Source organism: Orbicella faveolata, unplaced genomic scaffold, assembly GCF_042242905.1.
Source record: "Orbicella faveolata isolate gen_17 unplaced genomic scaffold, um_ofav_v1 contig_47, whole genome shotgun sequence".
Classification (NCBI taxonomy): Eukaryota; Metazoa; Cnidaria; class Anthozoa; order Scleractinia; family Merulinidae; genus Orbicella; species Orbicella faveolata.
In genome coordinates, this window is record NW_028301577.1 from 12,441,894 (window position 1) to 12,512,865 (window position 70,972).

The 70,972-nt window shown below is 39.4% G+C and overlaps 5 protein-coding genes and 2 pseudogenes across 8 annotated transcripts in view; 2 read left to right on the forward strand and 5 right to left on the reverse strand.

The window, feature by feature from the left end:
* Positions 1-234: 234 nt before the first annotated feature.
* On the forward strand, positions 235-20,217 carry LOC110058423 (uncharacterized). Of its 2 annotated transcripts, XM_089279196.1 has the most exons (18): positions 236-644; positions 815-907; positions 3,146-3,215; positions 5,902-5,949; positions 6,241-6,343; positions 7,301-7,436; positions 10,922-10,989; positions 11,612-11,741; positions 12,184-12,236; positions 12,672-12,775; positions 13,315-13,427; positions 13,773-13,808; positions 15,929-16,006; positions 16,449-16,530; positions 17,004-17,119; positions 18,229-18,322; positions 18,602-18,666; positions 19,450-20,217. In XM_089279196.1, the coding sequence occupies exons 1-18, from the start codon at positions 543-545 to the stop codon at positions 19,537-19,539; spliced, it is 1,581 nt and encodes a 526-aa protein (XP_089135322.1). In that variant the 5' UTR covers positions 236-542; the 3' UTR covers positions 19,540-20,217. The 2 variants fall into 2 exon arrangements, with proteins under 2 accessions (XP_089135324.1, XP_089135322.1); XM_089279198.1 differs by lacking the exon at positions 13,773-13,808 and having other exon boundaries at positions 235-644.
* Positions 7,826-8,974, forward strand: LOC149097201 (uncharacterized). Its single transcript, XM_089280108.1, has one exon. The coding sequence runs from the start codon at positions 7,937-7,939 to the stop codon at positions 8,960-8,962; it is 1,026 nt and encodes a 341-aa protein (XP_089136234.1). The 5' UTR covers positions 7,826-7,936; the 3' UTR covers positions 8,963-8,974.
* Positions 20,218-22,894: 2,677 nt separating the features above from the next.
* Positions 22,895-24,593, reverse strand: LOC110058887 (uncharacterized). Its single transcript, XM_020765547.2, has one exon. It carries the CDS (start codon positions 24,556-24,558, stop codon positions 23,488-23,490), a length of 1,071 nt encoding a protein of 356 aa, XP_020621206.2. The 5' UTR covers positions 24,559-24,593; the 3' UTR covers positions 22,895-23,487.
* A 122-nt stretch (positions 24,594-24,715) lies between these two features.
* On the reverse strand, positions 24,716-31,311 carry LOC110058868 (uncharacterized; annotated as a pseudogene). The gene is made up of 4 exons (XR_002297691.2): positions 31,146-31,311; positions 30,874-30,945; positions 29,935-30,140; positions 24,716-28,437 (listed from the first exon to the last, which is right to left on the reverse strand). The product of XR_002297691.2 is annotated as an uncharacterized LOC110058868 (transcript).
* Positions 31,312-46,119: 14,808 nt separating this feature from the next.
* LOC149097202 (uncharacterized) lies at positions 46,120-47,495 on the reverse strand. Its single transcript, XM_089279855.1, has 2 exons — positions 47,446-47,495; positions 46,120-46,730 (listed from the first exon to the last, which is right to left on the reverse strand). Exons 1-2 carry the CDS (start codon positions 47,493-47,495, stop codon positions 46,193-46,195), a joined length of 588 nt encoding a protein of 195 aa, XP_089135981.1. The 3' UTR covers positions 46,120-46,192.
* A 9,675-nt stretch (positions 47,496-57,170) lies between these two features.
* Positions 57,171-70,972, reverse strand: part of LOC149097203 (uncharacterized) — a 24,054-nt pseudogene continuing 10,252 nt past the window's right edge. Inside the window, exons 2-4 of the transcript XR_016204221.1 lie at positions 65,596-66,608; positions 60,049-62,054; positions 57,171-58,779 (exon numbers count right to left, since the gene is read on the reverse strand). The product of XR_016204221.1 is annotated as an uncharacterized LOC149097203 (transcript). The remainder of the gene's footprint in view (positions 58,780-60,048; positions 62,055-65,595; positions 66,609-70,972) is intronic.
* Positions 70,760-70,972, reverse strand: part of LOC110052301 (uncharacterized) — a 19,085-nt gene continuing 18,872 nt past the window's right edge. The window contains exon 7 of the mRNA XM_089279856.1: positions 70,760-70,972. This exon is cut by the window's right edge and continues 166 nt beyond it. Coding sequence (XP_089135982.1) covers positions 70,834-70,972 — 139 coding nt within the window. The 3' untranslated portion in view covers positions 70,760-70,833.

Here is a 70,972-nt window from a genome sequence, read left to right on the forward strand (position 1 = left end):
CGTTATTTAAAGGATTAAACATATATCGCAAGGATTAAATTTTGCTACAAACGGCTTGCCATACCGGTATTTTTACCATATTTTGTTTCTTGGAGCCCAAATCGAGACTCCCTATCCTAGCGCCAGGGTTTCCAACTTGTAAACATGGCCTAAACCGCGAGTACCCTGGGTTCGAACTGGTATTTCGAATGTTCGCGGTGACCTGCGAATGTGTAAGAACTATTTTGTGGCCAAACTCGTGCTTGGAGGTATGAAATTGCGTAGGCTGGGATACTGATGTTGCCGTCGTCGCAAGTTTTAACAAACGCACTTGAAATTGTCAGAGATTATTTGTGGAATTTTACTATGGCACGTACGCATTTGCAAGAACCTTTTGTTCTGGTCATGCATCGGTTCGGAAAATTGCGTTACTTCGTATTTAATTTCCATATGAAAGCACCTCCGAGCCCACAGTGCTCCGCAGCGAGTAATTATATTCTAGAAACAGCGATTATTTTAGCATTAGCGCTTCGCTTCGTTTGGAGGACGGGTCCTAGGTCAAGATGGCTTGCTTTTCGCCAAAAGTTTACTTTCTGATTCTCTTGTGCACTTGGCTGTCGTGCCAGTTCTTCGTGCCATCGGATTCCCGAGCTTTATTCAGACGAGTAAGTTATAATTTTACTTATTTAAAACTCTTCTAAAATATTAATTATTGTTTAGTCCATTGACACTTGTTAAACTTGAATAAAAAAGTCGTATGTCTTCTTCGTTCAGATGTCTTGGGTTGAAAGTGACTAACAAATAAGCGCGTTCTATCGTTTGGTTTAATTTTCAGGCAGCTGAACGTGAAGAAAAAAGTACAAACGGTACTAACGGTACTAAAGAAGAAGAACCTTGCACGTATGAGACCTATCCTTGTTCAGCCACGGTAAGCTTGAATTCATCAGAACTTTTCTTTAGAAGTAATTTGAAAGGGATTTTTAATCGCCGAGCTGCGAAAAACTTTCATTTGTCCATCCTTGCTGGAGCTAATCGGCAATCGAGCGGGAAAGTATGCGAGAAAGCTTAATACGTTGTTCAGAGCAGATTCTAGAGTAATTGTACACTTAATGTAAGCCTTTTGTATTTTTATACATTGTTTTTACTCCGAGGACGAACCTTGAAGAGAAGAAGAATGTGTTAAGAAAGTTTTAGGTAAATTGTAAAGTACCTTCGATCGCGTTTGCCGCCAAACTTGACTGCACACTTGTTAATTGTCGAAGCGGGCGTGTAAACAAAGTTATGATAATCTTCATACGCCCCTTTCAAGTTTACTATCCGAGCTTTATATCGATTTTGTTAGGTTTAATATTCATAATTTCGAGCTGATCGTCTTTATTAAATTTCCGACTTTATCCTGTAGCGTTTTAACATGTGACGGGTACGTACATGTACATGGTTAATGTTTGTACGTTTTGAATTTCATGACCAAAAAAACATATTCAAGACGATCACGGTCTATTTCACAGCTGTTAGATTTGCATGCGTAGCTTTGTTTGATCGCAGCTAATATGAGCTTTTTTCAAAGAACAAAGCATACATGTTGCTATCGTTTGGACCTTGTTAAAAGATCTTTTTCGTTTCGGAAGTGTTTGAATATTTTGTTCAGACAAACACTCAAAAAACGAATGTTATCCTCGCGGATTAAGCTTAATATACACTCCAACAATTCGGACTAAAAAAAGATGTGTGTATTGAAGCAGAAAAAAAATATTGTTTTCCGATGGGTGTTGGTTTCTAGATTTTGCGATCTGTTGATGGTTTGGGTTATCCAACTTTTGTACATTTCTTGAATAGTTCGCGAAATTGTACCGGTAAACATTTCCAAATGAACGTTAATTCTCGAGAAATTCAGCACCAAAAAGTCAGAATTATTTGGATGACATTTTTTGAACAATACAATTTTGAAGAACAAGTCATGTAGGACGTTTGGCTTGGGAAACTTGGTTTGATCACGTTTCAAATAGTCCCTGCTCTTTGAAGATTTCTTTGCTGTTAGTTGGTTGATAACCTCGATTTAACAAAGATCTGGAAGCAAAGAATAGTAAAACATGAACATCTGTAATCTTGCTTCCCTAAATCACTGAAGTGAAAACTTTTCGAGACTTATTTTTTTCCAGTTCACCGATCATGATCAAGGCGTCCTTTAGATTTGAAAAGAACAACGCTGAACGCTTGCTTTCATTGATATGCAAATAGTTGTTTTCGCTTCTTTTCTGGAGTGAAGCGAGTGGAACTTTAATTGTGATCCAAAAAATAAAATTCTAGACAGTTTCTAGAATCCCTGAAATTTTTTCAAACCCTTTCTCCACCAAAGATGCCACATGTTGTGTGTACTGGTTATTGCAGTGAGTCCAGTTAAATCCATAATAAAAGCCAGAGCTTAGCATTTTTTTCAGCTTGACTGCCACCAATGAATAGATGATTGTTTTTAGTGCTTACATACCACAACATTTTTCTTGAACATTCTACTCTTAAAAGGAAATGATTGTTTGGGATGACACACCCAAGCCAAGCAAAAGAATCACACAGCAAAAGGTTTAAAGATATTTGATATGTAATCATTTGTCTTTGGCGTCCACAAAATCTAATCAAAGGAAAACTGCTGTATCTTGGATTTGTTTGTTGCTGAAACTTGCCCAAAAAAAACTGCATAATTTGAAGAAATGTTCCAGAATATAAAACATTGTTCACAGCTCTGTTGCTCCTCTATTAATTCAACTTATTTGCGTTAAATAGTGTACATAAAGAACTGCTTCCTAGATCATCTTTGCATCTAGACCCACTAATGGCAGTCTCAGTAACTTGAACAAAGATACCTGTAGGTAGACCAAACTAGAATCTCTTGCTAGGTGTCAATGGTTTCAACGCTGTCGAAGTTGGTTTATGCACCAGTGCATGTTTATGGATCAAGCAAAAATTGAGTTCAACCATGGTGATCTCATTGTGTTCTCAGTTTTCAGCATGTGTAAATAATGAGATTCAGTGACTGGAGGAAGTGTGACCCAGGCCCCCACCTTTTCTCCGTCCATCTACCTCTGAGCTTGTTAATATAAATTGGCTTAAGCAAGTCTTATTGTCTGACCTTGTGCACTAACATTGCATATACATTTTAATTGCCTTGCAGATAACTGGTAACCTTCTGTTGATGGTGTTTTATGGTGCTATCCTTGGTGTTGCAGCAAAATGTATCTCTGGTATGTTTCCCTACAACATTACATCACAGAACATCTTATTAACTGCGCGGCCAGGGGCCAAGCGCAGTTCATGTTTGTTTATTTATTTATTTATTTATTTATTTATTTATTTATTTTTTCTTTGTTTTGTTGGTGACCAGACCCAAACTTCCTCTCGGCCAAATTTTGAATCACGCAGCCTGTTATGGTTATTTGCCAAAAGCTGTTGAAACTTTAATACAAGGACAATGTTACGGATATTGTTTTGTTTATTGGGTGTAAAATATATTTTCTTTTGGTTTTATGGTAGGGTTGGATTCGAAGGGAATAATAAATACGTTAAAAAAGGTATGACACCAGCCATGGAATGCACTGATGTTGCAGCTTTCACTTTTGTTACGTGGTAAAAAGATCGTGTTTACTTTGCAATTTTACTTCACCAGGAGAGACAGTCTTTTTAGTTTCCCAAGTATTTTTCGATGTTTAGACAAGAGAAGTGAATTGTTGTGCTGTGAAATTGAAGCAAGTTCAGAGATCAGAAGAAAAATTAAACATTTGCAAGCCAAGCAAAGAACATGTTAGAACATGCAAGGATTATGTCATTAGTGGGGAAATAACCACCCTACTAAAGATAGCTGTGGATAATGTAATTCTTGAATTATGACTGGTGTGACTACTTTGCTAGCCCTTTACTCCCCGGGAGAGGGGGGCACTGCCATATATGGGCTATATAGGTATGTGCCGCTGTGAAGGGTATGGTTTTCAAGCAGTTTACTCTCATAGGGTATATAAATAAATCAGAGCATTTGGGTCTAGAATAGGGTATCATTTTTCACAAAACTGACTAGTTGGTTGAAGATTTTATCTAGACTATGGAAACCAGGAATTGCCAGTCAAAAATATAAAAAAATCAAATCAGCAAGTTTAAATTTACGCAAATCAGCCTCGACAGTGTCAATAGATGGGGGGATTTGGGGAGTTTACTCTAGTATAGGGTAGCAAAATTCAGCTGAACTAGCTCTGGTACAGGCTAAGGGTTCCAGGGTCCAAGCAGCACATCCCCACCCAGAAATTCCCAGAGTACATCCCCCGGGCTTTACTCATGGGAAAAACAATTAAATTTGAGATTTCACATAGGCTAAGAGCGATGGTGCAATAATGCAGTTTGTGTTGATTAAGTGATATGGCGTCTACAGTGATCAATGAATATTTGGAATCTGCACTGCGTTGCGACTGTAGTCCTAAGAAAACAGTTAAATTTTAGAAGCGTGAAACTTGTTATAAGATGTAAAAGATCTTCTTGTTTTCTTTACAGGACTATTTTTGGTAATACATAAATAAAATACTGCGCATTGCGATAAATAGTATCCATAAATTCTGACAGTCTTCATGAAAATCAACCCAACAACCTCTTGATTCTAAAATATTTAAAGTATTATTTTCTAGAGTACTGATTTCCAGTCGAACCCAACAACCTCTTGATTTTAAAGTACTTTACACCCGCTTTCAGTGTTCCGTGCATAGGCGACATCTTTCGACATGCCATCTTTCGACCTGCTATGGGGTGTGGACAAAACGTGGGGTAGGCCATGGCTGGGCCATGGTGTAGGCCAAGAAACCACAAGGGATATAATTTTATGCCACCTTCGACTCTTACTGATGTTTTGTTAATGTTTTTAAAAATCTGACCACCGGTAGGCCATAGGGTAGGCCACAGGGTAGGCCATGGCCTACACCATGGTCCAGGCCATGGCCTACCCCACGTTTTGTCCACACCCCCTGCTATGTAACCTGGCCTAGTTAAAAATGTAAGCACAACGAACTTGTCTACGGTCCAACTCGAAATGAATGATGAAAGATTGATTTATTTGACATCAAATTAAGGTTAGGAGTATCAAGAAGTCATTCTGGCAGAAATAAGTCGACTGTTTTGAATGCTCACACGTTGTGAATACTAAAAGCAGCAGCAGCCCAATTCTACCGGAAGTCACTATTGAGATCCGATCGACTACACTAAATCGCTTGAATCATCCCGTAAATGGGGAAGCATGCAAAGTCCAAAATCTTCTTCAGCCATTTGAGGTAGGTAATCATCATTTACTTGTCATTTCCTCCGCTAGTAACTGGAAAAACTACCAGTTTCACAGTTTAACGGTCTTTCATAGCACGTCGAAAGATGGTCGAAAGATGTCGCCTATGCACATAACACTGAAAGCGGGTGTAAAGTATTTCTAAAGTATTGATTTCCTGTGCATACACTGTAGCATTCACAAAATGAATCCCAAATCCCAAAGTTTTGGAATTTCCAACAAAGTTTTGCTCTATTCCTAACCCTCATTTCATTTCTGCCAACATATGCTAGATTCTTAGAACAAACAATAAGAAATATGCCACTGCGGTCATGATCAGAAAGAGAAGTTTCTATTTCAAGCTTTTGATAAAAAATTAATATAAGACTCGCATGTCCGCATAATGGGCTGTGTCACAAAAATAATATCCATACCCCTCCCTAAGAGGGTTTTTTCAGTTTGAATCCCCCTTCTGATCCCCTGGAATTTCCAGTTTTGGTTTATACTTTCCTTCACCAATTGAATGGTGGCTTTTGGGGTCTCCACCCCATCCCCCCACCCCTCCCCAACTTGGCATGGTTTAACACTTAAACACTTTCTTTTCCCAGAAATAAATTATTTTTTTTAATTTTTGATAGATGGTGCTGAGCTCTTGCTGGATCTTGGTTGTTCCCCATCATTGATTGGTAAGTGAAAAGGTCTACAAGTTGAAATTTTACATTTTCAGTGAAATCTTCTCAAGAAAAAGGGAAGGTAACCATGAAAACTGGATTCTGTTCTCAGTTTTAGGTTTCAATCAGTCCTATCCAATTGAACCCTCTCCCTTTCCTCCCTGTACAGTGTTTTAACAAGTTAAGGAGGAGGTTGAATAATGAGATCATGGAGCTAGTGCCACACCAGGCAGAAAGTTGGAGATCAAATATTTTGTAAAAAGTATGAAAGCCAGTAGCAAGGGTGAATATATATTTTTTCTCCAGGTGGTATTGTCCTTCCACTGCTTGGAGCAGTACCCGACTCGGCCATTATCATTGTATCTGGTCTTGGACCTGATGCTCAAACCAAACTTTCAGTTGGCATGGGGTGAGAAATGTTATTTGATCTCCTGTGTTTATAATATTATTATAATTAATTATACAAAAATGTAAAAATCATTCAGCATTGAACTTTTTAATTTTAGATGTACAGTAAAGAATTGGTAATTGGAAATAAAGGAAATGGATGTTATATAGTTAGCACATTCTCTGCCAGTATCTATTTCTGGTTCAACAAGTTTTCCAGCTTCAAGAAAAGGATGATTAGATTTTTACTGAATGCTGAATTGGTTATGCTGTACACACACACTTGTAGCTAAAAATTAAAATTATTACTATTAACTGAGGTGGCCTACACTATTAGTGGTGGTGGTTTTCTGGGGGTCTTCTCACCCTATCAAAATTGTTGTTAATTTATATAATTCATTTTTTTAATTGTGTCGCAAATAAATGATGATGATGACTACAAAAATAACAGTGACAAGTTAGAAAGGTTGGAGGTTGACCAAAGATGTTAAATATTGTTTTGTCATGGGCAACATTTCAAAGGGACTTTGTGACAAATGGTATATTCAGGGTTCATATGGGTCCTGGAAAACCTGGAAAGTCCTGGAATTTTATTGTGGCATTTTCCAGGTCTGGAAAGTCCTGGAAAAGGGCTACTGGTCCTGGAAAGTTCTGGAAATCTGTTTAACTCAATAAAAAAAATATGAAATGTATGGCAGACAGTAAGGAGAATTAACATTAAGATCTTGGGAGTGAACGGGTTAATGTAAATTTTAGAGTCCTGGAAAAATCAATCTGAGTCCTGGAAAAGTCCTGGAAATTTGTTTCTGAAAAAGGGTACAAACCCTGTATATTTTGTGAATTAAATGGTAGGTAGACCCCAAGTTCATCATTCATTAATCCATCTTGTTCTTCACCAATCTTAACCATGCATTCTTTTGGGTTATTGTCAAATATATGAATTAATAATAATTGTTAATCCTTTGATGACACTGTGTAGGACATTGGCAGGCAGCACCATTATGTTATTGACAGCAGCATGGGCTGGAAGCTTGGCAATTGGAAAGTGCGACCTTAATGCTTACGATGAAGCTATTGAAGGCAGTGGATATGGAAAGATCAGTTGTAACAGACAGGTAATCTATTTCTCTAGTCATTATAATGCTTGTGATTCATTTTCATTAGAACATCAAAATGTTCAGCTGAACTCTGGCTCAGAATTTTATTTACCAAGTTCTCCATATCATGACTGATAGTTTGCAATAGTTGGTTATCAGTAAGGGCTTTTGTTCTTATGTTGCGGTCAGATTCGCGCTAGAACCTTGCTTGACATGTCATTTTTGTTTACATAGCAAATTCCAAGCATGATATTCGGTGTGACTGATCAAGAGTATGACCATGTGCTTGTTTGAAATCTAACCCCAGAGTAACTAAAAGTACAAAGGATCCGAAGCTCAACTCAAGAGCGGTGTGTACTGCTCTTGAGCTGTGCTAAATAAGATATGTTTTTCTTACGCGATTTGTCCAATGGGGAAGCAGCACTTTTGATTGCTTCATTGGTGACCTTTGTCAATTCTATTCAGAGCATCAGAGTTTCCCGTATTGCAAACAGGCGGCAAAAATTCGTAGAAAAAGCATGTCTCGGGATCGCACTTCACCGAATCCCTTCTTTGATTCAACTTATGACCATGGCTATCCAGTCCAATTTCCACTTCAAGGCAATGTTAGACCTTTTCGGCAGACGGGCCATGCAACCGAGAGGAACAACTATGGCGCTGTTTCACAATTACCGGGCTCGGTTATCGAGCGTTCAGCAGCCACTTTTCCTTCAGCTGCCCCTTTTCAGCCTTTTTACACTGCACATTTTCCAAGACCTATATGGGATGCAGACGGCGCTGAAGAGATGTTTTCCTCCTCATCAGAAAAGTGTAGACCTGAAACAGAGTCAAGCAGTCAAAGCAACGAAAATGGCACGAAAGCAAGCCAAACCAAGTGGTTTGACGCTCAGACTTCGGTGCTTGTCGAGGAATGGAAGGAAAGGGTGGAAGAAGTGGAAAGTAGTAGAAGTTTGGAGGCCTGGCAGAAGATTGTTCAAGCAGTCAACAAGGCAGGCCCTTTTAAAACAATGAAGCAATGTAAAGACAAACTACGAAACTTGAAGCAGGCTTACAAAGATGCGAAGACCAACAATTCGCAGACCGGACGTGCAGCAAAAACCAGTCCATTCTTTGATGCCTTTGAAGAGGTTTTGGGCTCAAGACCAGTTGTGAAAATGCCCGGGGTGCTTCAGTCATGCAGCGAATCCACTACAAGTAATTCGCCTTCCTCAATCAAATCTTCGCATGCTGATTCAAGCGACTCCAATGGCAATGCAGATTCCTCGCCAAAGGAAGGAAAAAACAAAAGAAAGAAGGCCAAGGCTGACCAGCCTGCTCAAAAGAAAGCAAGAAAAAGCAAAGAAAGCAATCAATATGCTTTCATTGAATTGTCTTCCAAAATACTCGAAATGCAGAACGCTCAAGTGGAAGCGATTGAGCGATCACAAACAAGAGCAGAGGAGCTTATGCTCAAGATGGAAATCGAGCAGAGGAAAATCGATGAAGAAAGCAGAAGAAGGGATCAGGAATTTTTCCTTCGTATGGCAGAACTTTTGAAAAAATAAGTGAAAACTTGATCATGAAACAAAAAACATGGAATATAACGAGTGCTAGAAAAGGATGGGGACATGGCTTTTGCTGTTTACACTAATTGCGTGACAGTTTCGTTACATTGGTAATAGATAAAATACAATTCCATTATATCAATGTATTGTGAGATGTATGTTATAAATCTTATTTTTTTATTCAATTCATGAACTGTTCACTTTTCATTGAAATTAAAAAAGCTTTAAACGAGCGTATGCTTATGTAACAAAACAAAACAATAAACAGTTGTGTTTCTAGGATAACCTACAAGTTGTCAAGTCATTATAAGTTATTTTCTATTGCTTGACGAACGGCTTGAGCTCCCGGATTCCGTACAGCGTGATGTAGACGTCTGGACTGCAAATATTCTCTCTCAATGGTAACGACTCTTCTCAAAATCTCAGGGTCGTCAAATTCTTCTCCTGCTTCTTGACAAAAATTGCGTAGAATGCAGCATGTGAGGATTACTTCCGGTATATTGATAAACCTGTTATCCATTCTCTTTAGCAAAATTCTCGATCTTCCTTTGAGAACACCAAAAGCCCGTTCAACAGTGACTCTTGCTGGGGAGAGCACTTTGTTGAATCGTCGTTGAGTCGGGTTTAAAACGATATTGTTAGGATAAGGCTTTAATAGCCATGGAAAGAGAGGGTATGCCCCATCCCCGAGCAGCAGACGTCGAATATCGTTTCCGTTTATATTTACCACAGGTTCCCTCAGAATATTTCCATTCACTACTTTCCTGTACAGCTCGGAATTCCATAGGACTCAAGCATCGTGCATACTACCTGGATAACCAATTGCGGTGTCCAAGAACATTAGATTCTCTCCAACAACAGCTTGCATGATCACGCTATAGCGGTGTTGTCAATCAAAATAATCGAAAGGATTCTTTGGGGCCACTATGTGAGTCCCATCTATTGCTCCAACTGCTTGGGGAATTTCACATTCATCTTGAAACAGTGCAATGGCTCTTGTCGTGTCATGGTGGTTGACTGACAATTTGATAAAACACCTTGAAAATCTGTTCAGCGCGCGGCAAAATTCTTTGGTGATTGTGACACATGATGACTTTCCCACATCAAAGTGTGTAGCAACTTCGCGAAAGCTTCCACCTCCAGCCAACCTCCACAAAGCAATTGCCACTCCCTTAGCTGGAGGAATGGCTTTTCGTAACCTCGTGTTTCTCCTTGAAATTTCCGGAGAAACAAGGTTAACTAACCGAAGAAACGTGTCCTTACGCATCCTGAAGTGTTCCTTCATATAGCGGGACTGGCTCTCGTCTTCAAGCATCAACTCGAACCAGCCAAAGTGTGGACGACGAAGTGTCCAAGGCCGTTCAGTTTGCATGCTTTGCAAGTGCATATGTGCAACGTTTAAAAGCGTTAATGTGGTTGATGTCGCTGTTGGCAGGGAATGTGTCAATAAACCACGTTGAAGGAATAAAAACAACCTTCTCCTTCTTCGTCTTATAGCAGTGTTTCTTCTTATGCAACGCAATCGGTACAGCAAGAAAAAAATAAGCAACGAAGCCAAATGTACATCCATCGCGACTCACTATGAACTGGCGCGAAAACTGACAGTCATATGTCAACACTTTCTAACAAGCAAGCAGCGAATTTGCAGCTTGACCCCAACATGAATTCTCACATTCCAACACGTGCTACAGTGACGTCAAAAGCAAGCACGCTAGTTTGTAAGCTCTAGCGCTAATCTGACCGCAACATTAGTGTCAATGGATCAAGTTATCTGTGCTTGATTAGTCAATTAGTATATCTTCTTAGGAAAGTCCATTACTTATTATGTAAAGTAAGTAAAGCACCAGGCCATTAAACTGTGTATTTTTTTAAACTGTTGTCATTCTATAACAAAACCATGACTACCTTTGTCAGTTTTAACAATTCAGCATGTTCTTATTTATTCTCGTACACTTGCAGGGTGTGACAATTTTACCCAGTGTGAAGACAGCTGTTGGAATTATGCTGTTAACATCGCTGTCATACTTGTAAGTATCATTGTTACTCATATTGAATTGTAACGTGCGTATTCTGTTTATTATTATTATTATTATTATTATTATTATTATTATTATTATAGTATATTAATATATAGAAGATATCACATGGTCATGCAGAGATACAAAATTTCTCCTCAAGTGTTGAAGAAGTATTTTTCAACATGAGAAGAAAAATTTCATATATTGTAGTGGCAATCTATATTGTAATGTTCTATATATTTTATAAATGTCAATGAAAGCCAACCCATTTCACTTTCACCATGAAAGGCACCATTATGCAACCATAACAGTGATCTTTTCACATGTGAAGATAACATATTTTCATGTGTGAAGATATCATGCTTTTGCACAAAAGCTCACCTGGTATTTCATTGGTTTTTGTGTGGGATACCATATCCCACACTATTGTCATTGGCTCGTGTCTGTTAATGTAAATGAGTTTCAAAGATTGCAGTGCATTCTGGATCCATGTATTCCACACATGTACCCTGTGGGTACCTATTTTTATATAATGAAAGTACTTAGTATGTAAGTGTTGGATATTATTGACTGTATAGTTTTAAATTAAGTGAGGATCTGACCAGCAGGTTCTTACATATGTTTTGCTTAGCATTGTACAAGGAGCAGATTGGCATTTTGGCCCACACAACTTTGGAGATCAGCCACCTTATGTGCGCCAAGCTGCCTTGGCGACCATGATCATCTGCTTCATTGGATTCGTTGCTTATCTGATTTTCCTGGTGAGCCTCTTTACTATCACTCCAGTTCCGCTGCAAGCATTGAACGCGTTATTATCAGAATAAAGTTATTCATTATGACTGACAAAATTACTTCACTGTGATGGGCTGAGAGACGTGCAATTAATTGTTAGTTTTTTATTCGCAACAGCAGTGCAAATTAATGATTGTCTCAAGCAATTAAGAATTCAAACTACCAGTGGTATTTGAAAATTCTTTCAAATTGCTCTTGCCTAAAGGCTTGTGCAAGTGTGAGAGAATTTTCTCGTAGGGTAAATTCTTAGTTACACATGCATTCATACATGTATGACTGCCCGTACTAATAACATTGAAAATACCATGGAATTAGAATTGCAAATTTTTGAACTGCTTGATATTTAGTTTGTAATTAATGACTTTGAATCTTAATTTCTGTTTTTCGAAATGTCTTTGTTTCTTTTCATAGTTTGTTGACAGTAAGTCGGCCCAAATGAGAGCAGAGAAGCATCGTCAAGAAACGTATGTCACACACTTTAACTGATTTGTTTTATTTAGCAAATAAAAAACTACCCACTCAGTTATACATTACACTGGCCAAGGACATGGACCAATGACTCCTGGCAGCATACATTGCAATTCTTGCATTCAATTTGAACTCATCATCATTCACCCTTTCTTGAGCATGTATGTGACACCTAGCCACAAAAAATGAGAGATGTGTACAGTCAATGCCCATTTAATTGTTTTAAGTACAGTCTTCTTTCTATGTCATTAGTAAGACAGTGTTTTGTTTTGTTTTCTATTTGTAAATTTTTGATGTGTTCTTTAGTAATAACATTGTCACTTATTCAAGTGTTTAACATTTTTGATGGTGTGTTGCTTTGCCTTTAAGCCATACACATTTAATGTTGGTCTACCACATAAAATTTTAACATGTTTGTTTTGTTTTGACAGGATGCAGCGTAAGGTGTTGCATCAGTTTGTTATGATGGCCAAGAGACAGATGCCAACCCGGATTGGTGATCACACTGATGCTGAAGACAAAGCTGCTCAAGAAGGTAGTAAGAGAGTATCACAGTTATTCTTAATAATGAGTGCTAAAAAGTTATATTATATTGATTTACGCACTGATATATATTACAGCCTGACTACTGACATGCTACCGACAGCCGACCTCAAGGTAGCATTATTGGTGCGTCAGGCAAGTGTGGACTGAAATATTGCATGTGTGATCACTGCTAATATCGATCCACACTCGGTGATGTGTCTGTAGAAATTAAGATTCTGTAGACCAACAGACTACTTGACCGAGTGACAAACAATTTGTAGACCAAGCATCAACCAAGATGTTGATCAAGTGTTGATTGCTGGTATCATTTGACAGTGGACCACCGGTGCCTTTTTGTACACATGAGCTAATTCCTTTAATGTCACCTCAAAACATTGGAGATGCTCTAGACTGCAGGTTTTACTCTGACTGATTCCTTTTCTTGTAACTTGTTTTACATATAAATAATTATTACTCTTGAATCAGTGCTGAAAACCAGTTTTAGTGTCGAAGGATTTGTATTTTATAATTTTCACATTTCCTTTAAAGTGCACATCCAGAAGAAGTATTTCAAAGCTTGGCGCCTTGGAGCAGGAATGGACAAGAAGGAACCAACTGAAACTGATCCTATTGTCTCAAAAGAGGGAAAAGAGGATAAACAGGTATAAAGCATTAATGTATGCTACTAATGTATTATTAGTACTGTGGTGGTTGCTTTAATTTGCTTGCTGTCTGCAGCTCTACATGTATGCTACTCTCATTGGCTTCATTGCTGTATTCAGAAAGTAACAAAGCTAACCAATTAATGCTTTCATTCATAGAAACATACAGTCGTGTACATGCAATTAGTTTCACATCTTTTCTCTGCAGTATTATTTGTTCACATCCAATGCAGAGGGCACTCAAAGTCTGATTCAAGTTGATACTAAATCGTATTGAACTTTTCAGTGTGTTCCCACAGAGCTTACAAATTGCTGTTCTTTTTTTCCAATTTAAACACTTAACAGGAACTCGTTCAACGAGATTCTTTTGAAATGCATGAGGTGAGTAGATTTTGTGGCAGAATCAGTGAACAAACAAAACTTTTTCATGCAAATATTGAAGTTGGATGGGCTTCATCATTTCTTCACTTGAATCTCTCTAAGTGTTACTCTTATCTATTTGGAATCGGCGTCTCTTAACCAAGATTTTCTCATGAACTAAGACTATCTCCCTGATTCAATTCTTTTCTTTTTCCTCTTGTATCTGAGAGAAACATCTGAGAGAATTTGTCCATTATGCAATAACTTTGGTGTGATGTTAATCTGACTGTGTTAATTGTTTCTATGGCTAAATTGTCTTTTAAACATCATATGCCACTCTGTAAAACTATCAAGATGAATTTTAAAACTGGATATTTATTCCTGAAATAAAAGTAAGCAAAGTTTAAAAATTGGTTCTGCTTTTTAAATATTTTATAACTTTTAAATTCATAACTGAATTAATAAAATATTTTTCAACATCCATAACAAAGGGAATTACCTATTTTTAAAGCACTGATCAATATCATGACAAGCTTTACATCTTTTGGTGTCTAATCAATAAGTCTTTTCACCATAAATTGACATTTTTACCATGCAATAGAAAACACAGCCAATCAGAATGCAAATGGTACTACATCCAACCTTCTCATTCTGCTCTGCTCACACATCGTATTGATTGTGCTGGCCGCTTTATTTTCTAAAAGGCTCTTGTGTATTTCTTGAAAATAAAGTTGACAAATGGGACATTCCATGGTATGCCACTGAAAGGCATTGCATAACTAGAATATATAATTGTTACAAAAATAGTGTTTGTTTCATTAGATTAAAGAAAATGATCACAAACAAGGTGAATTGTCTTGATCTTAAACCAAGGTATCCAAACTAGTAATCATAGTAATTGTATCTATAACAAAATTCTTGATTGTGATTGGTTCTCCACAGGCCTATTTGTCACATAATCTGCACACGATCACATGGGTGTCCAATTACAGGTATCCAATTTGAACTTTTTGTAATTGGATACACACGTGATTTGCACGTCCATTATGCGTGCTTTAATGGCTTCCTTTGCAATGTTTCCTACAGTTTTCAAAACTTATTAAAAGCGCTACAGACGTTTTTGCTCCAAAGAAGTTCTCAAAAGACATTTTTAATTCCAAAATTTGTTATAGATATGATTAATAGATATGACCTTGTGTCATACAATTCAGGGAGTAATCGTCCTCATAATTTCAAATCAGCCTTGTGCTTTGCACTTGTCCGATTTTGAAATTACTCGCGCGATTACTCCCTGAATTGCACTCCACTTGGTCCAATTACTATTACTTTAAATTGTAAAATAACTGGTAGAAATATTTCCTCATGTTCATTAGCTGTGAGCTATGGTCAATTTGTGGTGTAGACCAGTTGAAAATGTGCTTAGGTAATGGAAATGGGTGTTTAAGGGTTCATTTACTGACTAACATACTGTTTCAGGAGGGCGCTCTATGCTGCTTATCAACTGTGCGTGCTGTTTAATCATCTTAATGGCTCAGTATGACATTTTAACTGTTAACAAAAAGCTGATATGATAATATACTTCACGTCATTGCATAATCATTTTGAATGTCATTTTCACTAACATAAGCTATTTTTGAAAGCTTGCAAAATCATAAATTGCTTGTAAAATGATTCTTTGTCAACTGTTGGTGTCTGATCATTAACAGGTTTCTTTATCCATAGTTCTAGACACCTTTAAACCATAGTAACTCCTATATGTGAACAGTTCAACTTGTTGACACAAGTTAATTCTTGAAATGCAATAGTTATACCTGAAAGTTCTTTACTCTGTCCATTTTATTTATTCCTTTTCCCATATTCTGTCAGTCATTGTACATGTACATCTATGATTTCTCTCAATAAATTATCAATCAAAATGTTTTGTGTTTAAAACTTTCATTTAGTTTAATCCAGTTTTCCTCTTTTCTTTTATCCTTCCTTCCTTTTTTTCCTTATGCATTTGTTTGTTTGTTCCTTTCTTCCTTTCTCCAGTTTTTTGTTTTACTTGTTATTCATCTCTCCTCATTTTGTTCTTAAATTATGGAAAGAAATTGGTCATTATATTGTTTTATTTATTTGATTTGCTATGTTGTGGTTAATAGGAGGAAGAGGAAGGTGAAGAAAGTTTCACTCATTTGGCCCTGAAGTGTGTTGGTCTTCTTGTCCTTGGAGTTGGTTTGGTGAGTAAAATCTGCATTCAGACTTTCTTGCCCTGGGCCAGGTTGTTTGAAAGCCGGTTAATGCTAACCCAGGATTACAAGTTAACCCAAGTATAATTTTTTCTTCTATAAAAATGTTTTTCACTGCTTATGTTTTGTGTAGTTTGAGATTACTCAAGCTCGAAACTGACGGCCAAACAGTATAAACAGAAAACCTCACTGAAAAGTTACAAAAATGAAATAAAAATTCCTGCAAATCCTGAGTTAGCTCAATTGGGCTTTGAACAACCTGGCCAAGTGTTCACTTCCCAACAATACAGTGTAGGGAATTCACACTAGAAGTGTATGATCAGTTTTTTGGATTAAGTTCTCCCTTAAGTTGACCATCTTTCTGACATTACTTGTGTTTACCCTCTAAGACCAGTCATAACTGCATTTGAACAATGTTCGGTCTTGCTTATAGGTGACAATTTTTGCTGATCCAATGTGTGATGTGCTTGATTCACTGACCAATCCAAAGAACAAATCTCACATTCCTATTTCAGGTAAGTTATGTTTAATTTTTATATGCATGTTATATTTTATTGTGTGAAATTTACTTCATTATATCCCATATCTCTCAAAAACTAAAGCTGATAAGGAAGCAGAATAATTACTTTATAACCTTTTGAACTCATCCTTATTCCTGTGGTGAAAAATTGAAAGTTACTCAGGACTACAGGTATTAAATCAGTGTCCTGGTAGGTCTTGGCCTAGATAGTGGTCGGCTCTAGAAAAATCAGTCTGAATATTGACAGCTTCATTTTCCATGTAAATATTTGTATTTTTGTGCAAGATACACTTGCATCATAGTCTTACTCCCCACCTAGAAGTTAAGAATTGTCTTGATTCAGAAATTCATTTTCTGGGATTTTTTTGCTTTAATTTCTTACATTTCAGTGATAAATTTATTACTTTCCTCTCTTATCTTATATGTACTTGATTACAGTATGCTGTGTTTTGTAATCTTGTCTTTTAGCATTCTATGTGTCATTTGTGGTAACCCCCCTCTGCTCTAATGCCTCGGAACTTGTCTCGTCCCTGATTTTTGCCTCCAAGAAGAGGAAAGAAAACATCTCCATGACTTTTGCGCAGGTAATATTGTTTCTGTCTGGGATAAGAGAATTAAACAAGGTGGAGACTCGGACATCTGCAAATGTGATGTTCTTACAAGTGTGCAGCTTGTTACTGTAATCCAATATCCAGGTTCAAGCCCCCTGGGTTGTGTTTACATGTCATTGGGCTCTAGTGGCCAGCTTTTAGCAAACGTGCAATCTTACTGGTTACTTTGGTGCCAACAAAAATTACCAGTAGCAGCCACAAGGTTATATTGCAAAAACAAAACTACTCTATTCACTCTAGATCTAGTGGTTCAGTTTGCATCAACTCTGAAACTGGGCCCAGTGCAACTATCAGTGCAACTATCAGTCAATCAGAAAAACAATGTGTTTGCAGTATAATTGTTACTACCTGTAAACTAATGCAAATGCTGTAATCTGATTGGTTTAAAAGTACACTGCCAGGCACAGAAGTGTCCACTGGCTGAAGGTCGTCTAAAACATGACCGTGTATTTTCGTTTCCCTGAAATTTTAGGACTCTTTCAGGGGAAGATTTTGAAACATTATCGGATAAAACTACTTAAATGTTATTTGAAGGAAATTTAAATAGCAAGATTACTCGAGATGAGGTGATTGTTGATTTGACCTCATCAAACTCATAGACAATTCTCCAAAAAAATTAACAAAGGAAATTATGACCTTGACAGGGTCAGCATAGTCTTCCATGATTTTGTTTCTCCATTAATTCTCCTTAGCTTTAACTTTAGCTTGAAGTTCATCAAAAGTATACTCTGCTACAGTACATATCATGTTAAATTTTTCAGCTCTGATCTTCTCAGTGTTGGAAATGTGATCTTACACAGTCTTCCGAGTTTGATACAAAGTATATTACTTCACCCTCATTAGCTATCACCTCATAGAAATCTTGAGCTCTGATGAGATAAACAGTAAGGTTAGGCTTGATTTCCGTCGCTCTCGTGTCTGGTCTACATTCCTTCCCCGAGGAGAGTGGCTTCGGAGAGTAATGCAGGCTCCTCTCCCGAACAGCGGTTGGTAATCGAGCCTACAGTACTTGGTGTGCTGATTTGCGACAGATAATAAGCACATGATCTAATAAATTGTCTTTGTTTCCATTGGTGTTGTAGTTGTATGGAGCTGGCACAATGAACAATACCCTATGTCTTGGCATTTTTGCTGCCCTTGTTTACTTGCGAGATCTGAAGTGGTACTACTCTGCAGGTTAGTCTATATCAGGGGGATGAAAAGCTAATTTCTCCCTACGAAAAAGCACATCAACCAGACAGGTGATGAGAATCAGGAAAATCATCAAGCAGGAGATGTTAAGGTTTATTCCTAATACACGTTGTATTGGTGAGAGCTATTAGAACTATGTAGCAGTTCCTATATTGACTGAAAGGCGAACCGACTGACTGATTGATTGACTAACTGACGGACAGACAGAGGTTGGATGAATAAATTGTCTGATAGAGGATTGATTTCTCAAATTTTCATCTGCAGAGGTGACTGTGATTATCTTTGTGCAGTGGGTTGTGGGAATCGTTGGTTTCCGTTTGACTTACAAGGTAAGCTTCTTTTCAATCAGTTGTGAAACAATAGAAATATCACCAGAAAGGTCTCCTCTCTGTGTCATGTCCTCACCCTAGCTGAGCCTATGTGGTTTCAAGCCATCATAGTAATTTCTTCATCACTATAGTATTAAATTCCCTCTATCTCTCCTTTGAACAAAAATTGCTAGACTGTTGGTTGCTTAAGACCATGATACTGCTTTACTGGGCCATAATGGCTCTAATGCACTTGGTCAGTCCACTTATTTTCAGTATAGGTACATACTTATAAGTCCCAAATATGCCAGTAAAGAGCTGTTTTACAGTCAGTCAGCTATTCAGCAAAAAGCTGACTAAAATCAGGACTAAACTAAGCCAAACATGACTCCTTAAGACCTCAAACATGTTGGTGCTCACAAAGTTTTGTTTTCTTAGCGTCGTTCACACTGGTATTCACAATAACGTAAACTGAGAAATGAAAGCTCAGTTTTTCCTGACGGTGGTTATGCTTATGTCATTATGCTCCGCTTTTGTTGTTCACACTGGTTGCTAAAACATCAGCATGAAGTGTTCTCGCATGGTCCTGCTGTTATGTTGTTATGTCACTAGTGTGAACAAGGCCTTAGGATGTCTTTTATCACATACTCTTTGCATAAAAAAAGCACAGGAGGTCTCTATAAGAGGCTAAGGGCAGTGAGATTCCTTAGAAATGGTGTGCAAAGATATTCTGCCTGGCTCTTCTGGTGAGTCAATAAACAACTAATATTTTTGTTATTTATTCTCTCTTATTTTATGGTGTAGTTGTGGACTGGTGCCATCGTTGGTTCATTGTACATCGTGTCCATTGGCCTGGTTGCTCTTCTGGAAAGCAGTGCCATTGGTTGGAAGTAACTTTCTTCAATCGCCATTTTCACATGATACTATTTGTGGCTTGAAAACTGAAATTCGTACACCAGTTTGCTTCCAAAACTGACATTATATTTAAGTCCATTGGTTATGTTTTTTTCCCCTATTTTTGTGATCTCCGGTATTTTTTCTGCAACTCTTGTTAAATCAATATCTGCGACTGTTCAGGTGGTAGTCTCCATTTTTCCGGTTTTGTAACACGATCTTTCCAATTTTGTCATACAATCTTTCGGAGGATTGTGTGATAATTAAGTTGGAGGCTAACCATGACTGAAGAAAGCAGATTCATTAGTTGTAAATTATTGTACTTAATGTATGTTCAATTTAAAATGCACCAAAGTGTTAATTATTGATATTTTGTTGTCCTGACGGACCCCAAGCTAGGTATGGTATTGTTATTTCACGAATTGCACAATTGAATATGTAAAGCAAGTATGCTTACAAATTTAAAAAACTAACGTTCAACAACCTCACTGGCCAGTAATGTAAAGGATGTATTTTTTTACCAGTGATCCGTTGGAGACTTTGTGTGAATAAGCGAGTGGGACTTAGTCGGATAGACAGGTTCAACAATTTATGCAAAAAGCAGCGAGCTTTTTGTTCATGAATTTCTCTTGTCTTTCTTGTAATGTAATTGTTGAAATAAACAAGATCTCTTGTTGACATTTGAGTCTTCCTCAGTTTAATACCACCAGTATAGGCAAGGCCTGGCTTGTGCGCTTTTACAGGGTGGTAAAGGGTGACCCCCTCTACTCCTTTAACACCACATCCCTACCCCCACACCCACCCCCACCCACAATATGTAAGTAAAAGCTAATACGCTGGGAAGAGGGGGTATGAATTTCGAAGCTGGGTAGCAAAAGCGCGAAAGAGCCCATACCCGCGATTTTGACCCCATTGATGTTGTTTGCAGGAGCTGGAGAAAACCTTTGTTCTCTTTGCTTTTCCCTAGATTTTGGTAGCAAATACAGATATATCAGGAGCCTCGAGTGGAAAATGCCAAGATGACTTAGAGTTTACCCTTTCACACCACTAAACTATACATATACGAACCATCCTTAATAGGCATACGCTTCCTTAGTAGTACATCAAGATGACAGCCCTTCTGTTGATGATCTTGTCAATCCTGTTTTCAGTGCGATGTATTGACTTCTAACCCAACCCTATTTAGTCTGCGCTTAGAAAACTTACTACTTACTAAAACTACATATTCGATTATAATTTAATGTATATGACGTGTAAAGCATCTAACCGCATTGACTTCGGAGACAACGCGAAAAGCATGACGTCATGTTTTTCTTTAAAAATCTCCGCCAGCTTCGATTAAACGATTTTTCACAAATGTCGGAACGGCTCCAAAATTGCTTCGAAAAAAGCGAAGAATATATGGATACGAACAAATTAAAAGATTTTAGTATAAAAAATCTAAGTATATTAAATCGAAAATATCAGTAAAACAATATGAAACTTAAAAATCCAAATTGAGGTAAAACACGCCTTAAATACCTGGTTGACAAAGAAACATGAGGCCGCATGGCCAAACAACACAGAAATGTTCCCAGAGAACTTTAGAAAAGCTCGCAAAGTTTAAACGGTATGCCCTCCCCCCAGGTGAAAAAGGGTTAGGGAGAAATAAGATGTCCATCACTTCCCGAAACTTACGAGGTATCAGTGATTTTCACCCTACGTCGATCATTATATTTTATTGTCAGATTCACTATAGTAGCCCAGGCTCTTAGGCAATTGAAAAGTTGCTGGTGCCGTGAGGTCGCCGTGAGGGGATTCAACTGAGTAGAATTTTCCTATTTCTCCCCCATTCCTTGCTCGGCTTACCTGGTACCTCGCGAGCCTTTATCTCAGCCGAGTCAAAAACAAAGACCCGCTGAGATCTCATGCTGCATTCCTTTACAGAAGTAACATCTCTAAAGTTATAAGTTAACAAAGATGGTGAATTTTAAATTCGGTAATGAAATGTGAAGGTGAATTAATCAACATGACACGAGCGTTACGAGCGCTACGAGAACTCATGGAGAGCGAGGTCATTTAACTGAGTTCATATGTGACAGGTGTCCTGCATACTGCTAGGATCAACACTATCGAAGTCATCGTGAGTAGTGATAAGTTAATAAAGATAGTGAATTTTAAGCTCGGTAATGAAATGTGAAGGTGAATTAATCAACATGACACGAGCGTTACGAGCGCTACGAGAACTCATGGAGAGTAAGGTCATTTAACTGAGTTCATATATGACAGGTGTCCTGCATACTGCTAGGATCAACGCTGTCGAAGTCATCGTGAGTAGTCATCGTGATTATGGGGGGCGCGGTGGCCTCATGATTAGTGCGCTCGTCCCGGGAGCGAGCGGTCCGGGTTCGAGCCCTGGCCAGGGACACTCTGTTGTGTTCTTAGGCAAGACACTTTACTCTCACAGTGCCTCTCTCCACCCAGTAGTATAAATAAAGATAACAAAATTAATCCCCCATCATAGGCCTTACCCAAGATACCCAAGATAAGAAATGGTACCCAGTTCTTTCGCGGATGTTACTCGCGTGTTATGACGATTTTCACTTGAAGGGGACGTGAAGGATGCAACTAGACCAAAAAAAATATAGTGCAACGTGTCTTCGAAAAGAAAAACCCTGTTCACCTGAAGTTAAAAAAGCAAAATCAAAGACAGTTTTTATAGTTTAGGCAGGGGAGATCTCTCTCTTATTTAATTTAACTCCTATTAAAGTTTCGAAATGCATTTAAACGTGGCGAGTGCTGCAGCTCCTTTTGTTTTTAATTACAAAGAAGACATCCGCACATCATTGGAGGTTTCCCTACGCTTTGTAAACCAAACGTGAACAAATCTACGTGTAAAGCCGCCTGAGTTGTCCACGCATCGTGCGAGTAATTAACACCCGCTGAAGAACCGGGTACCATGTCTACAAACAACTTAAGAGGTAGTCTGCGATCATGCGTTCTTTTTTTCGGGGAAAGAGAAAAACAAACAAAGAAAAACAGCTGACTGCCTTGAGTGTAAGGCCTATATGGAGGATTAATTTTTACCCTGATCTTCTTTTGGTTCGAGATAAAAGTAATATGCTTAACGTGCGAAGCGTGGCTGACCAAAAATACCTGCCCATTTCCGCTCACAACCCGTTGCCTTAGTAAACTAATTTCCGCTTCCGAAGCTCCACATTCAAAATTGTTACAATAGAAAATAATCGTTTCTCCTTGTTTGGTTGTGCTGTCTAAGGTAATTGTCAGCAATTCTCAAGTTGCGGTAACTTGCTGTTACGTGGGGATGTTCCTTGGCTAAAATCTTTTTCCTGATGATCAGTGCCCTCCCGTGCTATTCTTTTGCTTCATTGTAATGTCCAAGATGTCGATAAACAATTCCCAAGTTGTTATAGCTTGCAGCTACATCGGCATGTTCCTCGCTGAAAAGAGTTTTCTCGATGATCTGTGCCTTCCCGTGGTTAACAACAACTCGCTCTCTAATAATATTGTATAGACAAAAAATAACAAGACAAATCTGGCAGTAAATGGGACCATGGACACTGGGTGCTCCCTGGGATAGCAATGAGAGTGGGTGGTAGCGACACACCCTGGACAGGTAATTGGGTGGTTAGCGGACACACCCTGCAGACAAAGTGGGGCGGTTAGCGGACTCAAACCCCAAAGCATAAACACAACGTGGGGCGGTTAGCGGACACAAACCCCAAAGCAGAAACTTGGGCGGTTGGTGGACACACCCAGTGAATGAATTGGGGTGATAGCGTACTCACCCAGAGAACGAAGCCCCCCAACCTAGCTGCTTAGGTAGGTAAGAATAAGGTGGGGTAAGGGACCCACCCAGCCTGACGCAGGCGATAGCTAAGTAGAAGGTGTGCACCCAAGTTATGCCCCAAATACTGCCAGGTACGTAGTGACAGATATTAGAGCACTTTAACAAGGTCTACATTGTCCTGTGCTTGGATCCCAAGCTTGTAGTGGAGTACTATGGGTGGCGGCTAGCTGGGCAGGGACTGCTTGGAGTATTGAAGCAGGTGTCCTGATGTATTGGGTGTAGCAATTGCTGGACCAACAGCCAAGGGTTTGGATAAGCCAAGGGGGCAAGCCGACCTCTGCAGCAGTAGTTGCAGCCCCAATGCGGAAACTGCGGGATGCATAGGACTCTGTGGCAAAACCCAAGCGTTGAAGTTGGAGGCGCAGAATTGAGGTTACTTTGTCCCTGGTGAGAAATTGCCCAGTTGAGAAGAAATAAAGAGGGGTGGAATTGCCTGGAAGCTGGTAAGCCAGGTAACGGCGCATTGCCCGTACTACACAGACTGAACGGCCAGAAGGAGCGAGCGTAATGGAACAGCCCATCCGGAAGGGATCAGTTTTGGAGGATTTCAGTTGCAATGTTAAGGAGCCTGCGGAGGTAAAACTGATGTCTGAGCGGGACAGGTGTACCAGCGGGTTGAAGTGAACTGAAGATGGTGAGGTGAACTCGCTCGAACGTAAGAAGGCAAAGAAGGCCAGAGTAAAGGCTGACCAGAGCATGAGTTTGTCCTGTGATGCGATCTGAGGGTCATCTGCCAAAGCTCCTTTTAGTTGGCGCATGACTGACATGGTGATAGGTAGACGGCGGCGAGAGGAGAGTCCAATTGTCCGCTTGAGGCCTCGAAGACGTAAACGAAGAAAGGGGGCATCTGCAAACGGGTCTGCAAGGCTGTTTTCGATGTGGGCAAACCGGCTACCACCCAGATACAGCTTAATGGTTGGGAAGCTGACTTGATCAGAGAGCCAAGAGGCGAAATAACGTAGTTGTAACTCTGATGCAGGGAAGGGGTTCCATTGCCTTGAACAACAAAAGGTAGTATACCTGCGAATTCCAGCGTAGTAGGTTCGACTGACATCGGATATGCAGCAGATAGTAAAACTGATAACGTAAGATGAGCGTACAATAGTAATGGATAGGATTAATACCTTTGACATGAGCCCTAATTGTTGAGAAGGATACCGAGACAACATAGCTAGTAGTGTCCATTGTTTATGGTATCAAGTTCCTTGGCAAGTTCGTAATGCACTTACACGATAACAGAATAGCATGTCTGTGGCTGAGACATATCGATGGACAGTAATAATAAGCTCTTGTGGTTAACTATACTTTACAAGTAAAGTTTACATATTCTTTTTTTTTTCATTGTACTGTCCAAGATGTTGACAAACACTTTCCAAGTTGTTGAAAGCTTGCTGCTACACTAGCATGGTCCTCGCCGAAAATCTTTTTACTGATCGAGGAGCAGTGCCTTCTCGAAGTATTCGTTTTCTCAGTGGTACTGCCCAACATGTCGATAAATAATTTTCGAATCATTACAGCTTGCATGCAATTGCTGCAACATCGACATGTTCCTCGCCGAAAATCTTTTTCTTGATCATCAGTGCCTTCTGGTGGTATTCCTTTGCTTCATTGTACTGTCCAAGATGTCGATAAACAATACCTAGATTGTTATAGCTTGCAGCTACAGCAGCATGTTCCTCACCGAAAACCTTCTTCCTGATGATCATGGCCTTCTCAAAGTATTCTTTTGCTTTACGGTACTGTCCAAGATCTCCATGAACAGTTCCCAAGTTGTTATAGCTTGTTGCCATAGCGGCATGTGCTTCGCTGAAAATCTTTTTGCTGATGATCAGTGCCTTCTCGAAGTATTCTTTTGCTTCATGATACTGTCTAAGATCTCCATGGACATTTCCCAAATTGTTATAGCTTGCTGCAACATCGGCATGTTCCTCGCCAAAAATCTTTTTCCTGATGATCAGTGCCTTCTCATAGTATTCTTTTGCTTCATGGTAATGTCCAAGATGTCGATAAACAATACCTAAGTTGTTATAGCTTGCTGCTACAGCGGCATGTTCCTCACCAAAAATACTTTTTCTGATGATCAGTGCCTTCTCGTAGTATTCTTTTGCTTCATTGTACTGTCCAAGATCTCCATGAACATTTCCCAAGTTGTTAAAGCTAACAGCTACAGCAGCATGTTTCTCATCGAAAATCTTTTTCCTAATGACCAGAGCCTTTTGGTAGTATTCTTTTGCTTCATAGTACTGTCCAAGATCTCCGTGAATATTTCCCAAGTTGTTATAGCTTGCTGCTACATTAGCATGTTCCTCGCCAAAAATCTTTTTCCAGATGATCAGTGCCCTCTCGTCGTATTCTTTTGCTTCGTGGTACTGTCCAAGATGTCGATAAACGCTTCCCAAGTTGATATAGCTTGCTGCTATATCAACATGTTCCTCGACAAAAATCTTCTTCCTGATGGTTAGTGCCTTCTCGTAGTATTCTTTTGCTTCATGGTACTGTCCACGATCTCCATGAACAGTTCCCAAGTTGTTATAGCTTGTTGCTACAACGGCATGTTCTTCGCCGAAAACCGTTTTGTTAATGATCAGTGCCTTCTCGTAGTATTCTTTTGCTTCATGGCACTGTCCAAGTTCTCCATGAACATTTCCCAAGTTGTTATAGACTGCTGCTACTGAAGCGTGTTCCTCGCCGAAAATCTTTTTCCTGATGATAAATGCCTTCTCGTAGTATTCTTTGGCTTCATGGTACTGTCCAAGATCTTCATGAACAGTTCCCAAGTTGCAGCAAATTTGTGCTACCTTGTAATGATATTCACCGTAAATTGCTTTATAAATCTTTCTAGCCTCTTCATGGTATGATATTGATGATTTATACTGGCATGTCATTGATAATGTTATCCCGTGTGTAGCCAAGACATCTGCTTTTATTAAGTCGCCCTCTCGAGTGTTACTACTGTATTGAACAAAATCACAGGCCGATGTGGAAAAGAGAATTGCATTTGATGGATTGCTAAGGTTACAACACAGAGAAGCAGTTAAACAAAGCCACGTAATGACCTTTTCAGGAGCGATAAAGGGTGTTAACTCCTTCACCAAAACATCTTTTGTAGTAAAACTATTAGTAAGAATTTCATGTAATGCTTTGCAATGGGTGGTAATGCTACGTAGCATGACACAAACGTGCCCACTTTCACCCAAGCGATTATGCTTCCCCTCAATAAGAGAATGGAAAACCTGAATCGCTACGGCTATGCCCTCAAGTTTCTCTGTCAACTCAAAATCCAACGATGACATTTTCCTTAGTATTTCATAGACAACGTTATGCACTCTTACATAGTCGGGTGCTCCATCTTCACTGTACAAACACGTAATCAAGGAGGATTTTAGGATCTTTGCCCTGATTAATTCTTCAGTCTGTCCCGAAGTGCGAACTTTGACAAAGTTAACGGCTGCTTCAACTGGGAGAGATTCGGAGCCACATAGCGAGAAAAAGAGAAATGTCTGGCGAAGAACTTCCTCGCCTTCCAAAGTGCTATCTATTGCCATTTTAATTGCTGTAGTCATCGTTTTGGAATACGCTGGATTCCCTTTGGCAAGAGGTTCTTCTGTTGCCTCACGCTTACCACTAACAAGTGCTCCCATGTAATTTGTCCAACCGTAGGTTGGCGAACCACAACTCGTAACAGTTTGTACGTAAAACGCAGCGGCTCGCCAAGGCAAGTGGCTGATACTCGAGAACCTCAGCAACCCTTTGAACTTGCTCATCATTGCCAGAAATTTGCGATACTTGCTTCAATAGCTCTACTGCGTCCTCGGGCTGCATTCCTGCACTGAGTGACTCATGGTAGGTATGAGGAGCATTTGTGGGAATTGCACTGCTGTCTTGAGTTGTAATCAGTACCTGACCGTGACCCCACTCTTCACAAGCGGTCTGAGGTAGGTAACCACAAACCAAAGACAGGTCTACGACATTGTCTGCTATTATCAACCACTTTGAGAACTGTTGAATCTTTGGCAAAATTAAGCACTTGAGATGCTGCATTGTGTCCTTGGGGCTGTTTTCTTTCGTGGTAGCCAGGTTAGTCAAGCTGTATTCGGTGATTCCCAATTGTTTAGCCAGACTGATGTACGAGTCAGCGAGCGTTTCAAGGGTTTCCGCATTCAGGGTTGCAACGAATGTTAAGCCTTCACTTTCATCTGATGCGCTTGTAAAGAACTCTTGCCCAATTTGACGAGCAATTTGAGTTTTACCACATCCAGGATTACCGGATAAATAAATGGTACTGATCGCTCCGTTACTTTTATCGCCAATCTCTTGCATTGTTGTCATAATCTTTGTGACGTCATTTAATCGTTTGATAATTTCGTGAGACGGCTTGAAACTGAGATTACAGAAAGACTCGACTTTGGAATTAATTTCTTGGCTGAGACATTCAACCTGCTCTTCCTTTCTCTGTATCGTGTCTTGTGCAACTTGTAAATCAGATCTGACGTTTTGCAATTCTGTTTGGAGATTGGAAACCTGTGCCATTAAGTTGTTTACTTCTGCCGTGGGAAAGGTCGTCTGATTTTTAACTTCCTCTATGTCATTGACCGGAAGACTCAAAGAGTTAAACGCCACCAACACTCTTCCAGCATAGTTCTTGAACTCAGCATCTGTCAGCTCGGCCTCACTGATATGAGCAATATCATTTCGGACTTGACGAAGATCATCGACTTCTTTCCTGATGGCTGCACTCAGAGTTGTGCCAATGCTATCTGAGAACAGAATCGCGAAAAACAAACAGCTACAGTCCCACTCAACAGTGTTACCATTCTGTATTGTCGCCAGATATCGCCGATTCTTCGAGCGGCTTCCTCGAGACTCGTTAGAATAAAAGTCTAAGCCATTCTTTGGCGTGTCTTTCCATTCTCCAAGCGTTGTTTTGTAAAAGAAATCCCATTCTTGCTTGAGGACTCGTCGTAGTCCTTCGGGAACCAAGTTAAAGGCGATGTAACAAATTCGAAAATAGTTCAGTTTTTCAGAAGTATACTCCATTGTGGAATAATCTGTTTTAAAGATATGCATCTTAGTATAAAGATGACAAATGACGAATGATTCGTAAAGGCAGACTGTATCTGCTTTGGTACATCTAAATGCTAAACTGAGGGTTTAGTGCGCCTGATAGTTCGTCCCTGTTTCACACTATAGACTGCGTTTGCGTCCCATTATACAAAGAGGCCCAGCACTGAATTATTTCACGAAATCAACTAGTTTCGGAGTCCATTACCTCTGACATTTTTCTGTTCAGCCAATGGGGAATCTATTGAATAAGTAGTAGGGCCTGCGGAAGATTTATGTTAGGCTTGTTCATTGTTATATAATTTGGTATTTAAGTTCGCGTATTATTCTACATTACAGTGCGACTGCTCGGGCCGGGCCACTGGAAAAAGAGTTAACCAATCAGAATGTTACTTGAGTACAAAGGATAGCGATCTTTTTCTCATATAAACCAATAACATTGAAGAATGCGAACAACTTAACAAAATCGAAAACCCACAAAGTGCGAAGTGTTGCGAACCTCTCAGGAAACTTTGCCATTTGTTGTTGGTTAGTTTCGATCCTAAGTTTTGCACACTTATCAACGCAGTTTCGGTTTAGTTGTTGCAAAATGAGTTTTGAAGCTTAAGTTTTCGAACGAGATTTATAGCTATGATAATTCGTCGTCAAGCGCTGAATCTCTAAGAGGTTATATAATGTCTTCAAGTCAAATAGACCGTTACTTGCCGACGCGAGAAAGCTCCCAGTCCATTGTTCTTAGTTTACATTTGATTGGTTAACTTTCTTCTCGTGACACGGTTTAAGTCGTCGTACTGTAATGGTTCTCAAAAGTAAACAGATTATCCCTCATGCAAGTAAATATATGAAAAATCATATATTTGAACTGTGGAGAAAGATATGAAGACATGATTGATCATCGCAGTTTTTTACACAACTTAGGCAGTTGTGAAATTAAAGCCTGAAAAAAATTCAGGCCTGAACGGGATTCGAACCCATGACCTCTGCGATACCGGTGCAGTGCTCTACCAACTGAGCTATCAAGCCGATTGTGAGCTGACCATTTTGTGAGTTCGTTATATACCCGTAGATGGTCTTTCATATATTCAGTTGCATTCTTCACCATTCCGTTCAGCTATGACAAAGAATTTTCTCTGTTATCTTTACTCATCAATATCTCGTTTCCGAAGTTCAGTTCCTAATGCACTGAAAATACATACATGTATATCAAAAAATAAATTAACTCAGTGAGACGCTTTTTGTCACTGAAATTAATTACGCGGTAACTGCTAACAATTTTAAAAGCTAAAGAATCTTAAAACTTTACCTACATATAAAAATGAATTCCTCTAGTTAGAATGTTATTCTCCATCATGATACAGTTTCCATTATTAAATTATCACTGTTGTCACTTTTCTGCTTGGCAATTTCGTGTTAAGGGAGATGAAATTTTCATCACTCAGTCTTTTGGAAATGAAAATATGGAATTAAAACAAGAAGCTACTTACTTGAACAAGGACTGATTTCTGTCTTCCTCATGCCATGGATCTTGCTCGTTTTTTCTTAGCCTGTAGGGCAAGCAGATAAGTGGCGCATTTTACCCTTAGTAGAGCGCTGTGTGTTTGCACTTCTCTCCCTACGATAAAAGGCACCCCTAAACCGCCTGTCATGTAAGCTAGTTTGCTCTTCTTTTCGTTCTCCAAAGGATCAAAAGCTGCCACAATAATAAAAACAGGGATAGTTGTGATTTATCAAAACAAACGTTAATAAAATGTAATAAGTAACTCGATTTATCTCCGAAAACGTTTGAAACTTCTTAAATGTACCTCAAGGTAAATGCTGAGGTTAAACTTGTTCCTGTGTTTAGAATTTCTTAAGCTAATTTGATTTTTAATTTCCCCACTTTCCAGACAATAAAATTTAAAACTAGTTTGCAAAATTTTAAACGCCAAACTAAAGAAACACTTTAACTACAACTGAAAACAAACGATGAATTCGAATTAAACGTCTGAAAAACTCGTTCCTAACCAAACATAAAATTAGATGCTTTCCCTTGGTGACTTGTAGGGTTTGTTTGAAAGCCAGATTGAGATTTTTTTGCAGTTAATAAACAAGTGCTCCAACTAAAGTTTCTCATTAAAGCAACACAAATGGTTAATACTGTCTTACTAGACTCTTTTATACCGCTCTTTCAAATTCAAATCGCACAAAACTCAACATATTCATCCAAGCGTGAGAGATCAATTCTCTTTATCGATTGAAAACTATTTCTTTCGACATTAGTTCTGAGAATTTAGAGTTAAATCAAGACAAAATTTCCAAGTTGCTAAGTATTTTTTAATGTTTTTCACCAGTTTGCTTGGCAATATGTTGATTGATAACAAGACATAAGGTGTTCACTTTTCTTGGAAACCAAAGATTTACAGAACAACAAATGTGCAAAATACCTGGAACAGACTCTGATGTCGTAACTGTTTAATTGGTTTGCTGATTTGTTCTCCTGTTGTTTCTTCAAATGCCTGGTCAAAATTTGCAATAAAAATACAATGCACGTCGACGTTAATACAACTTGCGAAATCACTCTTTGGAGAAGTAGGTTCATTCCTAAACTTGCTCAAGTGTTCAAAACAAACAGCAGAAGAACGACTATTTATTTAGCCATTAGAAATGCAAAGTTGTTGCCACGTTGTTACTAGTAAAAAGCCGACAGAGTTTCTACCTTGAGATGTTTCTGCTCAAATCAGCACCAAGTTAATCGCTACTTCTTGCTCGGTTCCTCTTCTTAACCAAACACCTGGAAATAAGTCCGAAAGCTTCAACGTCAGATCAAAGGAAATCGAAATTGCTAACGAAGAAATATTCATCTCTACAGTGACTCGCTCTTCATACTTTAGTTAACTTTTGACAGTTAATTTCTGTGTAGTCACGTGACCTTTGTTGGAGTTAGAATAATAAGCAGATGAAAGTTTCAGTGGTAAGTGATGAATATCAAAGCCTTAGCGATAAGAGATTGTTTACAACACATTAAAGCAGCAGAGCGTAGATGATGATTTTTTAATGAGTTTCAATACCGAATACAATCTGAAAAGTTTGCTCTAAAAACACGAAAAGTAATGAAGATGGCAAGCGTTAGTCTTATTAGCTTAACCAAGTTCGTTGGATTGGACACAGTTTACGATAAGAATGAAAAACGAGTAAATTACCTCAGTCAAAATACAGATTAAATTTTTGATGCAGGGGGGGAATTTAGGTCCAAATAGATATTCAACAAAGGCCAGTGAGGTTATATAAACACGAACTGAAAGAAAAGTAGTGTAATTAAAATGCCTTTGAAACAATGTTGCCAGACAAGCATAAAATTAGGGGCTTTCACTTGATAGTAGACTTAGTGTCTAGTGCTAGTAAAATAACACTTACTGAAATTTGTGTGTTATTCCAAGTAGTTGTGACATCTTTTGCGATGTTTTGTAAATGTCTCATAAACAAACTAAGGATTACATATTATAGAATAACGTTTTTTGTACTCTCACAAACGCACACTCAAATTTAGTATTGAAAATTCTTTCACTCACAAGCTTCAAATTCACTTCCTATCTGACTGATGTACATGTATCTGAAAGTTAGTTTTAAGAAACAAAGATGTCTCAGTGTTTTTCATCGCCGAATGCAATGTGAAATAAATAGAAAAGTTTGCTCTAAAAACACGAAAACACAAAGAAATAACAATGAAGATGACAAGGGTCAGGGTTAGTTGCTGAACCAAGTTTGTTGGATTGATTGAAAATTAATGAAAAATTTACACTGCATTTGATAACATAACAGACGATGAATTCGAATTAAACGTCAGGTGAAGTCAGTAAAGTTGTTGCGTCTGAAAGACTCATGAAACAGAACCACTCAAGTAAGAAATTAGGTGCTTTCCCTTGGTGGTTTGCTATGTTTGTTTGAAAGTCAGGCTGAGTATTTCTGCAGTTAATGAGCAAGTGCTACAACTTAAGTTTCTCATTAAGGCAATTTTAATGGTAAATACTGCCTTACTACTCCTCTTTTATACCTGTCTTTCAAATTAAAATCCCACAAAACTCGAGATATTCACCTAAGCGTGAGATATCGATTCTCTTTATTGACTGAAAATTTTTTCCATGTTCGTTTTGAGAATTTAGTGTTAAATCAAGACAAGATTTCCTAGTGAGCAAGCTTCTTTATCTTTGTCACCAGTTTGCTGGGCAATATGTTGATTGATAACAAGACTTAAGGTGTTCACTTTTCTTGGAAACCAAAGATTTACAGAACAACAAATGTGCAAAATACCTGGAAGAGACTCTGATTTCGTAACTCTTTAATTGCTTTGCTGATTTGTTCTCCTGTTGTTTCTTCAAACGGCTGGTCAAAAGCTGCGATAAAAATACAATGAGCATTGACGTTAATACAACTTTCGAAACCACTCTTTGGAGAAGTAGATTCATTCCTAAACTTGCTCAAGTGCTCAAAACAAACAGCAGAAGAACGACTATTTATTCAGCCCCTAGAAATGCAAAGTTGTTGCCACGTTGTTACTAGTAAGAAGCCGACAGAGTTTCTACCTTGAGATGTTTCTGCTCAAATCAGCACCAAGTTAATCGCTACTTCTTGCTCGGTTCCTCCTCTTAACCAAACACCTGAAAATAAGTCTGAAAGCTTCAACGTCAGGGTTGAGGAACTGAAACCTTATGGTGATGATGTTTCTATTGTGAAGGAAGACTGTGTCGGCCATGTCCAAAAGAGGATGGGTCGCCGGCTCAGAGATCTGAAGAATGCATACAAGGGCAGGAAACTAGATGACGGAATATCTCTTGGGGGCAGAGACCGCTTGACGGACAAGAGAATTGACTTGTTCCAGAAGTATTATGGGAAAGCCATAAGAAGTAACAAGAATGACAAAGAAGGGATGAAATCAGCAATATGGGCCATTTTTTATCATTCCACTTCATCCGATGATAATCCACAGCACGACTACTGCCCAGAAGGGGAAACTTCATGGTGTGGCTGGCAGCGAGACAGAGCGAAAGGAACCCATGCCTACAAGTACAAATCTCCATTAGCACCAGCTGTGGTTGAGGTTGTGAAGCCAACATTTGAGGCTTTATCAGCTGATGAACTGTTAGACCGTACGTTATCTCGAAGGAGCTACTCAAAACCAGAATGAGTCTTTGAACTCTTTTTTTTTTTTTTTTTTTTTTGCAATAACACAAGGGAAACCAATGCAACACTAACTCTATTTACATTATATTGCTCTAATTATTTACACTATTTAAATTACAATAACTAAACGACTTACATTACTAACAAATACAGTTACACGACTTACACAATTAAGAAATACAGTGACGACAAGGGGTAAAGAAAAAAAAACTGAGAAGAAAAATAGCTAGTTATCATTACAGCTTGAGGTTGTAGTACAGAAACATAAAAAACAGAGCAAAGGTATGTGGTACATTAAAAGTAAAATGAGTTATGCATCTGACAGGAGATTAGAAATAGATTAATGGGTAGGAGGTAGATAACCCTACAGAAAATATAATCTAAAATATCAATTAAATCCTCATATATCCTGTAAGAGGTTTCCATTTCTTCGTGTCTCCACTTTTTGTTTCTATCTCATATTGTGATTTTAGTGTGCATATGAAAAGCGTAAGATTTGGATGATCATCTTTTGTTTTAGCGAGCCATATGTGATATCGTGCTAAGAGAAAGCAGTAATTTATAAGAAGCGCAAATTGAGAGATATCTGGCCTCAGACCCAAAGCAGTAATATTTGTCAAAGCATAATCTCTAGGAAGTAAATTTAAGTTTTTCAGTCATTCAGTAAGTTTATTCCAAAAGTGAGATGTTTGGCGGCATGACCAAAAAAGATGAATTATTGACTCAGAGGAGGTGTAACAAAAACTGCACTTTTCATCGCCATGTAGACCTATTCTAAATAAAAAGTTATTGGTTGGTACACGTCTATGTAAGAATTTAAACTGAAACTCTATCAGCTTAGTGCTCTTTGTGCATTTTTTAGCTAAAAGATAGGCAGCATTCCAGTTTATGTTGTCATTTATTGGTAGGCCACAATCCTCTAGCCACTTCTTTTGACTTGACTCTGGGGTTAAACTCTTGTTACTAATCAGTTTTTTATATATTATTGTAGTTGCTCTTTTGACCTGCAAAATTCTTGTTGTAAGTGGCTCGTATTCGTGGTCGGTGTTCTGTAAATCTTGAAAATTAGAATCAGTCCGAAGAGACTTTACAACCGATATTAATCCGTAGAAGCTGAGAGGGGGAGGGTCTATTTCATACTTACAGCGGAAATCATTTAACGAGAGAAAGTTGTTGTCCGGTCCTAAAAGATGTTTCACCCGAGTTATTCCCTTAGTGAACCAATTTTTTAAAAAAACTGTTTTGTTGGCTATCTTTATTAGGGAGTTATGCCAAAATTGTTGATCCAGAAAGTGATCTTTCGATGTTATTTCAGGTTCAAAGTTAACTTCCGCCCAGATTCCTAACAGTTCTTTTAAAAAGGCATCCGAAGTTGTTATTGTCGATAAGGTGTCTCTAACGTTGAGGTTGTAGAAAAAAAAGTTTTGACAGCCATATTTTTTTAGGGTTATATCAAAAAAGATTTTCCATTTTCCCTTATTGTTGTTATCTAAATATTTTTTAATCCATGTGGTTTTGAGGGATTTATTGAAGGAACTAATATCGATCATTTTTAGGCCACCACCACCGAAATCATTGATCATTACCTTCCGTTTTATCTTGTCGCCTTTACCATTCCATAGAAAAGTGTAGAGTAAATCATTTATTTCTTTTAAAACCCTGTAGTTTGAGCGAAGAGGCGAGAGTAGATAAACCAATTGGGAGACCACTAGTGATTTGATAACAGTGATTTTCCCTAACAATGTGAGTCGGCGGTATTTCCAGCATCTTAGGATTTCTTTCACTTTTTCAAGTTGCTCATTGTAGTTTAAAGAGGCAGATAGTTCGGGATCTGTTGAAATCCATAGACCTAGGAATTTTACTTTGTCTTTTGGCCATTTAAGCTCTTTTCCTGATGACAGAATTTTATCATTTCCAATACTTGCGCCAATCCATAGAGCTTCCGTTTTCTTATCATTGAGTTTGAGGCCAGAGACTTTGCTGAAATCGTCAAGCATTGCAAGGGATGAAAGGAGAGATTCACGTGACCCGTCTAATATAAGTGTTGTTTCATCGGCATACTGACTTAACTTAATTTCCACATTATTTACAGAGATTCCCTTTATATTAGTATTTTTCCTAATTGCCGTGGCCAGCACCTCTGCCGATAGGATAAATAAATAAGGTGAGAGCAGGCAGCCTTGCCTAACACCTCTTTGAATTTCAAAAAAATTAGTTGCCCATCCATTATTCAGAATACAGCTTTCAGTATGACTATACAGGGTTTTCACCCAGTTGATTAGCGTAGCACCAAAACCGTAGGATCTTAATGTGCCATGTATGAAGGACCATTCGAGAGAATCAAATGCCTTTTCAAAGTCAATAAAAAGTAACAGACCCGGGATATTCTTTTCTGTGGCATATTGAATAATAGGGTCAATGAGTCTGATATTTTCGCCTATAAATCTGCCCTTCAAAAATCCTGTTTGATCATGATTGATAAGGTTTGGAAGTACTAATTTAATTCGGTTTGCAATAGATTTTGCTACGATTTTGTAATCAGTGTTCAAAAGGGTAATAGGCCTCCAATTTTTGATGAAGTATAGTTCCGCATCTTTTTTTGGAATTAGTTTTATAACCCCTCGTCTTTGTGTTACTGAGAGGCAGCCAGAGTCAAAAGCATAGTTGAGGGCCGAGATTAAAAAAAAAGAAATGTCTTTCCAAAAAACTTTGTAGAATTCGGCGGGAAGTCCATCCGTGCCCGGCGTTTTGTCAGACTCCATCTTCTTCAGGGCTTCGAAACATTCCTTTTGAGTTAAGGGGCCTTCACATAAAGTTTGTTCTTCATTGGTCAAAGAAGTGGAGTTCACTTCAGAGAGGAATGTTGACTGGATGCTGTCGGGGCTTTTTGACGTATAAAGATTTTTGTAAAAAGCCGTACATTCAGATAAGATATCTCTGTCTGTGGTGACAAAGTCGGTGTCATTAAGTTTTAATTGACTAATTGTTCCTTGTTTACAGTGCCTTTTTTCGAGATTTAGAAAATATCCGGAGTTCTTTTCGCCCTCGTTGTACCATTGTGACTTTGACCTAATGATAGCGCCTTTGGTTCGATAGTCAAAAATGTTTTCTAGCTCTTTCTTTAAGGTAAAAATTCTTTCAGCAACAATATAATATGAGGGGTTACTATTGCTTGCATTGTCTAAATGTTTTTCTAACAAGGCGATTTCGCGTTCCAACATTCCAACAATTTACTATGCAATGAACCTCAAATCTAGCCTGAATTGTGCAAAGTGTTGGATCGTTAATAACTTGAATGTTGTATTGCCTAACCAAGCTCGGATCTGACAGTTTGCACAGTGAAAGCATGACCTTATATTGAACAGATCATGTAAGTTTTAGGTTCATTGCATGAAGTTATCTTACCTGCTGTATGCAAAATGTAACTTGATCTCCTGGATAGTATGTCATGTTTTGCACCTTTGCCACAAAATGGGCATGTTTGCGGTCAGGCCCAAATGTATATTACCAGTTGGCACTCACTCATTGAACAATTGAGAACTTTTGTGGACATATGTTGGCTATTCCTTTGAAAGGAAACCAGAACTCGATGATTGCAAAAATTGTCAAAATAAGGGTAGGCTGCCCCCTTGAAGCAGCAGAGCGTAGACGATGATTTTTAATGAGTTTCAATACCGAATACAATCTGAAAAAAAAATAGAAAGTTTGCTCTAAAAACGCGAAAAGTAATGAAGATGGCAAGAATTAGTCTTATTAGCTTAACCACGTTTGTTGGATTGGACACAGTTTTCGACAAAAATGAAAAACGAGTAAATTACCTTAGTCAAACTATAGATTGAATTTTTGATGCCGGGGGGTAATTTAGGTCCATGTAGATATTTAACAAAGACATGTGAGGTTATAAAAATACGAAAAGAAAGTAGTGTAATTAACATACTTTGAAACAATGTTGCCAGACAAGCATAAAATTCCTATCAGACTGATATACATTCATAATTCAAAGTTTAGTTTTCAAAGAAGAGTTTTCCTTGACAATAAAAGAGCTTAAATAAAAACAAAAGTTATCTCCTACTTGTAAGTACCTTAATTTGGGAACTGATTGATGGTTTTCAATACTAGTTTGTTCCTTTCTTTGTTGTACAAACGATCAAAATCTGCAGTCAAAAAAAATTGAAAAGTGGTGATGACATAGAATTCTTTAAATTTCTTAAAAGTTTCACTTTGTAACCCCACGGTAGCTGTTTTATCCTAAATGTGCGTTTGGTCTTAGAAGCGAAGATCAGACGATCGGAATTTTCATTCCTGATTAGGCAATTGAAATGCAAAGTTATGGTCACAGATTTGGCTACTGAATGAATGATTTGCGTAGTTTCTGCTCAAAACGGCCCAAACTGATCAGTGCTTTTACTTTCCTCGTCTTCATCAAGCATACGAACATGAACAGACTCCATAACTTCTCCGTCAGATGAAAAGAAACTGAAAGTGCTAAAGAAGCAAAAAATATTCAGACACCGACTCACGTTTCATACCCCTATGCTCTTTTGACAGTTATTTGCCATGTATGCACGTGACTCTATTGGTTGTAATAAAAATGTCATTGAGCAGGAAGCTTGGGCGCCAGAGGCTCTTGATTGATAGCCTGTCAAAGCTACGAAAAAAAGGCGAGAGCTTGATCGCAAAACATTCAAAGGAGCTGACAATAAATAATTACTAAGTTAAAATGAGTTTTATCACCAGTGAAAGCTAGTGCAAACTGAAAAATAGGGAAGGTTTATTCTTAAAACACGTAAATTAAAAAATATTGATTATTTTCGAGGTGTGGGCTATTAAGGAGAAATGAATATCTTAGGAAAGCCAATTAGACGTGAGAACAAAGAAGTAGAAACAAAATACCGCTGAAGTCAAACAATGTTGGCAAGAAGGCTTAAAATTAGGGGCTTTTACCTTAGTACCCAGCTTTGCTTATAATATGGCTTCGGAAACCTTTATTAAATTCATTTATTATATGGCTTGTGTTTGTAACCGATATAACGCGCGCTCTGATTGGCTAATTCTAGGGCTTTATTCTCCCGTAAAGCCCACGGGCCGATTAGGGGCCCGCAAAACCAAAGCAAAAAGCTATATTATAGAAAACTTATTAACTTCCAAAGTTCGGTCTTTATGGGAAAATCTCAAACCTTGGCCTTGCCGTATCGCAAGGTCTCAGTTTGCAATTTTCCCGTGAAGACCTCACTCTCGGTTAGTAAGTAGTTATTATTGCAACACAGGGAAAAAACGTATTTAAGATAAGATTGCTATCGCTACAATAGTCACAATACAGTGCTGGATTCTTGCTCTACCTACAACACTTCACTCTACTCTTACAATACTTACACTACTTACAATGAGAGTGTATTGATTTACAACAGGCTACCTTTACTGACATTACTTACAATATACTTTTTAAGCTTATTTGCTTATTTGTTTGTATAATCTATAACACACGCCAGCAGTACAGCAGGTTATATATACTAATAATACGGAGAATCAAAAGCAAAGAAGATGTACAAACAACGAGATATAAACCTTGAAGAAGAAATGAAAAGGTGGAGATGTATTTGCATAGCTTTGCTATCATGATGCAAACTAGGAAATGGTTTTCGCTGTATCGTAATGTCCGAAGTTAAGGGAGAATTTCTTGGTGAGCTTGATTGCACATTTTTCATACCCAGATAACAGAAACTGGAAATTCAACCGATAAAAAGTAAAAGTTTAGGCTCTTGTTATTGTTTGGATTCAACCATCTGAAGGTTCTCCCCGATCAACTGCCCATTTCTAAAAACCTTGTCAACGAAGATTGTATTCAGAAAAGTTGGATGATCTGCACTGCCCCTGTTTTGCAAACTTATTATGGTAGTAAAATAACACTTACTAATCTTCTTATGTTGTTTCCTAGTCATTGTGGTCTTAATATATTTTACAATGTTGCGTAAATTTCGAGCGAGTGAATTCCGATTGTACTCATGTTACGAAACACGTTCGCTCTCAGACCGGTTTAAAACGGAAATATTTAGACTGATATTAAACATTACCAAGGCTTCGTAGCAGCACGAAGTAAGAGCCCATTTACATGGAGGGAGGGTGCCCCGGCTAACTGGGCTACCCGGCTAGAAGGATTGACACAACCCGCCTTTACATGCAACTCACCTAACCGGGACAGTGAGTGGGCTGCCTGGGCTATCTTTTGAGCGGCCGCTAAGCACAACAAACAGAATGGCCGACCAATGAAACTTTTTGACATCTTATTTCAGCTTCCTGCACGGGCACGGGCCTGTTCTCTGCCTGAGACTCATCTCTTACATTGATCTCTTCAGATTGACTGTCATTCAGTTCGGCAGATAACACCGGCAAAGGGTAACTACGAAAACATTCACCTCGCGCGGCCATGTTTTCGCGGTTTATCTCACCTTGACTAGACGGGATAGCCCGGCACGAACCGTTTATACGGTAAAAAGCTATCCCGCCTATCCGGATGCCCAGGGCAAGATGACAGGGTGTCCCGGGTAGGCGGGCTACCCTGTCTAACATATAAAAGCTTCAATGCGTTTTCTAAAGAAACGTATGAGAAGTTAGCCCTCCCAGGGTAGCTCGGTTAGCCGGGTAGCCAGGTTAGCCGGGGTACCCTTCCACAAGTAAACAGGCCCTAAGATATCGCTTTGATGAACCACACGATGTTTTTGAAGCTCATTTTTTAATGAAGGCAATACATGTTTCGGATGAGACATCATCCATAGTCAGTTGTACAGTGAGAAATAAAATGAAAATATGCAATAAATAGTATAACAAAGTGAGATGTTAACAAGAATAATGATTTAGAAGATTGTTTTAAAATTCTCGACTCTGCTTCCACAAGCTTCCAATTGAAAATCAAGGAAGCCATGCACACCCTTTGAGAGCAGCCGTCTTTAAATTCCCAGGTCAAACATCTTAATTGGTGGCCTTAGAATGTTTACATCTCCTTTTTAGGTATTTTAATGCAAATTTTTTCTTTCTTTCATAACTTGGCTATTCTTCTTTTCTCGGAAATTGTAATTTTTATGATTAATTGGTAATAAGACTTCGTGTTATAAAATTCGAACTGTAATCATACTCGTGATAAACAAATCGGACCAATAATTATTATTTGTGTATCTCGTACTTGTTTTGCGCGTGCACTACGCCATCTGCATGTACATGTTAACAGTTGGATTTCAATATAATTTTTGGACAGATAACAGCTAGTTTTTCAGCTGGAAGACGTTAACAGTTAGTGGTTATCGATATGCTGCTATTCTGGTGTTCCTGGTTTAAGTACAGGTCCGTTAAACTTGATTTGGTCACAGTAAGAAAATGTTGCTTTCATTTTAGTCGTGTACTCAATAGCGTACTTGTTCGCGTCAATAGGCTGATTTAGTAAGAGAACGGGAACGTCACTCGACGACGGCGCGCGCAGTATAAATACCCAAATATGGTCAGATGACGACTGCAGGGCGTGCGGAATAACCTGGATTCTGTTCTAATTTGACCATATTTGGGTACTTGTACTGTGCGCGCCGTCGTCAAGTGACGTTCCCTTTCTCTTGCTAAATCAGCCTAATGTCAACCCAGCGCGCACGTGGCACTTATACCATGCCTTGCGTGATGCGCAGAACGTGTTTGCACTGAAAAGAGTAGGCACCGTCCTTAACACTGATTTTTTTTTCTGAGACTTTTACCATTGTAAGATGATGAATTAGTTATGTCAGAAATGTAAAAAAAAAAATGGCGGGGGGGGGGGGGAGGGGGGAGGGGCTTCGTTAGCGAATAAGGCCACGGTGTCTGTAAGCCAAAAAATATTGTAATTGGTACTTTGAAGTGAGTCGTTCTCTGCCAAATATTGTTTAACTGGACCTATTAAGTGAATTTAGTCAACTAGTAAGGTTTCTTAAAGAACAAGTTCACATTTAGCGACCATAGTTTCACGCGCCTTGCAGCCGCAAGATGGCAGGATTTGGTGGCCCGTGGACAGAAATCTTGAATTTTTTCTAACTTCCCACATTGATTTTTTTTTTCATTTTTAGACAATGTGGAGAAAATTGTAAATAAAATCTGTTTCTGCTAAGAAAATTGGGGGTCATCGAACATCCAAGATCGTTAAATCCACGCAAAGCTATAGCAGTGGCCATCTGCCCCATCATTGTTCATTTTAGTACTTAGCACGCGCGCTCGATGCATGACGTGGCGTGTAAATTTGCGTGCGCAGTAAGGATGCGCAGAAACAATTAGCGCGAATGTCCTTAAGGAACATCCCTTCTCTCCTGAGAAAGAGTGTTTCCTGCCCGGCCTGTCTCTGCATTTCCTCGCATTTCCTCGCATTTCCTCTTTTAGCAAGGTCCCAGTTATTTTTATTCAGTTTGTGTTGTGAAAGCGCTGAATTTTAATTCCAACTAACAGGCGATTTTATTGATTGTTCCTTGGGAAAAGAACGTTTGGCAGATGTGAAACTGACCTGAGACTAGAGTAGCTGACGACTTGTCAACGTGATTGCGACCTAATAGTGACGTAACCCTGCAAAGAACGAATAGCAAAAGAATGAGAACCAACCACGTACTCTTCACCATTCTTCTAGCGGCCTAGACCCTTTCTATGTATTCTAGTATTCCTGCGCGAAAGTCACCAGCAACGCTAGCTAATCTAAAGCTCTAACTTGTTTTACTACTAAAGCACGACTCCTCGGAAAAGTAGTGAGGTTTGTTTCATTCGATTCCAGTCCAATGTTTCTCTCAGGACAAAAATACCCTCGCGGGATCGAGTTCAGTAAATTACTTACTATGATCTGAATGTGATGATCAGTTGGGAGGCTTGGTAATCTACAAGTTAATATAAGTGCGCTGTCTATTCGGGATGGTGCGGTCTGGGTTCATCTTCTGGTCGTGGTCATTGTTTTGGGTTTATAGGTCCACGTTACTCTAAAAGGGCCGCTCTTCATCCAGGTACATAAATGGTACCAGCACATTAAACCTGGAATGCGGAACTTTAATTATACTAACCATCCATCTTGATAACCATGTACTTCTGTCGAAAGAAGTTCTGTGAATTTCATAGTACATCAAGATGCACACTGAAAGCGGTTTGGTGATGATTTTGTTAATCCTGTATTCATTATGGCGGAGCCCCTGCGCGCCGAAGGCGCGCGAGCGGAGCCCCATACCTTAGAAAATTTGGTAACCCATCCATCTGAAAAATCTGATTGTCACGTTACTGTCCGTACGTCCGTACGTAAATACCTTGGAAATTAAGAGAGTAGCACCATTACCATAGCTAACTCTTTGATTTTGGGCATGCACGCTATTGTTAATTGACAGCTGTCTAAATAAGCTATTCACTAACCAGTATCACGTGACCATATCGCAGGCTCAGGTTTAGAGCTTACCGAGGTTGCGTGTTTTTTTGAAAATAACTGCTGACCAGTCACTGGTTTTCCGATTGGATCGCGGACTCAAGTCAGCTTATTTCTCTGTGTGAGAAGGAGGGAGTACTCGCAAAGGCAAAATTTCGGCGCAAATTAACCCCTGGCGCGTTGTTGACTTTTCTTCTGACATTCCTTGCACAATCATCTCTTGGAAAGTCCCTGATATATTGCGTTCGTAATTTCTACAATCTTGGTTAGGCTAATTGGGTATAGTTTGTTAAAATTTAACTGGAAAAAATAGCAAAACCACACGCTGAACAATTACATGCTCACATTTGATCAGTTTTTGAGTTTCTGATCCAAGAAAAAATAATTCTCTTTTTCCTTTATGGTCAGTTATTACAATCATAAGCTACGCTTTTAGGCTTGGCTACATCTGTATATTAATAAATTGACGTTTATAATCCATCAAATATTTTAGCTCGGAAGCGATTGGTTCAAGCGCGTCACGTGGCTAACTGTGCTTCAGCTAAAAACTGGGAAATATCCGTTTCATATTGCCCAATTTATAAAATTAAAGATCCCGCTCGTTGCCAAGAATAGTTGAAGGACACTAAACACAATCGCCTCAATTTCACTTTGAAAATATGCTTGGACATTATCTGTTTCTCGAAGTTCAGAGTTTTCGCTTAGGCTTTAATTCGCTCCGCCTTGGGGTCTTCGAGGGGGGGAGAGGGTATTTTTGAGCCCCTTCTATGTAGCTCTAAGGTTCTTACTCAATAGTAATCAAACCTACAAGGCGTGCAAAGCCATGTATTTACTTTAGAGACAACCGCGTTTAATCCTGAAGTCACTTAACGCAGTAATGACGTCATATTTTAAAATCTCCGCCATCTTGGATCCGCCATGTTTTATTTAAAAACCTTCACAAATGCAAATGCCAAAACAGCTCCAAAATTGCTTCAAGAAAAGCGGAGAATATAAAATCGAGAATCTCACTTAACCATAATGTGAAATTTAAAAATCCAAATTGGGATAAGTGAAGCTTTGGAGCCGACTGGCTCATAGCTGCCGGAGCTGATCCTGGTTCCTGTAGCCTGAAGCAGCTTGGAGTATTTCTACTCCCCCTGGACGGGATGCTAGTTCATCGCAGGTCACTCCCCCGCAATTTGTTAGGTTTCCCCAAACATTCGTCGGCACCCATTTATACGACTGGGTAGAGAGAGGCACTGTGAGAGTAAAGTGTCTTGCCTAAGAACACAACAGAGTGTCCCTGGCCAGGGCTCGAACCCGGACCGCTCGCTCCCGGGACGAGCGCACTAACCATGAGGCCACCGCGCCTCCCATAAATTGGGATAAAACATTCGCATAATACTTGGTTGCCACAGAAACACTAGGCTACGTGGCCAAAAAATTAACACACAAAATTGCTCCCAGGTAACCTTAGGAAAAGTCACAAAGTTTAGATGGTATGCCCTCCCCCCAGGTGGAAAAGGATTAACTGAAAATAAGATGTCCATCGCTTTCCGGCACTAAAGAGTTATCAGTGATTTCCATCCTACTTCATTCACTTCAATCCATATATAGCAGCCCAAGGCCTCTGCGGCGAGTAAAAAAACTACTGGAGCTGTGAGAAGATTGGGTAGATTTTTCCTACCTCTTCCCATTCTTTGCTCGGCTTAGTCCCTAACGAGCCTTCATCTCACCCATCAAAAATAACGACCAGCTGAGATCTCATGAGTTTTTTCTCCTATAAGTCTCTATAAAAATGGTTTAAAAAATAACAGAAACTTAGTTCTAACCCCTGGTTCTAACCTACCTTATTGCCAAACAGTCTTCTTATTTGCACGCATATATTATGTAACGGCTATATAATGTGTTTGTAACGCGTTCATCTTTTATATCAAGTTAGAGGGGTTAAACCTTGATTGATGAGGTTCGTTATATAAGTCTCTCTCATCTAATATTGAAGGAGACGTGATGGATGTAATAAGACCCAAAAATGGCGGAGCGTGCGTCTTAAAAACGAAAATATTTGAATTGCCTGAAGTTTCAAACGCCAAATCAAAGACAGTTTCTAAACGTAGCGAGTGCTGAAGCTCCTTTGTTTAGATAACAAAGAAGACATCCGCACATCATTGGAGGTTTCTCTTCGCCTTGTGAACAAAATATGAACAAACGCTTCCGTGGAAAACTGCTTGGGCTGTCTACGCATCGCGCGAGTAACATCCGTAGAAGAACTGTGTACCATAGTAAAAGGTAACCTGCGATGAAGCGTTTTTTTTTTTCGGGGGAAGAGGAAACCAAAAACACAAAGGAAAACGCCTAATCGCTGGCTACTTAAGAAGGATTACCTTGGGTATAAGGCCTGTATGTGGTATTCATTCTTAGCTTGATCTTCTCGTGGCTTGAGAGAAAAGTGATATGCTTAAAGGCGAGAAGCGTAGCTGCCCAATTTCTGCCCATTTCCGCTCACACACCATTGCCTTAGTAAACTAATTTACGCTTACTTAAAGCGGAATGGTCCCCTAAAATGGACCAAAAGTTTGTTTAAATATGGTGAAGTAAGATCAATTGCGCGCGTTTGCACCCATGAAGAGAAAATAAATTTTAAAGGTTTTGCTGAAAATGGTTGCTATGGCAACCAGCCACAGCCTTTTGAGGTTTTAGTCTATAGCATTGACGCCAACAGTTCCAGCTCTTTTACAAAACAAGATTTGATTTTCAAACAAGCATATCTTGTAAGTTTCTGTTCCGGTCTATGCAATAGACTAAAGTTTTCAAAGTTAACTCTTGTTTTCCGTGCTTTCTATAGGCTTTGTTTGCAAATAACCTTATTTTGCACCAAACCCAGTGAACAAATTAACTAGTGTCACATGACAGACGTTCAAATGTTATGAATTTTTTAGTCTATTGCATCACGACGCTGGTGGTCTTTGATTACTCCAAATCTCAGGAATTTCTCTTAAATACCTTCCAAAGTAGAAATGTTGGCGTGAAGTCAGTTAGTGCAAAAGTAGACCTTTGAGAAAAATGCACTCAAAGTTTATCACATGATGGATTAAGCATTTAATAAGCCAAACATTGCGGGGGGAGGTGCAGATTGGATCTCGGGGAAGGGGGTGTAATGGTTGTTCTATCTTGTAAGAAGTTTCCGCAGTTGTAGGAAATGTTCCTCAAAATCCGAAAATCTTTCCGAAAATCTTTTCCCTGATGATCAGTGCCTTCTCGTGGTATTCTTTTGCTTCATTGTACTGTTCAAGATCTTCATGAAAATTTCCCAAGTTGTTATAGCTCGCTGTTACATTGGCATGTTCCTCACCGAAAATCTTTTTCTTGATGATCAGTGCTTTCTCGTGGTATTCTTGTTCTTCATTGTACTGTCTAAGATCTTCATGAACATTTCCCAAGTTGTTATAGCTGGCTGCTACATCGGCATGTTCCTCACCAAAAATCTGTTTCCTTATGATCAGTGCCTTCTCGTGGTATTCTTTTGCTTCATTGTACTTTCCAAGAACTCTATGAGCACATCCCAAGTTGTTATAGCTGGCTGCTACCTTGGCATGTTCCTCGCCGAATTTTTTTTTCTTGATGATCAGTGCCTTCTCGTGGTATTGTTTTACTTCATTGTACTGTCGAAGATCTGGATGAACACTTCCCAAGTTGTTATACCTGGCTGTTACATCGGCATGTTCTTCGTCGAAAATCTTTTTCCTGATGATCAGTGTCTTCTCTCACATTCCTATTTCAGGTAAGTTATGTTTAATTTTTACATGTACATATATTTAATTGTGTGAAATTTACTTTTATTGTTGCATCCCATATCCCTCAAAAACTAAAGCTGGTAAGGAAGTAGAACTATTACTTTTTAACCTTTTGAACTCATCCTTATTCCTGTGGTGAAACATTGAAAGTTACTCAGGACTACAGGTATTAAATCAGTGTCCTGGAAGGTCTTGGCCTAGATAGTGGTTAGCTCTAGAAAAATCAGTTTGGGTATTGACAGCTTGATTTTCCATGTAAATATTTGCATTATTGTGCAAGATACACTTGCATCATAGCCTTACTCCTCACCTAGAAGTAGAATTGTCTTGATTCAGAGATTCATTTTCTGAGATTTTTTTGCTTTGATTTCTTACATTTTAGTGATAAGTTTATTACTTTCCTCTCTTATCTTACTTGATTACAGTATGCTGTGTTTTGGGATTTTGTCTTTTAGCATTCTATATCTCATTTGTGGTAACCCCCCTCTGCTCTAATGCCTCGGAACTTGTCTCCCCCCTGATTTTTGCTACCAAGAAGAAGAAAGAAAACATCTCCATGACGTTTGCGCAGGTAATATTGTTTCTGTCTGGGATAAGAGAATTAAACAAGGTGGAGACTCGGACATCTGCAAACGTGATGTTCTTGCAAGTGTGCAGCTTGTTACTGTATTCCAATGTCCAGGTTCAAGCCCCCTGTGTCGTGTTTACATGTCATTGACCTCTAGTGGCCAGCTGTTAGCAAACATGCAATCTTACTGGTTGCTTTGGTGCCAACAAAAATTACCGGTAGCAGCCAGAGGGTTATATTGCAAAAACAAAACTACTCTATTCACTCCAGATCTAGTGGTTCAGTTTGCATCAACTCTGATGCTGGGCACATAGTCCCAGCCCCAGTGCAACTATCAGCCAATGAGAAAAACAATGTGTTTGCAGTATAATTGTTACTACCGGTAAAACTAATGCAAATGCTTTGATCTGATTGGTTTAAAAGTACACTACCAGGCACAGAAGTGTCCACTGGCTGAAGGTCGTCTAAAACATGACTGTGCGTTTTCGTTTCCCTGAAATTTTAGGACTCTTTCAGAGGAAGATTTTGAAACATTATCGGATAAAACTACTTAAATGTTGTTTGAAGGAAATTTAGACAGCAAGATTACTCGAGATGAGATGATTGTTGATTTGACCTCATCAAACTCATAGACAATGCTCAAAAAAAAATTAACAAAGGAAATTATGACCTTGACAGGGTCAGCATAGTCTTTCATGATTTTCTTTCTCCATCAATTCTCCTTAACTTTAACTTTAGCTTGAAGTTCGTCAAAAATATGCTCTGCTACAGTACATGTCATGTTAAACTTTTCTTCTCTGATCTTCTCAGTGTTGGAAATGTGGTCTTACGCAGTCTTCCGAGTTTGATACAAAGTATATTACTTCACCCTCATCAGCTATCACCTCATAGAAATCTCGAGCTCTGATGAGATAAACAGTAAGGTTAGGCTTGATTTCCGTCGCTCTCTCGTGTCTGGTCTACGTTCCTTCCGCAAGGAGAGTGGCTTCGGTTAGGAATGCAGGCTCCTTTCCCGAAGAGCGGCTGGTAATCGAGCGTACAGTACGTGGTGTGCTGATTTGCAACAGAAAATAAGCACATGATGTAATAAATTGTCTTTGTTTCAATTGGTGTTGCAGTTGTATGGAGCTGGCACAATGGACAATACCCTCTGTCTTGGCATTTTTGTTACCTTTGTTTACTTGCGAGATCTGAAGTGGCACTACTCTGCAGGTTAGTCTATATCTGGGGGATAAAAAGCTAATTTCTTCCTAAAAAAAACACATCAACCAGACAGGTCATAAGAATCAGGAAAATCATCAAGCGGGAGATATTAAGGTTTATCACTAATACATGTCGTATTGTTGAGAGCTATAAGAACTATGTTGCAGTTCCAATATTGACTGAAAGGCCAACCGACTGACTTATTATTGATTGGCTAAGTGACGGACAGACAGAGGATGGATGAATAAATTGATTGATAGATGACTGATTTCTCAAATTTTCATCTGCAGAGGTGATTGTGATTATCTTTGTGCAGTGGGTTGGGGGAATCGTTGGTTTCCGTTTGACTTGCAAGGTAAGCTTCTTTTCAATTTGTGAAACAATAGAAATGTCACCAGAAAGGTTTCCTGTCTGTGTCATGTCCACACCATAGCCTGAGCCTGTGTGGTTTCAAGCCAACATAGTAATTTATGCATCGCTATCATATTAAATTCCCTCCATCTCTCCTTTGAACAAAAATTGGAATACTGTTGGTTGTTTAAGACCATGATACTGCTTTACTAGACCATGATGGCTCTAATGCACTTGGCCAGTCCACTTGTTTACAGTATAGGTACTTATAGGTCCCAAATATGCCAGTAAAGAGCTGTTTTACAGTCAGTCAGCTATTCAGCAAAAAGTTGACTAAAATCAGGACTAAACTAAGCCAAACATGATTCCTTAAGACCTCAAACATGTTGGTGCTCACAAAGTTTTGTTTTCTTTGCGTGGGTTCACACTGGTATTCACAATAACGTAAAGAAATGAAAGTTCAGTTTTTCCTGATGGTGGTTATGCTTATAACATTATGCTCCGCTTGTGTTGTTCACACTGGTGGCTAAAACATCAGCATGAAGTGTTCTCGCATGGTCCTGCTGTTATGTTGTTATGTCACTAGTGTGAACAAGGCCTTAGGATGTCTTTTATCACATACTCTTTGCATAAAAAAAGCACAGGAGGTCTCTATAAGAGGCTAAGAGACTGATTCGTAAGAAATGGTGTGCAAAGATATTCTGCCTGGCCCTTCTGGTGAGTCAATAAACAACTAATATTTTTGTTATTTATTCTCTCTTATTTTATGGTGTAGTTGTGGACTGGTGCCATCGTTGGTTCATTGTACATCGTGTCCATTGGCCTGGTTGCTCTTCTAGAAAGCAGTGCCATTGGTTGGAAGTAACTTTCTTCAATCGCCATTTTCACATGATGCTATTTGTGGCTTAAAAACTGAAATTCATACACCAGTTTGTTTCCAAAACTGACATTATATCTGAGTCAATTGGTTATGGTTTCTTTTTGTTTTTTGTCATCTCCGGTTTTTTTTTTTTCTGCAACTCTTGTTAAGTCAATATCTGCGACTTTTCAGGTGGTACGGTCTCCATATTTCCGATGTTGTAACGCTTTCCAGTTTTGTCATGCAATCTTTCAGAAGATTGTGTGACGATTAAGTTCGAGGCTAACCATGACTGAAGAAAGCAGATTCAGTAGCTGTAAATTATTGTTCTTAATGTGTTTTCAATTTAAAATGCACTAAAGTGTTAATTATTGGTATTTGGTGGTCCTGACGGACCCCATGCTAAATATGGTATTGTTATTTCACGAATTGCACAATTAAATATGTAAAGCAAGTATGCTTACAAATTAAAATAACTAATATCAAGAACTTCACTGGCCAGTAATGTGAAAGATGTATTTTTTTTTACCAGTTTTCCGTTGGAGACTTTGTGTGAATATACGAGTGGGACCTAGTCGGATAGAGCGGTTCAACTATCTATACAGAAAGCAGCGGACTTTTTGTTCACGAATTTGTCTTGTCCTTCTTGTAGTGTAATTGTTGAAATAAGCGAGAAGATCTCTTGTTGGCATTTAAGTTGTCCTTAGTTTAATACCACCAGTATAGGCAAAGCCTGGCTGGCTCGTGCTCTTATACAGGGTGGTAAAGGATGGCCCCTCTACTCCTTTTACACCACACCCCCAAACCCACCACCACTCACAATATGTACATAAAAGCTATTATGCTGGGAAGAGGGGGTATGAATTTCGAAGCTGTATAGCAAAAGCGCTAAGGAGCCCATACCCGCGTTTTTTACCCCATTGAACTCAAATTTCGGTTGTTGTTTGGATATATATTATTCTGTTTCCGTAGGAAGCAGCTGGAGAAAATTGCACGAAGTTTTTTCTTGTTTGTACAGACCGTTGTACTTGCTGCTCTTCTCTTGATTTTGGTACCAACTACAGATATATCAGGAGCCATACAGGAAAAATTGTAGAGCTTCGAGTGGAAATGCCAAGATGACTCTAGAGTTTACCCTTTCACACCACTGAATTATAAATATATGAACCATCCTTCTTAATAGGCATGCACTTCTTTTAAAAGAAATGCATGCGTATCGACTTCGTAGCCCCTAAGTTGATGATCTTGTCTATCCTGTACTCATTATAATGAATTGACGGAAGTTTAAGCCTATTTGGCATGGGCTTAGCCTTGGGGTCTTTGCGGGGAGGGTTTGCTTTTTGAGCCCCTCCTATATACCTCCAAAAATATATTTTGTTACGTTTCGCCAATGACACTGGAGCATGTTCATTATGTATGATTCGTATTAACTGTAGCAGTTCTTTAGGCGTGCTTGCAGGTATGATGAATCCCTAGGGGCTATTAGGCTATTTAAGATTTGTAAGTTACGCAAGAGCCACTCGAAGGCATCTCTTTCAACTTTGATTTATCTGTTATGCCGTCAGATACTGAACGAGCGAGATCAGATAGAGATCCTGTTCATGCCACTGCTTCAGGATCATTGGGCTCGACGTTGGGTCTAGTCACCTTTGTGCGGGACTGCCGTTTATAGTTGTGCTGAATGCACGATTTAGGCCACTGATGGTCCCTTCTTATGTTTTTACTTGCGTTGCATTTGCATTATTTCTATTTGTTCTCACATTTCTTGTGGTTATTTCCCATGTCTATAAGGTGGATGTGCGTTTGCCTCAAAGGTTGCCCACTTAGGAGATCTAGAGCTTCGCAAGTTAGCAGAAGGTCACCCCTTGCGTGCCGTTAAAGCAAAGGCCCCATCAACAACGGAGCGTTGTTCAAGAGCCTTTCAAAAATTTAGAGAATGGTCTTCTTGCTTTGGAGAAGTCGTTTGCTTGCCCTCTGATGAGATGTCATTTGCCCTTTACTTAGAGTTTTTGTTACAGCAGAGTTTCCCCTACTCCACACTTGAGTCTGCCTGTTATGGCATAAACTGGGCACAGTTGGTATGGCTTTCCAGGCTTTCCAAGTCCTTGTGATTCAAAATGGGAAAGAATGTGCCCGAGGCTGCAAAAAGGGAACTTACAAAACCTGTTTTTAAGAAAGAACCTGTTACTCCTGAAATGTTTTTGAGTATATGTAACAGGTTTGCGGGTCTCAATGCCAATCTTTCTGATCTTCGCTTAGCTGTAATTTGCGTGACTGCCTATTCGGCTTTTCTCCGTTACAAAGAGTTAGCTAGCCTTCGTTGTTGTGACGTTATTTCTTTCGACACATTTGTTAGGATTTATGTATTTAAGAGCAAAACAGATGTTTATAGGGATGGCGCCCATGTTGTGCTAGCAAAATCAGACTCTGTTTCTTGCCCTTTTCACATGCTTAACAGATACGTCCGTGCCGGTAATGTAGACTTGTCTTCGTCTTTACGACCGTTTTTTCGCTACTTGCATTTTCATAAAGTTACTTCTTCTTATAGTTTGCGGTCCACGGGTATGAGTTATACCAGAACTAGGTAAATAGTGTTACAAGCGTTTGCGGAACTAGGGTATTGTTTTGAACTTTACGAACTCGGCGCGCGTAAAAAAAAAACGCCTAGTTTCGAATTGTTTGTGCGTGAAAGCCTGGTAACTATTTTGGAGCATCAGAGCGAGGCTCAAGGGAATAAAGACAACACAAAGGCGCTTATTTTGCCCGGGGGGGACTCCCATATGGAATGGACGGGGATGCGCGTCGGCTCGCTTAGGGGTGTAAATTTCGGATTTTGGTCTCACTTAGGGCGTTCTGGGTAAAATGTAATTATTTTAGCCGTCAAGGTCTCGTTAAGGGTTGCACGTGAAGAAATAACAAAACAGAAAGAATTTTGATTCTTTATATTTACTCAATTCATATAAACAAAGTACTTTTTATTTGTCTGTTTTATAAACTGGTCTCTTTTAGGGGTCTGCATAAGCTTCGGCCACGCCCAGATTGGTCTCTTTTAGGGTTTAAATTCAAAATTTCCGACGAGCATCCCCGTCCACTCCATATGGGATTCCCCCCCCCCCGGGTTATTTTGAAAGCAAAACAGGTGAAAATGAGGTATTGTACCATTTCCGTGTGCAAAAACAATTCCAAAAAGCGACCAGACCTCAACGTTTTCGATTTTCCGAGCAAGAAAAAGCTTTGAAAGAAGTGGAGCACCTTTTGCCGGCGAGCTGACAAGGAGTTTCAGTCTACCGCGAACCTACACATATCTTCTCAGCATTTCGACACCAAAGACATCGTCAAGACCTTGTGTGGGATAAAAAAAAGGTAGTAAACGGGGCGCTTCCAACGATATTCAACCCACAAGAGGTTCCAAGTGGCCCAAGTGAACGAGAGAAACGAATGATTTCACGAAGAGGAAAAAGAAATTTAAGGAATGAATTGAAAGCGATCTGAAGTTTCCCGCGAAAAGTCCCCGTGTGTCGTCTGATGTCGCTTTGAAGGATCACGACTATATTTTTCCGTGCAAGGACAACAAAGTCAGCTCTTCGCCAACTGAAAAAAAACATAAACATGATAAAAAAGTCTGTTTCTGTTTCCTGCCAAACGGACATTGATCAGCTAGAAATGGAGGAGCTTGTTAAAAATGTAGCCAGATTGAAAATTGAAAACAAAGTTCTTCGAAACAAAGTCAACAACAAGCCAGTCATCATAGCCATCTTTACCGACCAGATAATGATAAATATCAGGAAACCTGAAGTCTGGAATATTGGTGAAGATATGGGTCCAAAACTGAAGCGAAAGTGGATGGGGAAGTAATTTTCCTCTTGGCAGGGTGATCTTCGATTTGATCAAGTCGTCCTGTATAGCTCTATTTCCTCATCAACTTTCGGCACCTTCATTTCGGTTGCATTTTTGCAAAGCTCCATCAGTTCAGCCCTTTTCCTTTTCTTTCAATCCACAGCTATTCGAATGTCTCTCGCCTTTAGGAAGTTCTGTAGCTCTGGGACTTTCATACTTACGAACGCAGAACTTTCATTGTCCGCCATGTTGATGAGTTATTCCCCTGAGCCTCGTCTTGATACTCTAAAATAGTTACCAGGCTTTCACGTACAAACAATTCGAAACTAGGCTAAAAGGTGATTTTAATTAGCCAATCGTGGCCCAGAATTTGCTCGCACGTTCATTTGAACTTCGCTGTCATAATTTTCCAGATTTTTCGTCTTTGTATTTTTCTTGCGGTTTTAGGCCAGTCTTACCGTTGTTTTTGGAGCTTTTTAGGCTAGTTTCTTCACCATTTTTAGCCTTTGTGATTCGCCGTTTATTGTATGTTCCGGATTACGTGGTTGGTTGATTAAATAGTTCGTGTATTTGGAGTTTGAGCCTACAACTCCCTGAATACAATTCCCAACAGGTAGCCTAAACACTTATTTGGTTTACACAGTCTGAGAGCAGGAGGTGCTTCTGCAGCGATCGACTGTTTAAACGTCACGGCAGATGGAAGACTGATCGAACCAAGGACGGCTATATTAAGGCAGGAGCCATAATCGGGGACGGAGACTGTAAGTCTTGGGATCCGCGCGCGCCTATGATATGGGACAATTTTTCTATTTTTAGAACAAATTGCGCCATCCTGACGTCAAATATCCGCGCGGATCCACGCACATGTCGTGAGCTCTCGCGTGGATGTTGTCACGTTGCCTGATCAAATGGTGAGAGTGGCGAGATTCTCTTGCAGATTTTTCACAGCGATGGCAGGGAATAAGGCAGGGAATAAGAACCAGGGCTCTTATATGTAGTTTTATGCTCTGAGCTAATGGAAAAGGTGAGTTTTTCAGGTTTTTCAGGCCAAACTGCAATTTCGCGCTGTGAATGAATAATATTTGCTCGCGCTAGTTGTACGCGTAAGCTTTTGCGTTTGTTCTGTAAAGAAAAGTTATGTAAGAAAACTCTTTACTCTGGTATCGAGTTAATTTGTGAGTTTCCCAAACAATGCTTAATCATAACCAAACCCTGTTTTTGATAGTTTCTTATTGTTTCTGTTTGTTTGGCGAGTTTGCAAAAGTTTTTGAAAGGAAAGTCTCATTTGCATAGTGCAGCGCGTGCACTTCAAATCCGAGTCGGTGTTTTCAATTGTCAACAAATCTTGACAAAGATTTCCTTTGATGTCTTTTGTGCCGAGATGCTGCAACAATTTTCACCAACGCCAAAAGGCTACTAACATCATGTGTGTTTCTATAACATAGTAAAATTTTACACTGCGAAAATAAAATAGATAAGGAGTTTTGATAATTCAACCAACAAAATCGAAATTGTTATTCGAGTTGATTAAGAAAGCGTCATCGTAATTTTGCTGATTATTTCTGCTGTATTCACCTATTTTCAGCTAAGCTTTTAATATGTTCTCAAACATTTATCCACCTTAAACATATTTAAAAACTAGAGATATGATATGAGTTCGATGTACGTTTTCACACGAAAGTGGGGAAGTCCAATTTGTCATGTTTTGCTGATTGTACAAAACACGCAGCGGCGGGCGCTCTTATTCATCGACAACAGAAAATTCATCGGATTTTTACACAAAAAATAAACTAAGCAGCATCTACACACATAAACTTTACTGTCACTTATTGGGCCTTGATAAAACATCAAGCTTAGCTTACAATTTAGGCGAATCTCAAACTTGCAATTATTATTATTTTTTTACTTTTCGGTCGAGATAGAGTCTGCGAAATCCTCGCAAGCGTGTGGCAAGAGGAGGTAAACTTTGAAGTCCTGAAACTCTGCTATATCCAAATATATCTAACTAGTTTTTTTGCTGTGGTTTGGAAAAGTTGTTAATCTTCAACATATGTGAAACTTAGACTGGAGTAATGTGGAGCTCTTGTAAAAGAAGCAGCAGAACACAACTTGGTCCGTGATATAAAGCGGCACATAACTAAATTCCACACAGTCTTACTTCAGTCAAACTGGAGCAGCTTACGACGAAAATGCTGACATCCCCGTAAAATTCCAACAGACATGAACGCATTAAGTTGTGGGCCAAAAGCATCAACCATTTCGGGAATTTCGGACGCCATTTCCACAGGCGACATCCGCAAAAATCCTCGCAGCATGTACGCGCGTGTGCCGCACGGGATGGCGCAATTTGTTCTAAAAATAGAAAAATTGTCCCATATTATGGGGACAACCCCAATGCTAGAAATGGCGCGCGCTTACGGTCTCCGTCCCCGATTATGGCTCCTGATTGAGGATAATTTAGAATCTTTACTCTCAGTGTCGAAAAGTTTGCGTACTTAGTTTTCTTTGTTCTCTTTCTTTATTTTTGAAAGCGGGCCTCAATAAACGAGGTGCCCGCTCCCGATGCTGTGTTTCCGTTTGTTAAGATTAGTTACAAAATATTTTATAATCGTTTCAGGGTGATAGAGTATAACTACTTTTGAATAGTTACCAAATTTATACGGCGTGTTAAACATCCAAACGTATTGACTTTAGACACAATAACGAGTAGATAACGACGTCATCGTCATATTTTTTAGAATATCTCCGAAATCTTGGATCCCAGGATCCACCCTCTTCGATTAAACTCATCAACAATCGATGAGCTTGGGGAATGATACCCGGAAGGATGGTGGAGCGGGGCAAACTAGACCGAGCGCGTAGGATATCCATGATAACCCTGTGAGCGGCAACCACCAGGCACCGTCACAATGCAAAGACAGTGGAAACACAGAATACTTACCACATTCTTATCCTCAAGCCAAAGAGGGGTGGGTGGGCTGGGGAGAGTAGATTTTTCCTACCTCTCCCCATTCCTTTCTCGGCTTAGTCCCTGACGAGCCTTTATCTGGCCCGAGTCAAAAGTAACAACTAACTGAGATCTCGTGATTCTTTCCTTCCAGAAGTTGCATCTCTTAAGCTCTCTATAGACATGGTTTAAGGCGGGGGTCTACATGAAGGCCGTATTTTGACTGGGTATCATGGTTTTAATGCAAATATTTCGTTCACGTTTTAAGCAGTCAAGAATCTCTCTGCTCATCCCACATATCTATGTTTTGGGCTGTTTCGTAAATTTTTCGGTGATTTTTGGGTATATTTAGAGATAAATAGTTTTTCTCAAAGTATTAGTAAAATTTATGGAAATAAAAAAATTTTGAAGATTTGGTGTTGTTTTAAAATTAGAATTTGAAGTTAAAAATTGGTAGACGTACACCAGACAGTTGTCCACCAACCTGGGGTGCCCTTTCGGGGGCGTTCAACTGTCTGGTGGTGTTCCAGAAACTTTTTTTTCCTTTTAATCCCTCTTTAAACTTCCTAAAATTTCATTTAAATTCTGGTAGACCCCCGCATTAAAAATAACAGAAACTTGAATCAGTTCTAATCTGTTTTATTGCCAAACAGTCTTCTTATTTGCACGCCTATATTCTGTAACGGCTATATAATTTGTTTGTAACGCGTTCAGTTCATCTTTTATATCAAGTTAGAGAGGTTAAACCTTGATTGATGTGTTCCGTTATAAGTTTCTCTCTCTCACCTAATATTACAGTTGTACTTTTTTATTTTTTTGGGAGGTCGAGAGACAAAAGAGAAGATCAAGGTAAGAGAGTTAATCCCCCATATTGGACTTATACCCAGGGTACCCGAGGTAGGACAGGGTACCCACTTCTTTCAAGAATGTTACTCGCGCGTTGTGTGGATTTTTACGTGAAGGAGACGTGGAGGATGCAATTACACCCAAAAATGGCGGATCGTACGTCTTAAAAACGAAAATATCCGAATTGCCTAAAGTTTCAAACGCCAAATCAAAGACAGTTTCTAAAAGTAGCGTTGCTAAAGCTCCTTTATTCAAATAAAGGAGACATCCGCACAGTCTTGGAGGTTTCCCTTCGCCCTGTAAACAAAACAAGAATAAATGTTTACGTGGAAAACTGCTTGGGCTGAACACGCATCGCGCAATTAACATCCGCAGACGAACTGGGTACCATTGTAAAAGGTAACCTGCGATGAAGCGTTTCTTTTTTTCGAGGGAAGAGAAAAACAAATAAACAACGCCTAATCGCAGACTACTTCAGACGGGTTACCTTGGGTATAAGGCCTGTATGTGGTATTGATTCTTAGCTTGATCTTCTCGTGCCTCAAGAGAAAAGTAATTTGCTAAAAGGCGAGAAGCGTAGCTGCCCAATTCCTGCCCATTTCCGCTCACACGCCATTACCCTAGTAAACTAATTTACGCCAACTTAAGCTCTACATTCAAAATTGTTACAATAAAATACAATTCTTTCTCCTTGTTTGGTTACGCTGTCTGAGGTAATAATGGAGATTTCTCAAGTTGCGGTAACTTGCCTTTAGGTGGGGATGTTCCTCGCCGAAAACCTTTTCCCTAATAGTCAGTGCCTTCTCGTGGTACTGTTTTGCTTCATTGTACTGTCCAAGATCCGCATGAACACTTCCCAAGTTGTTATACCTGGCGGCTACATCGGCATGTTCCTCACTGAACATTTTTTTCCTGATGATCAGCGCCTTCTCGTGGACGGTATTGTTTTGCTTCATTGTACTGTCCAAGATGTGCATGAACACTTCCCAAGTTGTCATAGCTGGCTGCTACATTGGCATGTTCCTCGCCGAAAATCTTTTTCTTGATGATCAGTGCTTTCTCGTAGTATTGTTTTGCTTCATTGTACTGTCCAAGATGTGCATGAAGACTTCCCAAGTTGTTATAGCTGGCTGTTACCTCGGCATGTTCCTCGCCGAAAATCTTTTTCCTGATGATCAGTGCCTTCTCGTGGTATTGTTTTGCTTCATTGTACTGTCCAAGATCTCCATGAAGACTTCCCAAGTTGTGATAGCTGGCTGCTACATCGGCATGTTCCTCGCCAAAAATCTTTTTGCTGATGATCAGTCCTTTCTTGTAGTATGCTTTTGCTTCATTGTACTGTCCAAGATCTCCATGAACACTTCCCAAGTTGTTATAGCTGGCGACTACTTAACAAATAAAGAAGCCTCGACTGTGCTCTGTTCTGTTGTAAAGCACGCAGGAAGCGGTAGAGCACGAAAGAAGTGTAGGGGAAAACACGAGACGAAGTCGAGTGTTTTTCCCCACTTCTTGAGTGCTCTACCGCTTCCTAAGTGCTTTACAACAGAACAGAGCACACTCGAGGCTTCTTTATTTGTTTTATGATAAAGAATCTAATAATTTCCCCACGCATTTGGCTGAATTTTCAAACCAAACTTTATTTTCCAAACGAACAAAAGTGGCGTCACCCGTGCACTGTTCTCTGATAAAGCACGCTAAAATAAGCCAATCACAATCCTTGTTAGAATTGTTCAAATAATTTGATTGGCTAACGAAGCGACAGCTGTCAATCACTAACTGGACTTCGGCTAAGCTTTCAGTTTCGAGTAGTTTGAGCGGCTTTTGAGAGAAGAACGATGCCTTCAAAGTTCGCTTTGAAGTTAATTTTTAAATACGGATCTAAAGGCAGGTGAAGGTTTATAGTCCAGAGGAATCCGGCCGTATCGTGGCCCATGGAAACGTGCACTTTTCCAGTGGAAATTACGAAACGCGAAGCTCAAAGCTTGTGGATGAAAATGCGAAATGCCGAGTTGAATTTGAAAGGAGCTACAGTTATTTACGGCTTGTAGCCGCATGCAGCAAGATTGCCCGAACTAGCGTAAAAGTTAGAAAGACTAAACGGCTCCCACTGGTTCTACTCCGAGCACAGAAGAGAATATCAGAGCAAGCTTTGCACTGAGCACTCGTCGGTTCACTTCGCTGAGATGACCGGAGAACGAGCGTTACTACACTGCATGTAAGTGTTGTTTGAGCAATTGAGCATTTTTACAAAAATAAAGCTTCTCATCATAAACAGAGACACTTCAATTGTTGTTTTCTATCATTGTTTTACTTCTTAAGTATAATTTCTGCCTTCGTAACAAATATAATGTCTTTTATCGAAGCACTGTTTAGGTTGAGAATTTGTTTATTTCGTTACGTGTTTTGTCGGCGGGAATCTAGCAAAACTTGTTATTTTAGTACAGTTTTAACAATGGTCTCTGTGAGCCATATTTACTACAGACAACTAGCTCGTTTCCATTGCGTTTGTCTGAATCACAGGGGATGTTTAATTTGGCGCAAATTTGTCAAAATTCCGGCGCAAAAATTTGAAAGCCAACTTACCGTCATCAACCCGTGCTCTGTTCTCTGATAAAGCACGCACTTTCAGCCAATCAGAGCGCGCGTTATATGGAAACTTTATTATAAATTGGCATGTTCCTCGCCGTAAATCTTTTTCTTGATGATCAGTGCCTTCTCGTGGTATTGTTTTGCTTCATTGTATTGTCCAAGATATGCATGAAGGCTTCCCAAGTTGCCATAGCTGGCGGCTACATCGGCATGTTCCTCGCCAAAAGTCTTCTTGCTGATGATCAGTGCCTTCTCGTGGTATTGTTTTGCTTCATTGTACTGTCCAAGATGTGCATGAACATTTCCCAAGTTGTTATAGCTGCCTCCTACATCGGCATGTTCCTCACCGAAAATCTTTTCCCTGATGATCAGTGCCTTCTTGTAGTATTGTTTTGCTTTATTGTACTGTCCAAGATCTACATGAAGACTTCCCAAGTTGTTATAGCTGGCTGCTACATCGGCATGATCCTCGCCGAAAATCTTTTTCTTGATGATCAGTGCCTTCTCGTGGTATTGTTTTGCTTCATTGTACTGTCCAAGATGTGCATGAAGACTTCCCAAGTTGTCATAGCTAACTGCTACTTCGGCATGTTCCTCGCCAGAAATCTTTTTTCTGATGATCAGTCCTTTCTTGTGGTATTCTTTTGCTTCATTGTACTGTCCAAGATGTGCATGAAGACTTCCCAAGTTGTTATAGCTGGCTGCTACATCGGCATCTTCCTCGCCGAAAATCTTTTTCCTTATGATCAGTGCCTTCTCGTAGTATTGCTTTGCTTCATTGTACTGTCCAAGATGGCTATAAACAATTCCCAAGTTGTTATAAGTTTGTGCTACTTTGTGATGATGTCCACCGTAAATTGCTTTATAAACCTTGCTAGCCTCTTCGTGGTATGATATTGATGATTTATACTGGCATATCATTGATAATGTTGACCCGTGGGCATTAAAGACATCTGCTTTCATCAAGTCGCCCTCTCGTGTGTTACTTGCATATTGAGCAAAGTCGCAGGCTGATGTGGAAAAGAGAATTGCATTTGATGGATTGCTAAGGTCAAGACATACATAGGTAGTTAAACAAAGCCACGAAATGACCTTGTCGGGAGTGATAACGGGTACTAACTCCAAAATATCTTTTGCAGTAAAATTGTCTGTAAGAATTTCATGCAGCGCCTTGCAATGGGTGGTAATCCTACTAACATTACGTAAACGTGCCCACTTTCGTACAAACGATAATGCTTCGACTCAATAAGAGAGTGAAAAACCTGAATCGCTACAGATATGCACTCAAGTTTCTCTGTGATCTCAAAATCCAACGTTGACATTTTCCTGAGAATTTCATAAACAACGTTATGCATTCTTACATAGTCGGGTGCTCCATCTTAACTGTACAAACTCGTAATCAAGGAGGATTTTAAGATCTTTGCCCTGATTAATTCTTCAGTCTGTCCCGAAGAGCGAACTTTGACAAAGTTAACAGCTGCTTCAACTGGGAGAGAGTCGGAGCCACATAGCGAGAAAAATAGAAATGTCTGTCGAATTACTTCATCGATTTTCAAAGTGCTATCTATTGCCATTTCGATTGCCGTAGTCATCGTTTTGGAATACGCTGGATTTCCTTTGGCAAGAGGTTCTTCTGTTGCCTCACGCTTACCGCTAACAAGTGTTTCCAAGTAATTTGTCAACCCATAGGTTGGAGAACCACAACTCGCAACAGTTTGTATGTAAAACGCCGCGGCTGCCAAGGCTAGCGGCTGATACTCAAGAACCTCAGCAATCCTTTGAACTTTCTCGTCATTCTCGGAAAGTTGCGATACTTGTTTCAATAGCTCTACTGCGTCCTCGGGCTGCATTCCTGCACTGAGTGACTCATGGTAGGTATGAGGAGCATTTGTGGGAATTGCACTGCTATCTTGAGTTGTGATCAGTACCTGACCGTGACCCCACTCTTCACAAGCGGTCTGAGGTAGGTACCCACATACCAAAGACAGGTCAACAACATTGTCTGCTATTATCAACCACTTTGAGAACTGTTGAATCTTTGGCAAAATTAAGCGCTGGAGATGCTTAAGAGTCCCTGTCCATAGGAATGGAAAATAACTCGGCAAGGGTCGAAAATTCGATTTCGCTCATATTTTCATGGTAGATAGGCTAGGGCATGACAAAAACTACTGGGTAGTTTTTTTGGCAAAATATCCTTTTATTTCAAAGACATATGCAAATTACCAGATTCCGTTAAAATCGTCATTTGACGTACCACTTTATCAAGCAAGTTTGAGAGCCTCGCATGCAAAACTACATCATTCTTCCGTCTTTAAAACACTCAAATATTTTTGTGCAATGTTTAAATGTGTACTGGGTTGATTTTAGGGAAAGTTGCGTTGTCGTTTTGGGTGCAAAATAATTAAATTTCGAAGACATGTATTTCATTCACTTAAAAGTACTTCGTGAATATAATTAATTTTCACCATGTGCGAAACCTTCAAATAGATCAAGCTTCTGGTGGTTGAATTGCAGAAGGATGGTCTATAGATTCCTGTAAAAATTTCTTTGGGCAAATGATTGTGAGCGACGCGAGAGCTTTTCAAAGAACGTCAAAAATGCAAACATTTGGCCACCGTCGTCAAATTTCAATTTACGGGTTAGACGTATATTTTAGCATGCGCCACATGACTTGACCTATATTAAGTTGAAATAGACACAGAGCTGATAATTTCGAAATGTTCTAACCTCATTTGCTGTAAAAGGCAGGTCCAAAGCCGATTTGACGTGTTTCTCTCACCATTCGTCGCACATGAAGCAGAAGTTTGCTTTTGTTTACATAACGTCCGATGTACATCGCCAACTGTCAACTTATTTAACGGTCGAATACCATGAATCTGTGACCCTCTTTCGACACATATGATCACCACTGCATCTAAGTCAAAAACGGCTAAGTCATTTGTAGATAGTTGCTTGCTTTGCACTACACCAAACTATTACGTTTGATCATCATGGTTTGATGGCTTGAATCCTTGCTTGAAGCGGTTCCTTGTTCGTCACGCAATGCTGTCATCCCATTTTAGGGGGTAGGGGTAAGGCTCTGTAAGGTTTGGAATCACTGGGAGCACACAATCGTGTTGAGTTGGAAGAGATTGAATTAAGAAATGAAAAGAATGAATAGTTTACCATTGCCCCTGTTGTTATATTTTACTCGACCACCGCTACCTACATGCCCTGCGTAATACTGTAACGCTAAACTCATACCTAGGTCTTTTCACGCTATGCAATTATTTTTGGTTTATACATGTAATACAGTGGGCTAACCTCGGGGAAATGGGTGGTGACCGCTTAATGGGGCTAGCCGCTTAAATAGAGGTTGGTGTACCTTGAATATTTAATTTTTCACTGTCGGGCTATAAATTTCTTGGCGAACATGGAGTCAATTCAAGACAATCATGATAGACGTGTGTTTGAATTATCACTCGTCATGCACTTCAGTTTCAGACTCTTATCTGTCATCGCCCTTTCCAAAACAAAGTTCTTAAATTTTGGGTGACCGCTTAATAGGGGTAAAGACAATAATGAAACCCTTATCGGAATGACCAAATGGTGGCCGCGGAGGTAATCGGTCAATAGGTGTTTTATTTACAATATTTTACTGACGATAATTTTGGACTGTATTGACAACAGTCCACTATTTTCTGTTACATACCAATGCCTCGCCACCAAGCAAACAAAATACGCCAAATAAAATGGCATGGCCAGGGCTAGGGCTATTTAGTCTGTTTTTCTCACGAATTAGACACGTTGTGATTTCCTATTTTTATTTCAGGTAGTTCTTGCTTCACTGATCTATAATTCGTTTATGGCGATTTTCTTAAAATTCTAGTGAGTACAGGCACTAGCTTTATCAGCTGTTGTCTGAAACGTCAGAACGTACAGCAAACGTGATTTGGACCGACTCCACGTACACTATGGAACACGATTATATAAATATACACATATTATTATATATATGAACAAACAGATGAACAATGATTAAATTGTTTCAGTTATCCTGAGAGTACTCTATACAAAATAGATTATAATGTGCAGCGTATGCCGTGACAGCATTGCGTGACGAACAAATAACGGCTGTAAGATTGTGCTGCGCCGACACGTTTATCAACAATGGTCAGCAATCGATCAAACGCAATATTTTGGGGAAGCGTAAAGCAAGCAACTATCTACAAATGACTCAGCCGTTTTAGACTTAGATGCAGTGATGTTCATAAGCGCAGAAAGATGGTGAAAAATTAAATATTCAAGGTACACCAACCTCTATTTGAGCGGCTAGCCCCATTAAGCGGTCACCACCCATTTCCTCGAGGGTAGCCCACTGTATTACATGTATAAACCAAAAATAATTGCATAGCGCGAAAAGACCTAGGTATGAGTTTAGCGTTACAGTATTACGCAGGGCATGTAGGTAGCGATGGTCGAGTAAAATATAACAACAGGGGCAATGGTAAACTATTCATTCTTTTTGTTTCTTAATTCAATCTCTTCCTACTCAACACGATTGTGTGCTCCCAATGACTCTAAGCCTTACGAAGCCTTACGTATTAGGATAGGAATTGTCCTACCCCTACCCCCTAAAATGGGATGACAGCATTGCGTGACGAACAAGGAACCGCTTCAAGCAAGGATTCAAGCCATCAAACCATGATGATCAAACGTAATAGTGTGGTGTTGTGCAAAGCGAGCAACTATCTACAAATGACTTAGCCGTTTTTGACTTAGATGCAGTGGTGATCATATGTGTCGAAAGAGGGTCACAGATTCATGGTATTCGACCGTTAAATAAGTTGACAGTTGGCGATGTACATCGGACGTTATGTAAACAAAAGCAAACTTCTGCTTCATGTGCGACGAATGGTGAGAGAAACACGTCAAATCGGCTTTGGACCTACTTTTTACAGCAAATGAGGTTAGAACATTTCGAAATTATCAGCTCTGTGTCTATTTCAACTTAATATAGGTCGAGTCATGTGGCGCATGCTAAAATATACGTCTAACCCGTAAATTGAAATTTGACGACGGATGGCCAAATGTTTGCATTTTTGACGTACTTTGAAAAGCTCTCGCGTTGCTCACAATCATTTGCCCAAAGAAATTTTTACAGGAATCTGTAGACCATCCTTCTGCAATTCAACCACCAGAAGCTTGATCTATTTGAAGGTTTTGCACATGGTGAAAATTAATTATATTCACGAAGTACTTTTAAGTGAATGAAATACATGTCTTCGAAATTTAATTATTTTGCACCCAAAACGACAACGCAACTTTCCCTAAAATCAACCCAGTACACATTTAAACATTGCACAAAAATATTTGAGTGTTTTAAAGACGGAAGAATGATGTAGTTTTGCATGCGAGGCTCTCAAACTTGCTTAACAAAATGGTGTGTCAAATGACGATTTTAACGGAATCTGGTAATTTGCATATTTCTTTGAAATAAAAGGATATTTTCCCCAAAAAAGTATCCAGTAGTTTTTGTCATACCCTAGCCAATCTACCATAAGAATATGAGCGAAATCGAATTTTCGACCCTTGCCGCGAAATTAAGAATTTGTCTGATTTTTACAGGCAGGCACTCTTAATTGTTTCCTTGTGGCTTTTTTCTTTCGTGGTAGCCAGGTTAGTCAAGCTGTATTCGGTAATTCCCAACTGTTTAGCCAGGGGGATGTACGAATCAGCAAGCGTTTCAAGGGTTTCTGCATTCAGGGTTGCAACGAATGTTAAGCCTTCACTTTCATCTGATGCGCTTGTAAAGAACTCTTGCCCAATTTGACGAGCAATTTGAGTTTTACCACATCCAGGATTACCGGACAAATAAATGGCACTGACCGCTCCGTTACTTCTATCGCCAAGCTCTTGCATTGTTGTCATAATCCTTCTGACGTCATTTAACCGTTTGACAATTTCGTGAGATGGCTTGAAACTGAGATTACAGAAAGACTTGACTTTGGAATTAATTTCTTGCGAAAGACATTCAACCTGCTCTTCCTTTCTTTGTATCGTGTCTTGTGCAACTTGCAAACCAGATTTGACTTTATTCAGTTCTGTTTGGAGATTGGAATCCTGTGCCATTAAGTTGTTTACTACTGTCGTGGGAAAGCTAGTCTGATTTTTAACCTCGTCTATATCATTGACCGGAAGACTCAAAGAGTTGAACGCCGACAACACTCTTCCAACATAATTCAAGAACTCAGCATCTGTAAGCTTCGCCTTACTGATATGAGCAATATCATTTCGGACTTGACGAAGATTATCGACTTCTTTCCTGGTGGCTGCACTCAGAGTTGTGCCAATGCTATCTGAGAACAGAATCGCGAAAAACAAACAGCTACAGTCCCACTCTGCCGTTTTACCATTCTGTGTTGTCGCCAGATATCGCGCATTCTTCGAACGGCTTCTTCGAGACTCGTTATTATTAAAGTCTAAGCCATTCTTTGGCGTATCTTCCATTCTCCAGGCGTTGTTTTGTAAAAGAAATCCCATTCTTGCTTGAAGACTTGTCGTAGTGCTTGAGGAACCAAGTTAAAGGCGATGTAACAAATTCGAAAAAAGTTCAGTTGGTCTGTTGTATACACCATTGTGGAAAGTCCTGCAGTGGAATATATTTAGGCATTTAACCCCAATTTAGATTGTTGCTAGAATAATATTTTTAAGAAAATGTTTGTATGAAATACTTTTAGCTCTACAGCAAGAAAACCAACTGATTGTCACGAGAGGTGTAACAATCCGAGCTTAAAACGGAATAGTGTACTTTTGCTTTTTGGTGATCATGATGTGATTTCTTTAATAAAGGGAGTGGCCTCTTGCGATGTGTAGGTTTCACATGTTGATCCTATTTTAATTATTCCTTATAAACAGATAGAACAGATGTAGGTATCCCAAGCTCATTGCGTGCATGAGTGTCGTTAAAAAATAATAATAATAACGATATTTAAACCGATAGCCCAGGTCACATATGTGGTTTTCAGAGGGGCCCTCCATACGAAATAAGCTACAAGTTAAAGTCTAAAAACAAAGCTATTCTACTTTCGCAAAGTTAAAGATACGAATGTATAAATTATAAAATAAAACTATTAATAAATACTCTTAAGGTGTCCTTTGAAAGTAAAAATGTTGGAACTGTTCCTAATTCCATCTGGAAAAAAGTTCCAATCATTAATGGCATCGTAGACAAAACGGTTCTGGCCCCAGGAGCGATGTTGTTTAGGCTTAAAAATCTTGTTACTGCTCGTGTTGTAATTATGAATGTCTTTAAAGTGCTAAAATTAAAAACCCGGTCAACGAAGCCGTTCAAAGCTTTAAATATCAATATCAAGCGATGACACGTTGTACTTCTCGTCATGTTGTCCCAGCCAAGCTGCTCAAGCGCCTCGGTAGCAGACAAATGTTTAGGCTCTTCGAGGACGATTTTGGCAGCTTTATTTTGCAATAATATACTTAGACTATCCACTTTATTGGCCAACGTCATGTATACATCGAGTTAGAGAGGAGAAAAGTGAAACTACATTGGTATTATTAAGAAATAGTGTAAAACGCAGTGGTATCAGAATACATAAGGCGATGTGACACCCTGAAAACAACTTGTCTGAGACGGTAACCACAACGAATGAACCGTGTCTCGTCCAGTCACCAAAGTTAAGCCCAGTTCAGCGGGGTTAGTACTTGGACGGGTGCCCCGCCATCCTCGGAGCCCCAGGGGCAGTTAGTGGGGCGGGGAAAAGTCTAAACGGGCGAGAGAAAAAATTCGGATTTTTTTTCTCGCCCGTTTAGACTTTTCCCCGCCCCACTAACTGCCTCTGGGTCTCCGAGGATGGTGCCCCGCTAAAAACAACCCATTTTGCTGATGTTGTAAGATTTGTTATGATGTTTTTCCTTTTTTTTTTTCCTCCCCTTTCCAAGTCGATATCAGTGACTGCAGAACTCCCAGCCCTTATGTGTGCTGCGGTCGGTCAATAATTCAGCATTTCAATTGGTAAACAGGAGACTCGTTATCCCGCCGAACTACTCTTTCCACTACTTTAAGACTTGTTAAACTGTGTGTTGACTTGGTGAGATGGATTGGGTCAATGCTTCGTAATTCATAGGTCGTGGGACCACTCCCAGGAAAAGTGAGTGTAATGTCTTATATCATTTCGCCATGCCCATATTTATTAATAGTACCATAGTTATAGCGAAACGCGGCCTTCGCATTCTCCTCAATTCTCCAGCCCTTTTCCAGTTTAAAATCTTCTATGAAGGTTTTGGTCATTCGAAAATTCTTACAGCTCATCAATTTGTTGATGGCCACAAATCCGGAGCTGTCAGCGGGTGATGTGCGGGCTCACGTGTTATTTCTTTTTCTTTGAATCGTTATTAATATTTCCACCGATAAATCTAACTATAAAGGATACATTTTAACTTTAAAATTGATCTCTAACCAGGAACCGGAAGCAAAGCTCCATTGTCAATGAGCCAACTAGAGCTCTGCATTGCCGAAAAGTTCAAAAAGGAAACAAAGGAGTGTGCGAATTAAGAAGTGAAGGAGTGAACCACATCTGCAACTTGCATGAAAACTACTTTTTTCCAAGTTAAAAATGGTGGTCACTTGCCTCGTCTTTATATCAGGTAACATTAAGGGTTTTTCATCAGCTTGTACTGTTGCTTTGGTAACTTGTAATGTCAGGAAAATGACTATAACTTGTTACGTTCACCAATGATTGGGCATTTTTTGATACCATTACTGTGGTGTCAACTGAAATAGTACAAGTGCTGAAACGTGCTAGAAACCGTTGCGAGCTACCTTAAAAGAGTTGGTTTGTGCCCTTGAAAAATCTATTTTTTGAGGATCTTATCGAAAATGGTTGCTATAGCAACCAGCCACAGCTTTTCGATGCACCGCCTTATAGCATGCACGCCAACAGTTGTGGCTCTTTCATAAAGCATGATTTTAACTTTCAAACATGTCAAACGAACATAACAAATGAATTCAGTTTTCCCTGTGCCGAATGAAGTAAAATTTGATGAAATTTGTAAATTCGCAAATTTGGGACGGTAGCCACCTCTCTCTCCCCCCCACCCCCTCCCCCCCCCCCCCCCCACCTAGTTGAGGAAATTGTGAAATTTTTCGGGCAACTGAACCGCTCATGATTCGGGTAACAGTATTTGGGAAAAAAACATTTCAAAAGGTTTCAAGACTTGTAGGCTACTTTCTCTGACGTTCGCTTTGCCAAACTAACTTAAAGTCAAATGATATGAAGGATCTAGACATTCTGTTTTGGAAACGTCACATATCGTTAAAAACGGTATTGTGGAATTCCAGGATATGGACATTGTTTTCATTTTCAATTTTCCATCGACAAAACAATGCAAAAAGAATCAAAGCGAACGAAGACAAATAATTTTGCCTTAGAGCTGTTTTGAGCGGTTCGTACGAGGGAGAAAAAACCCTTTTTCTTTCATAGGTTTCTGGTTTTACTTGGTTGTCAATCAAGGTCATAGAGTATGCGAGGTTTAACTATTTTTGGAATTAGCACAGTTTCATTAGGCGTTGGAATTGTGGACGTCTATACTGCAATTTGACTGCGTTTGTATCGCGATTTCAGCACTAACGCATTCGAGCAGTGTGTGATTCTTTCGCACACAAAGGTCTCCACCCCTCCCCTCCTCCCCCAACGTAAGATTGTCAACAACAGTAACTTTGTTCAAAGAGTTCCTAATATTGCCAACAAGTCCAGTTGATACGTGACTTTACTTATCAACCGACTTTACTTGTCAACGTGTTCAAAATACAGGTACGTATTTTGAACGAGCTTGTACAGCTCTTAGACGTGACGTTTTAAATTAAGGTTACAGTATACCTTCGGGTCGGCAATTTTCTTCAAATTTGGCTTTTTGGGTCAAAGTAGTGGTCGAAGATTAATCTTAAATTTCTGAAAAAAAATCTTGAAAAAGGCTAAATATTGGCGGAGAAATGGTGGTTTTTCGTTTTCGCCGGAAGTAAAAATTTACCTTTTGATTGACAGCGCTATGGCGCGTATGCAATCAACCGAGACGATTTTCGCGGGAATTACCTGTACGGATGTCACGAATTGACTTCTCAGTTGATCAGCCTTGTTGTTCCGACTACGAAGCACTCTTGGTATTAGGTGTAACTCTATTAAGTTAGAAGTAAACATAGACCACGTTAAAAACATAAACCAGTTCGAAAAAGCGAAAACACCGAAGAACGAATGAAAATACATCAATGAGTGAAGAAGCAAACGTTCGCCACGCGGATAAAGCTATAGCTATCGTATAAAAAAATTCGTGGTAAGAGAAAAAAAAGGTTCTGTAAAAATTTTGGAACTTGACAGCAATAACAGGGATGTTGACAGAGACTCTCCTGATGAGTCCGACATCGACGAATCGTCGGACTCAATGAGACCATTTGAAATATTATCCATGCAAAGTTGACCACAAACAGTTGCTCCACGGCGCTTTCTTTTGTTTGTTTTCTTCGCCCAGCCACTCTAGCGTTGGTATCCTCTTTAGTCTTCCCCATTTTGCCAGACCAGCTTCAAGAAAAACCGAGCTACAGAAAAATTATTTCTCCTCCTTCGGCTTTTTTCGGCCTCTTGAGCGCATTGCGAAACACAAGGGTATTTTGGAGATTCGCGCGAAGATTTTACCAGGAGGTTAACGGTAGTAAACTTTCCCTGCACTGATTGGCTCAATTATCTGAGGACTCAGTTGAAGGCGTTTGTGGGCGGAATTTGTTTGCGAAGCGTTGTTTTCTCGAATAAATTTTTTCGCTTGAAGCAGGCACTTTAAAGAGTTATAACTCAAAGGGAATTTGTTCAATTGCCCTCAAATTTGGCGTTATGATCATCATGATCCCCGAGTTTCCCCAAGCTCCTCCTCCACTTCCTTTTTCTTGCTGCTCTTTCTTGCCTACTGTCCTCTTGCTTGCTTGCGTAGCTCATCGTGACATTACTT

Coding starts and splice junctions, on each gene's coding strand:
- LOC110058423 (XM_089279196.1), top strand. CDS start 543: ATGGCTTGCTTTTCGCCAAAAGTTTACTTTCTGATTCTCTTGTGCACT. Junction 645..814: donor CCCGAGCTTTATTCAGACGA/GTAAGTTATAAT, acceptor TTTAATTTTCAG/GCAGCTGAACGTGAAGAAAA. Junction 18,323..18,601: donor GAAGTGGTACTACTCTGCAG/GTTAGTCTATAT, acceptor TTTCATCTGCAG/AGGTGACTGTGATTATCTTT.
- LOC149097202 (XM_089279855.1), bottom strand. CDS start 47,495: ATGACATGTAAACACGACACAGGGGGCTTGAACCTGGACATTGGAATA. Junction 46,731..47,445: donor AACCTGGACATTGGAATACA/GTAACAAGCTGC, acceptor ACTGATCATCAG/GAAAAAGATTTTCGACGAAG.
- LOC149097201 (XM_089280108.1), top strand. CDS start 7,937: ATGTCTCGGGATCGCACTTCACCGAATCCCTTCTTTGATTCAACTTAT.
- LOC110058887 (XM_020765547.2), bottom strand. CDS start 24,558: ATGTTGTCTCGGTATCCTTCTCAACAATTAGGGCTCATGTCAAAGGTA.